The following is a 63,394-nucleotide window of genomic DNA, read 5'->3' on the forward strand; positions in this document are numbered from 1 at the left end:
ATTTGACTCAGTTTGCAGACACTCCACTATGCCTCTTTTCATGTGGTTTAAAATCTAAGGGAACGTCAAAACATTGCTGTGTAAACAACAGCAGGGATAAATCAAAATTAACGAAGTACTACACTGTCTCATATCAACACCATGATGCCCACAAAAACATTAAAGAGGTACTTTAAAATATACTTGAAAGTGTTTGTTTGTATTTTCCTGCAGTATGTCAAGTTAAATATAAGCTCACTTATTATTTGTTTCTTTTTCTTACATTGATAATAATTGTCTTACCACAACTTAATTCAGTTGTTTTCTAGATGCATGAAATAATTACTTGCTTAACAGGGACGTGATTGATTTTGTTTAATAACAGACTAGTTTATTTCATTGTTGTTGTTTTAAAAAAAAATGCAATCCCATGATAGCCCCTCATGTTTTTTCTGGCTGTTAGAGACCTTCACCTAAAGTATGTGCTGTATTTCTCCACAGACGGGATCTTAAGAGGACCAGTAAGTGACCATAGAGCTGAATGACTAACTTTAGTAACTGGACAAAACTCAAGGTCTATTAATTTCACCTCTTTTGAACTATAAAACAAACTTGTGTTAATTAGCAGAGTCGTTTTTTTTACTTTGGAATGTAAGTCATGTATTAAACATATTCATGGTCGTACGAATAAACTTGTCACATGGATAAATTCCATACGACCACACGATGACCGTCTGATGGCAGAAAGGCTACACTTCATGTAAATCTACAAATTTCAGGATCAAGAGTGAACTTTGATGCTCAATGGATTCTAGTGCAATAACAAGACATTTTTGGAAATTAATCTGTTTACATTTTTAGAAAGAAAATAGACTCAGTAGAGTTCATATATCTGCTAGGCCCCAAAAGTCTCCTTATAAAAGCACGTTGAAATCTACTCCAACTGGATTTTCATTTGGATCCACACCAAAGTGCACATATTCATAGATATCAGTCACCCTTTTTTCATAGAGCTCCATGAACTATTCCCTGGGAGATCTGTGAAAAAGCAAAAATCTTGCAATTATGCCCTTGTTTGAATTCTTGCCAAAATGTAAATGGATTTTTTCTTGGCCTATATCCCATCCTTCCAGCAACTTTCATGGTAATCCTTTTTAATGTTGTGTAATGCTGCTAACTAACAAATAAACAAACAAATGAATAACACGTGATAATAGATTAAATCAGCTCTTTGAACAAAGCCTTTAAAGCTCAAACAATTAGACACTTGTACTGTAGCTGTCCTGGGAATTTACAGGAGAAGCTTAATTGGCAATTGGTGTCCTACTGTACCAGCAAACATACACAAGTTACAACTCAGTATTCATGATGCACTCAGTAAGCCTGAACTACCCTGTGGTCATTCAGGACCTAGATCCCATTCAAGACGGATCCAATAAGTAATTTTCACTCGTGCTCCCTTCTCTCTTTGCACTGAGCTCATAAAGATGATGGGTTTCTGTTGATCATTGTATAAATGTCATTGTGTTTTATTCCTCCAACGGCTCTTTATTTAAATTAAAGCTATACTAAATTGATTTCTATGTTGTGCATAGTTGGACGCAACATGCAGAGGTTTATTAGTAGTATTCCTCTTTTTCGTCCCTGTGCTGGAAAAGGCTAAATCACAAGAATTAAATGTATGACTTTGACTAGGAGAGAACAAAAGTTTAATTTCCCTGCTCAACAGGGGCAGCCCAAGTTAATTAAACTTCGAGTCTTGTTTAACACTGTTTAAATAATTTATTAGGGCTATTAAAGAGAGAGAGGGGACGAGGAGAGAATTCTATCATCCTGAGAGCCATTTATTTTATTTTTCACTGTCGACAATCAAGAGCAAAGCCCGTAAATTTAATAAGGAACAAGCAAATTATCCTTTGAACAGTGTTAACTTCAGTGGTTCTGTCGCCTTTCCTGCCCACTCTGCAAAATTAACTGTTATATTCTGGTATATAAGGAGACATGGTACGTTATGCTATGTAAATTAAAAAGCAATATTCTCCATTATTCATTCAAAAAACGTTTTTTATCGTTCAGCTGAGATCTCAAATTGCTCAATATTAATATTGCATGAAGCTAAAACAGTTTTCTTAAACATGCTGATGACAAAGTATGAAAAGTTTTGGTAATTATAAAAGTTTGAATTTATATGTGATGTAGGCTGTGTGGTTTTCTGGTGTGCTGAGGACGGGAGAACGGTTTATCCCTGGTAAAGGCAACTGTGTAGTAGAGCAAAGGATTGAAGAATCGTTTTTTCTGTGTGGTAAAAGAAACTCTGCGTGTGTGGATGTGTGAGCACTTGTGCACACACACTGTGCATCAGAGAACTGAACTGAACAGAAAATCTTTGCTCTCTTAAAATGTCAGAAACTTCATGTCCTACAGAGCCAAGGCTCGGTGTCACTATTGTGTCAGTCAATACAAACCTTTGAAAATATCACATTGTATGTGTGGGTGTGGATGTCATGTAAGTTCTGTAATCCATAAACCATGTACTTTCTCTCCTTCTCGCCTCCTTTCACCTCCTCCTCGCTCCCTGGCAGGGTGTCACTTGTTCTGATCAGAGGTGCAAAATGTTATTAGAAGGTCCTTTTAAGGTATATTGTGCTATTTGTCTCCACTCTGTACGGGAACTGTAACATATTCATGGCAGTTAGAGAACAGGGGCTTTGTTTTGGTGCATTTGTTTTTACTTGTGCTTGTGGAGGTAATTGTTGCCTTTTTAATTGACGTGAGCCTTTGCAGTTGTCGTTTAGATGCCATGTAGTTCCCTCAGTGCGTTTGTAAATGTGTGTTTAGGTTCATATAAAGCAGCGTCACATTTAATGGCAGTCATGTGTTCTGAAAACGGCCTTGACTCCCCGGTGATGTTGAATACTTCACACGGTGAAAATAATTGGCTTTTTTTTGTTGTTTTTAGCAGATGCTGCCACACAAACCAACTGCACCTTCCTGTCTTCCTCCCTTCATTTTTCAGTTTGCAAATTAAGTGAAGTGTCACTGAAAGGCTCTGATAAGAGACAAGGGGGGGGGGTGAATGAAGACGAGGACAGTGGCAGTGAGAGACTGATGCAGAGAGAAAGAGAGAGAAACAATGTGGCCCCGGAAAGTGCGGCTGCTCTGCGCCACAATAGATAAGCCAGGAAATACTCAGGCAGCTCCTCATATCTCCTCTTGTGTTTGATGGCGAAGACAGAATAACCTTTTCTGAGCACCCCCCCAACATGACCCCCAACCTCCTTTCCTCTTTTCAATTTAAACTTGAATACTGAATCTTTCAATACACCGGAGTGGCATCTGGTTTTTTAATTCCTCATGCCTTGTTCCTGATTTGCAATGCTATTTCCAATTTATTAGCTGGAAATGTGCTAAACCAAATCACTAAGCATGTTTGAGGGGGATCTCATTGCCGAGAGTCTCTCCAGGAAGTAATGGGATTGTAGGAGAGAGGATGGGGAGATGGAGAGAAAGACAACAGGAATGAGAAGACAGGTTTTGTAATTCATTGGCGAGTAATCTTCTCCCATTAGTAAGTTGGCGCAGTTTTCTCTTCCCCTGTTGCTAAAAAGGGAAATAGGACTGAGTGAAGGGAGCAGGTGAACTGAGAAAGGTAAATAAGATTTGATTTCATTTGGGAAAACACCTCCCTGCTTCTATAACCTTATAAAGAAATGTGTTTAGTTACTCTGTGGCAGGAGATGAGCAGTTATCAATGTAATCAATGGCTTTCATTCTATTCCTTAATCGCATCGCGTTCACTACAAACAGTGAGTGTTGCTCTGCTGTAGTTAAACTGTGCCCCTCCACTTTTGTTTCGACCCCCTCGCTGCTTTTCCTTTTCTTATTCCTGACCACTTCTGTCTGCCTGCTTTCACTGCAGACTCCTGTAGAGCACAGTATATGTAGCCTGCAGCAGGTCTCACAATCTTCTTCCTTAATCTTTCTCTCCTTTTGTACAAGTTTGATTTGTATTTGTCTGTTTTTCAAATTTTATTTTCTGAACAGTACGTGTGGAGAGAAGAGTCCCGCGACAGTCTGGATGAGCACCTGAGTCCAATTATTTGCACAAGCTGCCATTTTGTGTTGGGCTGAGGGGAAATCACACACATAAACTATTTGTTGCTCCAAAAAAACAAAAAACTTGTATCTTCCTGGGGGTTCCATTGGGTATGCATAATTTTTTCTCTCTGTCAATACATGAGTTCTGTAAGATGAAGGCACGACCCAGTACTTCTCATAAAACTGATACCAACCCAACTTTACTTAATATTTTCCAGGAAACTTGTTCTTGTGATGTTTTTTTTCTCTGCAGAAATGTGATAGTTTGTGTCAGCTCCTCTCTTTTGCTCTATTGGTACAACTGCAATACACACACACACTCACAAACACACGCACACACACACACACACAAACTCACACTCACAAACACCGTTTGTTATATTTTAAATTTTTGATATTCTATTTTATTCTATTTTATTCCATTTTATTGATATTCTATTTTATTCTATTTTATACTATTTCTATTTTTATTTTATTTTTTTTGGTTGCAACTAATGAGCATTGCTTAAAGAGAGCCTGTGACCCAAGTATTTCAATGCCAGCGACTGCTTCATGTTATCCCTGTGCATTTGACAATAAAAATCTTGAATCTTGAACTCTGCCTGCAAAACATGACAAGTGCACACAGTACGAGCTGCTGTACACCTCATTGGTCATAAGGATGTTTGACTGTGAGGGAATTACATTAGATATATATAGTGTGAGTGCCAAAATACAATGAGAAAGAGGGAATACCTCCTCTTTTTCATTGTCTTTTCTCATATAGATCTACTGTAATTCCCTCACAGTCAAACATCCCAGCTGCCATCTGCCCTAAAACCCCAAACTTCTCATAGACGGAGAAATACAGTGATTATTGATCTTTTCTCCCTTTTCTACCATCCAGATATGTGTAAGCAGCTGTTTTTATTCTATCAATACCTGACTTTGAAAACTTTACATCTCCAAAATGTCAACTCATTATTTATCCAACAGAGGGTTTGAGGTTTGAGGTCTTTTAATATCAGTTGAAAACATTTACATAAATAAACACTAAAGCTACAGTACTGTACTCTAAATGGAGCTTTGTGTTGAGGCAGACGTCCTGCTCATATCAGCTGATTGGCAGCAGCTGCCCCATTCATGTTTTACAGTCAGTGACTCACCCATACATTACCACGGGATTATGTGAGAGCTCCCTCGAGGAGCAGCAGCCTCCAGTGCCCAGTGTGTTCGCTATAAATAGTCTCTTCATCTGCATAAATGCCTCTAAGGTGAGCTGGTATACAAATTGTAAAAATAAAATGCTTCATTTCAGTCAGAAATTCTACTTTTTCGACCAATTGGACATCAATACAGATGTTTTTGTAATCTCGCATTGCTCTCACCTATAGACAGCATATAAATCCGTGTAATACTGGTTTCAGAATCAGGTGCCTGCATAAACTCTCAGTGCACGAGACAAGTGCAGAGATTAGTGAGCAAAATAGTCACAGATTGAGTCACAGCAGATTGCATGACTGGAGTGAAATTAAATAGAAAGGCCACATTTGACATGAGTCTGAATGCATTTCGTTTTTCCGAACCAGCTAACAGCGGATACTAATGTGATGCCAGCAGGCTGACGGAACATGAACCCTCATTCGATCAGCTGATGTTAGGGGCGATGAGTGCTTTGCTCAAAGGTATATCTGTGGCAATTGTGGGAGGAGATGGGCGATTTTTTTTTTCCTCTCCCCACATATCCACAGAGTGAAGGTACAAAATAATGACCTGCTGTTTTACGCTAGCAAGGCACCGAGACGTATGCATTAACCTGGTGTATGCATTCACATGTAATATAATCAGCCAACATGCTCCATGGAGTCAGTGTTTGCATGGAGCATTTGATTATCAAGCGTGGCCACTCTCTCCCTTTCATTTGATGCCTCCAGCTCCTGGCAGAATCATTAGCTGACACTGACAACTAATATTTCACCTCATTTAAAAGCCTGGGAAAAACTAGACATCTGCATTTGAATTCCAGCAGCCACTGCAAGTTAGTTTCTCACACTACTGAGTAGGCAGCGGAGCAGTGACTCGTTCATTTGGGCCACTAGAGCTCTGTGAATGTGAAACTGTTATTAAAGCATGGCAGAGTATTGGCCCTGCTGCTTTTTGCCACAGTGTTGACGGATGTGTGTGCTGGTGAGCTATAATCCCAGCAGATGTGGTTCAATTTGAATCTATATGCATTTAAATTATTAAATGATTTTTAAACGATTCAGGTTGATTTGATTGTGTGAATAACTGTCGTGAATTGAATGACTTTAATTCCATTCCAAGATTAATTTAAGTTTCAGTCTAAACAGCACTCAAATTGTGGATATAGTGAGCCGACATAGCATCAAAGTTGCGGGTGTAAAAAATCAACAACTGCCAGTTGGGCAATAAACATTGTTTATTGCAGACTATCTATTTAGACATAAAATGAAGAAATAGACGTAAGATCAACTTTTCATTTTAGTAGGAACTTATTTAATTTAACTGAATGATTACTTTTCATAAGCTCCAATTCTACTGAAGATATTTGAAAACCCAGCGAGGAAGGAAGTTGGAATCTAATACATTTGATGATCTATGCCGTTTCCTGCAGGAAGGTGTGTGCAGTTCACTAGACAATTTCAAGTCCTTGCAGGGGTTGTCTGGACATTAAAAATCAGCAAGCAAAGGGCAGTGAGGGGCTAGAGATGGATTGTTTCTGGATACATCCGTGAACCACGGATCAGGTTATTGTTTTTGTTCCTTTTTTCATTTACCCTCCGGCTAAGTTGAGTATGACTCAGTGTTGTTACAAAAGGTCAAACGAGGCCAGCAGTGCCTGTCCTGTTCAAGCTAGAAAACCCGAATTCGACAATACAGATGTTGAAATGATTTCTCGGTGTATCTTAGGTCATTTGAGTATTAACAAACATTATAATACGTTATAAGATTTCCATGTGCATGACTTGTGGCCAATTATTACTGCCTATTTTGTGTATTTAGTATCTGTGCTCCCCAGTCTCCTCTGTTCATGTTCCCTATGCTTCTGTTCAGGGAAATATTGTTCATCTCCCCGGGTTGTGCTTGTAATTACAACTTTGCTCTTCCTTCTTCAACTGTGTTTTTTAGACTTTTTGTTTGACCTCGCTCATAGTACTATATGACCCTGCCAGACCAACTACCATCTACAAGTAGTATTCATTTTGTGTATGTGCTCAGCTATACACGTGGCATCGATTGCACTTCTGTCTGTCCTGGGGGAGGAATCCCTGAAATTTGTCTCTCTCTGAGGTTTCTGAGGTTGTTCCCGGTTCATAGGGTTTTTTTCTTGGTAGTTTGTCCTTACTCTTGTTAAGGGGTAAAGGAGGATGTGGCACATTGTTGGGCCCTATGAGACAAATTGTGATTTGTGAATATTGGACACACAAATTAAATTGGATTGATTGATTGACCAATCTATCCTTCCAGCATGTCAAACTGCATGCCTATTAGAAACTATAAATTGATTTAAAACTAATTTAAAGTCACCAACCTGCCTCTCTGACATCTACATTTTGGGTCCAGTGACCAAAAATCTCTGACAATGCAGGCAGTGATTATGTTTACCACCACAACAATTTGGGAAATCCATGTAGTAATATGCCATTATAATAGAGACATTGCTTCTGTTCATTAAAAACATTTTAGATTCATGTTATTTAGTTGAAATCTTTCTGATCCTTCTGAAACCTTTCTCTCAACAAACTGTGATTGTGACCTTGTCTCAGATATTACAAATTAATAAAAAAGTAGATTGCAGGCTTGTTGGTTGAAGGACAGCACTGGCATTGCATTGACTGTGGGGAATATTATCAACAAATCCCCTGTAGAGACTTGAACAAACAATGAGTTCCTAAAGCCAAATATTGTCTCTGCAACCAGGCTGACGTAACGTTTGCCTCTGTGCCTCAGAACCTCAATGCTGTCCAAACAATAAAAGACATAAAAGACTCAATCTGTTGGACTTGAGTCATATATTCCTTAATTAAAACAAGCATGGGTTAGTTTTATCAGAAAGAACACAACATATTGAATATCTGAGAGTGTCTCTGTCTGGCAGATGTCTTATTGTGTAACCCTTAGTGTGAAGTACAAAACAAATTCATTTTAAGACTTTCAGATTGACAATTATCTAGGACTAAAACATTTGGTTTGGATGCAAAACAGTGTTTGTTGTGAATACACATAATATTGTTATCTTTCACTCATTCTACTGACAAGCTATGAATGTAATTACATGGTTGTTAAGCTAACTCAAAAATGTAGCCAACATGAATGACTCTCGTGATTAACATGGTGGTTTTCACAGGCAAGATGGGAACCGAACTTATTTAGTTTCCAGCGTAGCATCTCACCAATTTGGTAGCAAAGTATGGTGAACTAAACAATCAGCGGATTCAATCCACCACCTCATCGTTATCATCTGAGCTGATATGATACCGATTGCACTGACAAACTATAACTGTCTAGCTACTTGGCTAACATGCTAACAATGTGATAAGTATTAGTGACATAACGTTGTTAGGAACACGATGAGTTATAGAAATGTCAAAATCATTGGGTCTTAGTTCATTAACTTTCCATATAATGGCATATCAGACAACATATGTTGATTTTGATAAACTGTGTTAAGCCAGACCAATATCGATAAAAATTGGCCAATCGGTCTGTCTGGTTTTAGGTTCTTTATTGATTTAAATGCATGCTTGTGCTTTCAATACACTACAAGCTGTCATGAAAAAGCTCATGGCCCCACAACTGTGTCGCTTAAAGTTCTCTCTGCAGCAGTGGAACATAAAATAAATCAAACCAGCCACTTTATTCCCTCAGGAACCTTTTCTTAATTTACAGCATGGATTTCCCATGGCGTTCAAGGCTGGGTGAGCTGAGATGAAGGATTTTGGGAACGAAACCTGGGGTGCTCTGAAGGTTTGTGTTAGTTCACAACAAGGCTAGAGGCAGATGTATGGAGCCCTCTGTCCCTATAGGTGGGAAGGTGTTGCAGGAAGACCATATATATTATATACAGTCTACGGGGGAGACACATTACAAGTGTGTGTGTGTGTGTGTGTGTGTGTGTGTGTGTGTGTGTGTGTGTGTGTGTGTGTGTGTGTGTGTGTGTGTGTGTGTGTGTGTGTGTGTGTGTGCCTTTAGACATGTCTAGGCTACCCTGTGGGATTTGAAGTCCACTACTTGAGCCATTTATTCCTGTACCCTGGATAGGCATCCGTGGGAAGAAGGGCAGGAGCTGTCAGCGTTTATTCTAGAAATTACATTTTACATACAACCATGATGTAACCACCCTTTTCTTTGATATTGACATGTTCCAAATTTTGGCCATTAGTGCTTTCTATGTTTTTTTGGTTGTTTTTTTCTCTTTGGCATCAAAAGGAATTTATGCAGTATGCAGCAAAAATTACTTCTTTAATGTCTTACCAACGTCTTACCAACTACAGTACACACACACACACACACACACACACACACACACACACACACACACAGACCCTACAATATTTAAGTGCCTTCCAGCTTTCAAATTAAAACCAGGAATATTATGCCAATTTCGTTTGAAGAAAAAATGTCTTTCCTCCAAAATTTAATGGGTTCTTCACAGGTTGTATGCCCGACTCCTCCACAGAATTTAATGAAAATCAGTTATGTGGTTATGGTATAATGTTTGTGACAGGCAGACAAACAAACATTTTTGTGAAGGTAGTACACCAATGGTTTAACTGGCAACAATGAAAGTGTTACATCAAATGCTGCATGAGCAGAATCATGTAATAGTCAGTATCAAATTTAATATCCTGCCTTTTTGTACAGGATACTTTGTCATATTAGATCCAGGCAGTTGGGTTGTAACCATGTTTAGTTATGTTTCTTTTTATTGTGTTTCTTTTTTGCTATTTAGATTTTAGTTTCATTTTTGTGAAATGCACATTTACATTTATTTTGTTTCAGTTTTTGTTGTAAGACTAATTGTAGGTGCTGTATTGAGTATTTAGTAATAAAAAGCAATGTGTGTTACCCCAAATCAAGTATTCTTAAATTAGATTGATTCAGGTATTGGTGACTTAGAGACTCTCACTCTTGTAACTTTGCTTCCAGTGGTTTTTCCATAGATCCACAGTGAGAACATTTTGTTTTTCAGCTGTTAAGTTGAAGAAGCTGCCTCACTGCCAAAAACAGTGTTGATCCTCCCAGCACAGGCCACTGTGAGGATAATTGATGTAAGGTATTTCCCCAATGATCCACTGTGCATTCAGGATTGAAACTGCATTTCCCTTTTCTCATGAGCTAGATGGAGTTTGTTACAGCTCTAACCCCAGGAGTAACCGTTAGCAAACTATACATCAATGCAATTACTTAGGAAAAAACATTTGTTTCAGACTCACTACTTGATCCTTCCAGCTGTTTTTGCCTGCCTTTGTGAATCCTTAGTGCTGAAATATAGAGCTACTTAAGGGATCTTAGAAGGAAATGTGGCTTAACTAGTCCATTCATTCTCCTCATGACACATTCTGTCAGGGAGTCATGTTTGAGATTCTAATAGAGATGCCTATGTATGTCAGAGAACTGAATGTCCGCACAGAGAATGTGGGGCACTCCTGAGGAAATATTGATTTACTCAGGGGAAGAGCAATGGTTGTCATTTTGTCTTTCGGCTATTTGGGGGCAGAAGTTAGTGGGCCAAAATTAAATTCACAACAGGCAACAACACTATGTTTGAGGGGGATCAATTTCCCTCTTTGTTGTAGAATTTTCCGATCTTCTGAGTTTAGCTCTGATCCACACAAAATCACACACACAAACAAACACACACATACTCACAGACACACACACTCACACACACAAACAGCCAAACACGCTGAACAAGAAACATTTACCATCACTTTCTATAATGACTTAAGATCATGTGTCAAGGCGGACATTTTTGAATGCACTGAGGCAAGCTGAGAAAAGTATGGATTAAACTTTGTTATTTACATAAAAGGTTAATATTAGTAATGCTCATTAGGTTGTAAATAAATGTACATGTCTGTGTGCTAGATGTGTTTAGCCTTTCGTTTTGATTATACATTATTGCTGTAAATGCTATTATGGTAATATGGTGTAGGGGCACCTGTAATTATGCTTGTGCATTTGTGTGCACATTATAAGGGTCTGTGGTTCAGACACCTACACACACACACACACACACACACACACACACACACACACACGTACACACAAAGTGTCTGATATCTTTAATAAACGCCAGTTGGCAGAATACCTAATTAATGCCCTGTCACAAGTCATTCATCAAACCCCAGCAAGCAGACATAATACAACTTTTAAACACTGCAGTGCCTCTCTCACTGCTCTGTACCGATAAAATATGCATGGAGTATGTATTGACTCCATGTCTGCCCGTTATTACAGTCTCAGCTGTGAAGGATCTCACTGGGCGCATAGAAGAGAGTGAGAGCGAGAATGAATTAAGTCAACGAAAGCACAAATCTGTAGGGAAACACCACTAACTTCTGCAATTCTCAGGGGGAGTGCTGCAACAATGGATCACATGACATTTCATTGATCAAGTGACCAATACAATTATCACAAGTCGATGGAGGGTGTGAGGGATCAGCTTTAGAGCCCGTCCTTGTCTGGCACGTTAACACTGATTGGCCTGCTGAAGTCAATAGGACCTGAAGACTGGTTGCTATGGGGCCTTGTTATCACATGATGGACGGCGATTTCACCACTTCTAGCTTCATTCAATTACTGACACATCTTGATCAGAGAGGTCTGATAATGGTCAACCGCTTCTAATCACTGTTCTTCCCATCTTTTGCAAAAGCCATTTTCCACAAAGAAATGTGTCCCCTAGCCCGAGATTTGGTTCAAACACCTTAAGATACTGAAAGCAAAAAGCTGACTAAATAGATTCCTTTGAAAAAAAATTCTATTACTTTAATCACATGCATCCAATTTGCATGAACAAATCATTTCCCTGGGAAGCATAAAGGAGCCTAAATTATGTTTCTGTTCAACACAACATTGAAATGTTTATATCGCACATCAGCAAAAACCGAATGCCTTTGCAAAACTGACTCTGTCAACATATTTCATTTCGTACTCCCCACACTATCCTTTCCTGGCAGGATTAATGTTTTGATATGTAGCGACTCAGAGTATGTAAAGGGAAAGGCATAAATATTGAGGATGTCAGTGCTGACTCAAAATACAAGATTTGGATGCCTTGAATATTTCATAAAAATCACCTTCACCTCACAACATGTTGGGCGCAGGATGCAAAGGCTCTACAGTCTCAAAACCCTGTGTTCTGAAAATGAGATTAATTTCTCCGTGCAACTGTCGGATTACATTCATATTAAAGTATGAGTTTATATAGGAACCATATGTGTGTGTCATGATAATACTTCATCTACAACTCCTCTACCTCTGTCAGAGCCACCATCACAGAACTGCACTAAACCTGTTTCCTTGCACTGTGTACCCTGTACAACACTCCGCTCCATATACACTTACTTCACATCATATGTGATATGTGTTCATATAAACCATATTGATATTATATATAATTTTATACAATAATATTGTCTTTTGCACACTCTGTCTACATATTCTTACACTCATAGTATATTATATAACCTATTGTATAGTCAAATACTTATATTCATTCCACTATATATCATATATTGTATCATACTCTCTGTATATTTTTTGTATACATAAGTCTATATACACATATTTATACATGTGTACATGTTATAATTACTATTATTATATCACTATTACTATTATATATACTGTTGCTGCCATTATTACTATAAACTGCTTTTATATTGGTATAATTACTATCATATATAAATATATATTATGTTATATTATATACTATATATACTGTACTATTCTTATATACTGTCTAACAATAACATTACCATCATATCATCAGTACTATTAACATCATCTTGCCACTGCACCTTATCTACCTATTTATCTTGTGCTTCTGTTTTTTATTCTTTCTACCTCAATATTTTTTTATTTTATTGTATTGTATTGTATTTTATTGTATTCAAATATACCGGCTGCTATGACAACTTAATTTCCCTTCGGGGATGAATAAAGTACTCTATCTATCTATCTATCTATCTATCTATCTATCTATCTATCTATCTATCTATCTATCTATCTATCTATCTATCTATCTATCTATCTATCTATCTATCTATCTATCTATCTATCTATCTATCTATCTATCTATCTATCTATCTATCTATCTATCTATCTATCTATCTATCTATCTATCTATCTATCTATCTATCTATCTATCTATCTATCTATCTATCTATCTATCTATCTATCTATCTATCTATCTATCTATCTATCTATCTATCTATCTATCTATCTATCTATCTATCTATCTATCTATCTATCTATCTATCTATCTATCTATCTATCTATCTATCTATCTATCTATCTATCTATCTATCTATCTATCTATCTATCTATCTATCTATCTATCTATCTATCTATCTATCTATCTATCTATCTATCTATCTATCTATCTATCTATCTATCTATCTATCTATCTATCTATCTAATATGCTGTAGGTGTGTATATATTATGAGCTTGAATGTGTAAGATTATACCATCACCTGATTGAGCTGTGTGTGTTTCTGGCTTTGCGTGGTGCACTTTAACTCGTGGCTTCCCCTTTGTTCATTTGTTTCCTTGCTATCTAACAACATAACTCGTTTTATAGCAGCTGCTAGAAAGGTGCCATAGATTAGGCAGCCAAACGTGATGGGGCCACATTGGAGACCCATTAGAATACTTGGACTCTCTGTGGTGGAGACCTGCGGCTCCGTTCACACCTTTAGGGGAGAAGTTAATACGGATTTTGTGAACCTGCTGTGACAGAGGGTTTGCAGCTTTTCCCTTTTAAGCCACAAAAAAAGCTCAGGGCTCCATGGACTGCCACTTCTTTTGGATGGGCTTTGACTGGATGCTACAGATTTGGGCAAGCACCTTGAAATGTAGTGCCAGGCACGTGGGGAAATGAGGGGAGCCGTCTTCTCTGTTTCATCCCTTAGTGATAGTTGGTATCACTAAAGTGAAGCATTTGAACAGCTCGTTCAACAGACTTGAGGGACTGAGTTCATCGGAGTGTTGTTGTTTTTTCTGCCAGATGCTGTGGATAGCTTGTGATGGCACAGATGGGGGGGGTCATTGATGGAAACAGTTGAGCCCTCAGCCAATCCTTAGTCTATTCAAAGAGGCAGCAGATGTGTCAAGTGTACGTTCAGCTGTTAAGCCCGATCCCTTTGGTCTGGTCCATATGGAGAAGGGAAAGGGAATCACAGATAATAGCAGGCCTCTGGGTCTAGGTTTGTGCTGTCAGGTGTGACAGGTTCTGATTTATGGCGGTGTCATGAAGCGGGCCACATGTTTTAATATGTAGAGTGAGAGAAGATATTTCTTCATGTTTGGGCTGTTGCATGGGAGTGGTGTTCAATGTGATGCGACTTGGCCTTTGTTCCGAACAAGATGTTATTCAATCCATCATCTCCTGCCTAACATTCATCCCTGTCTGTCTTTGTGTGTCTTTCTTAAACATACTATCAAGACAGCATCTTAACATGAACATTTATAATGTATGTGAAATCTGAAATGTGACTATACCAGTGGGTTGTTGGTTATATTTTTAACAGGATATCACAAAAACATCAACCTGGTGGGTTAAGGTGCGTATCCAGGAACTTCATCATTTTCTTAAACATTGGGTATGTTTCAACAATTTTATCATTTTTTCGGAGACTAATGCCTGGATCTTCATTAAGAAAAAACTGTCTTATTTAGCAGTCTTGGTCTGCCTAGCTTCTCAAACAACTTCCTTTTTTCTTTTATATGTCTCCCATAAGAATTAGACGATCATGTGTATGATTGTTTTTGCTTTGGAGCTGGTATGTGTTCTACAGAATGCCAATCTACTCCACAACTGAATTAATAGCTGAACAAGTGTCTCCACTGTTTTTAATATCCTATAATAACATCCCCTGAAGGAGTCTGACCTCTTTATTATAGTTGTTCAAATCTGAAATGTCTCATTTGCGTGAAGTAGGATGATCGTGTGCCTTGGACTCCAAGTGGTTGTTACTTACTACACAAGCTCTCTTCAAGCTTTTTACTATGGCAACTTAAAAACGATTTCCGTAACTATAACTGGTTGTCGATAGAAAAATGGTTTTGATTACGTTTTTTGATACTATGGTCACACAAATACGCTAAGAACAACGCTTTCTGGCAAAATACATCCAAATATAACACACATACACACACACACACACACACACACAGCCTCTCAGTGCCTCTCAGTGCCTCTGGACATTCACTCAGGACTTTGTGATACGTGGTTCACAGTTTTTGCCAATTCTCCCTAATCTCTGTAACATTTGTGGTGGCAGACTTCAGATGGATTAGGATGGAGTATAAGCAACGATAATATATTAGCTGTCCTATCCAAGGTCAGCATGTGTAGAGCATATAGATCACTTGCTACCCAGCCAGTGTTTTTTTGTTTCTTTTTTTAAACTGAAACCACAGTATCAAGTCGTAGCTTGTATCACTTGTACAATATCCCTGAAAGATTATTTTTTCATTTGTGTAATTAATCTCGCAGGACTTGTTTACTAGATTTTCCTTTTAACCTCATTAGTCCAATGTGTGCCCCAAACTTTCTGAATCTACTTTAAAGTAATTGGATTTAGCTTTTTCTTCTTAGAACACTTCCTGGAGAGGAACTTCGTCATTTGGGTGAGCAATTTCAAGCCACTACAGTGAGCCAAAAAAAGTAGTGTTGGTCTAAAGCATATCAAATTCTGGGTAGAGGTCAACAGCTGAACACGATCTTACAGGTTCGTCTTCATGTTAGGTTTGGGAACTGTTTACTTTTGTTTCACACCTTAATTTGAAGGTAGTACCGGCTTAACTCATTCGATAAACTACCATATAAACATGGATGATATGTCCCCTATTTGGAGCCAGCGTCTGCGCATTAATGATCATGGAGTGGAGCCGCGTTATCTTTGTCCCAACAATACATGAACTTGACCAATTGAAGGCCAGCCTCAGCTGTCAATCATCATGTGCATCTTGTGGGAAACTTCCATGTTGTCCATGGTCAGTATGGTTGGTCCTCTTTAAGGTATAAGTTCAGTATCCGACCCTACTTCCTCTATTTTTGTAACATAATATATATATTTTTTGTACTGATGTTGTTAAGAGATTTTTAGTTTTATTATTATATTAAAATGTCCCAATTATTCAGGGCAAGCTACAGGCTTCATTCTAGATAGTTTCGCTTACTTTTTTCAACCCAAACATTGTCTACAGTGAAAACATCATGTCTGATGTGTGTTTATTTGATCTTTTGTAATCTGTGTGTGTGTGTGTGTGTGTGTGTGTGTGTGTGTGTGTGTGTGTGTGTGTATGTGTGTGCATTTGTGCGTGCATGTGTTACATGCATAAATACAAGGAGAGGATCAAAGAGCTTGGTCAGGACTGGTTATTGTCTGTATGGGGGTGCAGGAAGTCTCCATCGTGACTAATGGATCTCTGCCTCTAATTACAGAACCAAACACACACACACACACACACACAGTTAACAGAGTTACATTTACACGCTGGATATTCTTTCTCTACATATCTTCATAAAGCCACATGATGCTTTATGCTCAGGTTTGTGTTCACCTATAAGAAATTAGCGTCTATGTACACTATGTCCTCATATAAACCCACCCGTGGGATTAGATGTAGTCTACTGTCAGTATTACATGTTTGTTCTCTGAAGCAATAACAAGATTATGTCAGTACCAGTAATTGGCCAACAACTGGTGGGCATGTTAACCCCCTCACTTCCTTACCTAACCTCCTAATCTATAACTCAGCTTTATTCTCTCTCCTTCTTTCGCTCTCTCGCTCTATTGCCCCTCGTCTACATTGTTCTATTACTCATCTATGATCACAGTTTTTATTCGCTGGTCACTTTGTGTTGTATTTTCCCGGTCTTTCTTCCCTTATGAGCTCAAAAGTGTGAGCTGCTCATCAAAAGTACAGGAGCATTTTAAATATCCGGGAATATCAGAGTTAGACGTCTTAACCTGTAACAAAGGTTAATATAACAAGTGGACTATAGTGGCAGAAACTTGGACTATGGGCAGAAAAGGTCTCTGGTTCGTCTCTGGTTCGACTCCACGGAGAAACAACAAAAAGACGAACCTGGATTGATCTGTCCAAAAATCCAAGAGGATTCTCCCTACCCTGTCGAGTGCCCCTGAGCAAGGCACCTTACTCCCCCAAAATCTGCTCCCCGGGCGCCGTACATGGCTGCCCACTGCTCTGTGTGTCCTGCACCAGATGGGTTAAAAGCAGAGGTCAAATTTCCCTCCTTGCATGAGTGTGCTTGTGCATGTCTGTGCATGTGTTTGGGACAAATAAATGTATCTTAATCGTATCTTAATCTTAATATTAAATATCCGGGAATATCAGAGTTAGACGTCTTAACCTATATAACAAGTATTCCCCCTGTGTAGTGTGTAAGGTTATTTAAGAAGTGCCTATTGATACAGATTGTGTTGTACAGGGTGTGTACATTTTCAAAAGTTCAGGAATGATGACTTCAGTGTTTGTGTCCTCCCGGGTCAGACCATGCTTTCCCTAAATACAATGTATTGCAGCTTGTGCTTTATTTCTGATTGTCCGCACATTTGTATTTTCTAGCTCAGCTCCTGTTCTTTTTCACCAAATCATGTCTTTGCAGTTTAGGAAATTCCTTCTTATTTTTCTCACCAGTAAGTTGAGCTGTTTTGTGATGATGCTGCTGCCACTTGCGCGTGCCCTTCCATTTTGTGGAGGGCTCGCTCCCTCGGGCGCGCCCCCGCTCCGCTCTCTAATTGGCGCGGGCACGCCGGTGAGAAGGTGGAGGACTCGGCTCGTCGGGAGAAACTTGTTCCGCCGAAACTTTGACAAACATCGTTAAATGTCGGTCACTTAGCGGCGGATAGTTCCAGGTGTGTGTCGGTGTCGAAACTCTCGCCATGTCTGACGAGGGAGAGGAAAGCGACGGCGGCGAGAGAGCGCCCCTCTCCGAGTCTCCATCCCCGGCCGGGTGTCTCCCCCCCCGCGGGTCTCCGTCCTCCCGGCGGCCCCTGGACTTCTTCTCCTCCGCCTCCCCGCTGCTGGAGGACACGGACCCGCCGTACCTCGCCTCCCCGGGGGGTCTTCACCCCTCTGCGGAGGACCGGGACCCCGAGGGCTCCCCGCGTTTCTCGCCGCCAAAGTTCCGCGGCTGCACCGGGGATTCCGGCTCACCTTTCCCGTCGCGGAGGGATGTGCCGGTGGACGCGGTGTACGACCGCCGCGATGACCCCGGTCCCAAGTGGAGAGGACGAGGCGGACCGAGACCCCAGCGGGGCCCGGAGCCGCCGGAGCCGCCGGACCACGGGAACCATCACATAGTGGAGCACACAGACCCCGAGTTCGAGTCCGAGAGCCGGCAAACGTGAGTCCTCCTTTGCTATTCTATAACTTTCATTCACCAACACAGACACATCACCAGTAAAGTGGCTGCTCCTCGGCCTTGTGTGGTTCGTGTCATTCATTCTGCAATGGGCAGTTGTGCAAATAGGCCGTTGCACTTGGGAAATGGAAAACTGTTCTGCGTGTTGAGAGAATCAGGAGCAAATAATCCATCTGGGATGTCAACAAGTCGAGTCCACTTTTGGAGAGAGGAGAGTAAAGCAAGCAGGGTTTTTACTGAGCCACTCACTGGACTGTACACCTTTCTACCAGTGAGGCCACTGTACTGGTGACCCTCACTTGGAGCTTTCATATTCGACACATTGACATTAACTGAGTCATAAATAACCTTGTGTTGCTCCTTTAACTTGTGAAATTCAATATTTGTATCATAAATGTCTCTTCTAACTTATAACATGTGATATTTGTATCATGGATGGTGTGTTCAGTTTGTCTGAGGCTATTTTCCTTGTGTCCTTCTGTTCAGGTGTGCCAGCCTGAATAAATGAATGTGTCTTCAGGGGTTTGCTACTACAGCCCCCATGTCCTCATTGTGGGGAGAGGCAGCCTTCTGATTGGCTCCAGTGCATGAATGCATTAGCAGGACTCAACAGGGAGTGTGGATTTGGTTTTTGTGTGTTAGCGAGAAACCAGCTTGCATATTATATCCCCACAATGTCAGACTCATCACACACACACACACACACACAGACAGACATTCAGAAAATCCCTCACTGGGAATCTCTCAGCCATTTTTCCCCCTACATAATCTCTTCTGTGAGATAAGTGCTCACTGTTAATTTGGTGAATGCAGCCCATTGCAGGAAACATCCCTGAGAGACAAAATCAGACATAAATTTCGACACTTAATGGAAATGCATGTAGCAAGGGCCGCTCAGCAGTAACTATCAGATATTGAGAATGGCAGGCCTCAGTGCTGGGGCTTTGATGTTCCCTAGTCTGTCTCTTTGATACACCAGCGTGGAGCTTTGTATGGAAAAGCAGCATGTGCTCTCAGTGGCGCCTGACCAGGCTAAATGCTGGGCCTGTGTGAAAGAGGGGGTAAGAGAGGGTGAACGTGCCTGTTTCTCATTAACAGCGAGATATGGTGAGCATCTAAAGCTTTGATCTTAAAAATTGGCAATTTGCTGCTTGACAGTGTCTGAATGTGTGTGTGGACTGGATAAAGAGGGAGAGCTCAGAGTGTGTGTCTTTCAAGCGTTCGGCCTGTGCCTGCGCACTGATAAAGTACTAACTCATTAGTCTGCTCTGTAAATATACCCGCTCAGGCAAAACATGTCTTTCACTCGTTATCCTCCAAATTTGATTCTTCCACTGTTCTTTTTTGTCAGGTTTACCAGTAAATAGCCACATCTGTTTGAGTGCATAAACAGATGCCAAATTATAGCAGTGAAAAAGTAAAATTACAGATTTAATAGGATATTCTGAATATTTTGAGTACTTTGTCTACATTTGTATTACATTTTCAGTGAATCTGGAGTAATAAGTTCATCACAAAACAATTTTTCCTATTCATTGAATGGAATGAAATTATTATCCAGCTGTTTCAGCCTATTGAAGAGCATTTCTCTACTGCATGCAATTTGATTTCAGATTGACAATAGAATCAGTACATGTTAATAACACTTACATTGTAGCAAGCCGAATGTGTGTCAGACACTGTGGTTCTCCAAAGCACCTCAACACAAATGGAACTCACCTAACTCAGTGAACTGAGGCAGGACCACCTTTGTGTTTCTTAGCGGAGCGGCCTCCCTCAACAAGATTATTTTTCACATTGTGCGCATGCATGCACCTCATAATAAAAAACCATGGGTTATGAACCTTCGCCGGATGCAGGAAGGATTCTGCAACAGTGTGTTGGAGATCAAATTGCAGTTGGAATCACCAGTACAGCAGTGATTCAAGATGCCTTCTCCTTTTTCTGACAGTTTTGTTGTTAATAGGAGAAGCAGCCGCTCGCTCAGACAGGCTCTCTGACTGATTTGCAGCAGCCTCTGACTTGGATGCACCATCAAGAGCACGGGAGCTGTGTAGACTGAGCAACAACTGCAGCAGTGTGGTTCAGGGGCTTAATAATGTTGCATATATCATAGTAAAATCCTTCAAATAATAAATTAACAGTATATAAAAAGGAAATGTGAGAAGAGCTATCTCTACAATCCATTGCAGCTTAAGTGACTCTGATTCTCCAGCCAGTCAGGTTGAATCCAAACCCCCTTAGTACAAGCTGGAACGCTACCTGCTCAGTGTAGAAGTAAACACATGGTTATCAAAGTAAGTCAATCATAGCAAACAAAAGGCCCAGATATATTTTGGCATGTTTTCAGGAAGGGTTAAATGCGGGTGAATATGAGGGATGGATTGTTTTGCAGTTGTATTTTGTAGTTGGGGCTATTCTACTTGTGCGTGACATATAGTGTTCTTCTACACCCATATGGGAAATAAAGTCTGGTACAACAATGATAATGTTATGAGTCCTTAGGTTTGTGTGTCCTGTGTGATGGAAAATTACTCACACGATATAAGCAGACATACAAATACACAACCACTCCCTCTCTCATTCATATTTCTTCTCAGTCGTCACGTTGTCTCTCTTTCTCCCACTCACACAAACACACAGGTTTCTCTCTATCTATCCATCTCCATTGTGTCTCCTTCCTCCTGTCGCTGTGACTGTAATTCCTCACAGAAATGATGTGGGTAAATTCCATTTCAAATCAGAATCACAAACAGTCAGAGATGGATGAAGAGGAAGATAGAGGGAGATGGGACATGGCAATTCATTACCTGACTATATGGTTATCTAAATGGGCTGGCAGCCAGACTGTCCCCTCATTTATAACAAATCCTTCAGATGCTTACAAAGATGCTTTGCTTACACAAACTGTGTGTGTGTGTGTGTGTGTGTGCGAGTGAGAGAGAGCGAGAGAGAGAGAGAGAGAGAGAGAGAGAGAGAGAAGTTGAGATCTACCATTGATTGGCAGCCAAAGGCAAACAAAGCTGATTGTGTAGATTGAAAATCAAGAGCCACAGACCTTCTAATAGCACACTTACAAACATACTCTCTCTCTCTCTCTCTCTCTCTCTCTCTCTCTCTCTCTCTCTCTCTCTCTCTCTCTCTCTCTCTCTCTCTCTGTCTCTCTCTCTCTCTCTCTCTCTCTCTCTCTCTCTCTCTCTCTCTCTCTCTCTCTCTCTCTCTCCCTCCCTCTCACAAACACTGACACACTAACTTGCACACTGATTCACACTCTACCAGAGGACTTTCTTCATCGTCTCGATTCCACAACAACCCCAGGGAATATTTTCAGGATTCCATTTTAATCTTTTCGCGATTCAATGTCCAATCATCAGCCTTCTATGCACACACACACACACACACACACACACACACACACACACACACACACACAAAACACACACACACACAAATGCAAAAAAAAGCCTGAATTATAAATAACCTCACATGTTTTTCTATTTTGATGGCAGGTTTTATTTTGAGATTGGACCTCCTGTTGTGTGTGAGGTCCCTGCACCAATTTAAATGACACAAAAGTGCAGAATTACATTGAGAACCTTTGGGCCGTCCTTTGTATGGACAAAATAACCAATTATTATTCTGAAGTTATCCAATTTGGCAATTAGCTTTGATCCCTTTTAGTCCACTCAGCAAGAGTCTGAGTCGATTGATAGCATTTTATGAATTGAATCATCCAGTTTGAATGAGTTATTACATTGTGTGAAATTAAACTATTCTGGGCCTTTCCACCAAGACTCCTGCTTGTCCTTTCCAAGCTCACTCAAACCCAGCACTTTTGCTCTGCACCCACATTGTCATTTTATTTGTTCCTGTTTAGGAGAAAAAAACAGCCTTTTTTGTATTGTGGGGGTCAGAAAGTCAGACCAAGCAGCAGATGCAGACATCAAGAGGGGCCTTTGTGTTTCTAAATGAATGTATTTTGCAGTAACAGCTGTGATTGCCAGGGGCTCTGAGGAAGATGCAGCTAGTTATATTTTACAAGTCCCTATTGGTGCGGAGGATGTTTACCCTCTCTGTCCTGCTGGGACGTGATGGGGTGTAAAAATAGGGTTCCACTCGTGAAGAAAAATCAAATGATGACATATTGTACATCGCAAGAGATGCACGTGCATGTCTTTGTAGTTGTATGCAATGACAGATGAAGACAGATCCAACCATTGCACAAGAAGACTCTTTTTATGACCACTGACCAAAAGTGTGCGTTTGTCATGCCAGAGCAATTAAAGGTGACGGCTTCATGTCTCCCTTGCCAATCAGAGCTGTTGACCTGAGATGGCCCCGCAGTGAGCTGTGACCCTCGTATTGATTCATTGATCTGGAAAGATCTGAAAATTGACTGATGTAGATGAGAGATGTGTTGGTGGAGCTGTCTCTGAGGTCAGAGACAGCCGCTAACGAATTTGTTTGCCTTGTCGTACATGAAACTAATGATACTGTCTTGTCCTTTGTCCTCCATCACTTACTTTTTCATCTGCCCTTGTATTTATTCTCAAGTGCATTTCTTTCCCTCCTCCATCTCCATCAATTTAATCCTTGTTCTTTTGCCTCATGTCTTTACCAGGGTGGAAGCCATGCATCGCCGCCACACCACGGTGAGGGAGAAGGGGCGTCGCCAAGCAATACGAGGCCCGGCCTACATGTTCAATGAACGCGGCTCGCCCCTCACCGCGGAGGAAGAACGTTTTCTAGAGGCTGCTGAATACGGAAACATTCCTGTGGTCCGCAAAATGCTGGAAGAATCCAAAACGCTCAACTTCAATTGTGTTGACTACATGGGCCAGAATGCTTTGCAGCTGGCAGTGGGCAACGAGCACCTGGAAGTGACCGAGCTGCTGTTAAAGAAGGACGGGCTGGCTAGGATCGGGGACGGCCTGCTTTTGGCCATCTCCAAGGGTTATGTTCGAATCGTCGAAGCCATTCTGGCCCACCCAGCCTTCGGTGGAGGTCTCCGGCTGGCTCTGAGCCCCCTGGAGCAGGAGATGCGTGATGATGACTTTTATGCTTACGACGAGGATGGGACGCGTTTTTCGCATGATGTCACTCCCGTCATCCTGGCTGCTCACTGCCAGGAGTACGAGATCGTCCACATCCTTCTGATGAAGGGGGCGCGCATAGAAAGGCCACACGACTACTTCTGTAAGTGCTCAGAATGTTTTGATAAACAGAAGCAGGACTCGTTCAGTCACTCGCGCTCCAGGATGAATGCTTACAAAGGCCTGGCCAGTGCAGCTTACCTGTCGCTCAGCAGTGAAGACCCCGTGCTGACTGCTCTCGAACTCAGCAATGAACTGGCAAGACTGGCCAACATCGAGACAGAGTTCAAGGTGAGGGGGTCTCTGTGTCTTTCTGTGCATGTTTCCAGATATTTTTACTTTTTCAATCTACTACACTTTATTCTCTGTTTAAAAGGAATAACCTTCCTTATGACACACGCACACAGTACTTTTAAAAAATTTTGGTACGATAGCAGATTTAAATCATTTCGTCAACTTCAATGTTATCGCAATTCTGGTATCATTCCTGCCATTGTATTTTTTATGGCTTTTTGGTTCAGTTTTATGCTGAATAGGGAAATAGAGCTGAATGGAAATGTCAATCCATCTTTGCCAACGTTCCAACAATAAACTGGGTCGCTAGACTCTCGTCTTGAATGGATCTCTCAGCATGCTCCCAGCTTTTTATTATTCACCTGAACTACCTTTTACCGAGGCAATCTTTCCTCGGGTTGTGGTGAAATAAGAATTGTGCATTGGGACACTTGAGGGAAAATATGAGATTTTTGTGCACTTCTTTGGAGAAAAACGATTGCATACCATATACTGCAGCCGCTCAATGGAAACCCGTTTCCATCTTGTGAAAAACAATAAGATTGGGTGTTTGTGGGTTCCGTGTGTGCGTGTGACGATTCATTTTAGTTGCTTATGTGTGTAATAGTTATTGATTTTGTTTGCAGTGGCTGGATCTGAGGTCTTTGACAGCTTTGATGTATGATAGTTACACAACCTAACACAAAAAAACACACACACACACACACACACCACCACCATCTTTGTATCTGTGGCTAAAATTCTATATCTGCGGCTTATAAATTTAAAATGAAATCTGTGTTCCACCTCAGTTGGCTTCATTGAGAATATATTGAGGATACTACACTCATATCACAAAACGACTTTGCTGAAATTCCCTAAACAATTAAGGTCTAAACTACAAAATGTGTCTTTATCTGTCCACACTGCTTTGTTTCTGTTTGTGGCAATGATTATATGGACATCCCTTGTTCTTACATCCAAAAAAAAGACTAAAAATTGTAATAATAATAAAGTCTAAAAATTTGAAATTAGTCATCTATAGTCTATTGTTCAAGTTTTCTATCATAATATTCCCCTTCTCAACAGTTTTTACATTTCATTTACTGATCAGTGTAAAGTGCATACAAGGACATTGATTTAATTTGAATGAATATTTATAGAAAATTAGCGGGTTTCTTTGTCATTTCATACTATTATGTTTATAGTTCAGATCATTACAGTAGAAAGTATAGTCATGTAATTGAACCAGTAAGAAACAATGGTCTGATAACATTACAATATCCGTCTCTTTGCTCATTTCCTCCCCTTTGTCTTCCCATGTGTTGCTGCATTATTTCCCTAATCCTCTGTTCGTTTCTATCTGTCCTTTCCTCCCTCTTTCTGCCACCTTTGTGTTCGTCATTCAGCTTTTCAGCTTGTCATTCCGTTCCCTGTCTCCAGACAAGTTAATGAGAAGGGCTCACCTGAGGGACCAGAGTTGTGTTGGAGCTCATCTGTCTCATTACCATGTCATTATCACCCCTCTGTCTCCCTATCCCTCTCAGCGTCATCCTCTCATTACGCTAAAACATCAAATATTGTTAAAACAGTGTTATAATAGCCTCACACAGTTCTATTTCTTGTGGGAAAATCAAATGTGGGGAATGAAAGTCAGGGCATGGGTTGAGCCTTCCTTTCACTGAGAATGTATGTGGCATCTAAACAAATCCAACAATACTTGCAAGGCAATTAATGAAACCTTTCTGACACTAAAGATTTTCAAAAGCATAAAAAGGATATGCAGTCTTCAGCAGTAATGCTAATAACAGCATATTTTAAATATGCAACAAGTACAAGTGCACATTTCAAACACAGATATCCAAATCTTATCCCATAATCCTCAGTACAATTATTACCATTGTTTTCATGATATTTTTGGGGCCAAGATTCCAGTAGTAAGACCATCTAATTAAAGACTGTGGGGGGCTGTGTCTGTCTGATCATATCAGTATTTGATCAGTTTTGCAGGTCTCTAATAATATTTGTTTACAGTTGTTTTCCTGGAAATAATACTTCAGCACTTTGGGAATTTCACATAATATCACTTGTACTTTCTGAGCATTAGACGGCTGATACCACTTTAACCTCTGTACAGTAAGCAAACCGCTGCAGCCAGCAGCATACGAGCTTATCTCTATTGGAAACAGCTGTGGGAAACAAGGAGCTAACGTCTACCTTCTAAAGTCAACAAATTAATATGATAATCTTTGCAAAAACCTGGTTTTAAAAATGACAGTTTGGGGTTTTTAAACAGGATTATAAGCTCAACTATTTCCTGGCAGGTGACAGTAACTCCCTGTTACTGTATCGTTGTCACTTCATAGCTTGCCAGGTAACCAGGGGAGGCTTCTGGCTGTGGCGTCATATCAACAACTTGACATGAGAATGAGATCTGCTCATGCAAGAGAGCAAATAAGCATATATCCCCCAAAATTGAACTATTTCTTTAATGCCACTTATAATTTCAGGAAACCTAAGCCCATATAAAAGGACTACAAGAAGTCTGAGCATTGAGTAAGATTGTTCAGACACTGTGTAGCTGACATATGTGCTCTTGTGCACCCTTTTAGATTCAAGAAGCTAATTATTTCTGATTAAACAGCTGCCACTACTCAAAAATTTCACAAGCACAACAATAGATGGTAGAAACGCAGTCACACAGATGAACCTGTGGTCGTTGTTAAGGATTTGTCCCCTCTTCATTATGTGGCTTTACCCATCAACAGAATCAAATCGGCTGGAGGTGATGAAAACCATATATGTGTTATCCGTATATTTGTGAACTTTAAACTAGTAGCTAATGAAAGTCAACAAAGGCTGTGTTGTGCTGGAGCCAACGCCTGGCCTGGGGCATATAAAATAGAACATCAATCAAAAACAGACAACTATTTTATTCACATATAATTTACAAAGCAGCAGACCAAGCACAGACCCCTGTGGCAACTCATATCTGATTGCTGGACAATCACCAACAACAGTCTGAATTCTCCCTCTAAAGTGAAACCACTTACGAATGGTTCCATTAAATGGACCTATTGAATGTAGTTTGTGGATTTCGATTTTACCATCATTGGTATCGTACAGTTTTGAGAGGTCGATTAAGAGCAAAACAATGACATCAGGGATTGAAACTGCAGCTGTGGCTGTAGCTCAACTGAAAACCAGACTGCTCTAGCTGCAGTGTTTTAGAGTCGATAAGGGTGTGAAGTTATAGGCTGTATTAACAAATGATTTGTAAGATTTTTGCCAAACAAGTCTAGATAAAAGTTGAGATAAAAGACACCACCACTTTGTGCATCAGTGCTCACAAAGTGCTCTTCCAGGATGCTGTAAAAGGTGAGCTATAGATTTGGACAGATTCATTGGCCTTAATGTCTCCAGTGCCAAAGCAGGACCAGGAAGAGATAATATATTAACAATGACAGATGTTGACATCTCGTGTTGTTTTAAATCCACAAGATTGAATTTCTTTTGGTGATGATTTTAGATTGGGTGTTTGACACAGATGACATGACAGTGCTTATTAATGTCAAGGGCAGGAGCTCCAGAGGCTGTTATTATGATATCAATTCGTCATTTTAATCTGGGGACTTGGGGAAGATTTTTGGTCTGGAGGGTTTGTCTACAAGTTCAAAATAGATTAGGCTCGTCAGAGCTGTCAGACTGCCTGTCCAGATCCCCCATCCTTATTCTGATTATCATGGTTATTATCATATTGGAGTGCAGCTAGTACTGCATACTAGATGTTTATGAGGGGACGGCTAAACGTACATGAAAACGGCCCTAACGGCCCAACATTCATCTAAAAACATCTTACTACTGAAGACAGCCCATCAGTCTCTCTTAAGAGCCTCTGGACACAGACGTGCTCAACCTCCACATACCCTTGGGGAAGACAGAGAGAGAGAAAGTAAAGCAAAGGAGGGTGTCCTTTAATTTCTTTAATCTATTTTTTTTCACTCTTCTTCTTAAGCTTATTTTATTAAATTTAGTTTTTGTAACACTCATCGCTAAGGGACAGGCACGAAGAGAAAGTGAAAAAGAGCTGAACGGGTAGTGGTGGATGTCCACTGAAGTGCAGTATAAATTATCACTTTCTCCTCCTTCTTCTTCTTCTTCTTCTCATCCCTCCTTACATTCCTCCCCCTCTCCCCCTGCCTTATTTAATACTTGGCTCGTGTCCCCTTCAGTCCACTCATCTGAAACATTTCTCACTCTGCTTCACATTGCTGTCGCCATTTTCCCTCTCACTGTATTGTTCCCTTTTACTTCATCTCAGGGCCTGAGGTGAAACCTCATACATTGAGTTGTGATTGGATTTTCCCATATGCTGTATGGGAGTGGTGACTGCGTGCATCTGTTCCTGATGTGTGTATATGCAAATATCATTGATTAGGAAAGCTCTCTTGCACCTGTACTACCCAGAGGCCCTGCCTTTCCACGTTTCCAAGATTGTTATCGATTTTTTTCAAACAGCAGCCAAAAGGTAGAATACACCAAATGACCCTCTTCCCTTCATCAACCCAAAGGGGCATTAGTTAAATGCCACCCTTGTTTTATGCCCATGTTTTGCTTTGTAATTTGCAGATAAGGATGGGCCTTTTGACTGACCTCTTCCAACATGCTATTTTGTGCATGTAGTTTTTTTTTTATGTGAGAAATCTAAGCCTGATGGGCCTGATTTTAAAATGTTTGGTTTAATGCAGTGCCGAGACGCACCATCATAAAACTGATGCTCCCAATTCATATTCAAGTCACTGTCCAAGGTCTGGAGGATAGAAGATTTTATTCATGGTCAGTGGGTGCTTCACAGACTCTACACACACACTATAACATAACTGCGTCAAGCGGAACATATGTACCAAGAGAACTGGCCGTCTCACAAAGTGTAAATGATAAAGATTTTGCTTGTGTTTTTGGTGAAGTGGGCATTAGCAACACGCTGTAATGGTATGTTTAAACCCAGTACAAACAAGGCTGTGAATGCGTAATTAGGGACACTTAACCTTTCAGAAGCTGCCGTCTGCTTCCCCACTCGAACCAACTGTTGAGGAGGAACACATCAAGGAAAGAGAGCAAGGGAAAGTGGTGTTGGGAGGAGAGAAGGTTGGAAGACGAATGGATTTGGGGGTTAAAACCACAACACTCTGTATGGGAGCAGGAGGAGTAAAAGGGTTGAGAGGCCTGATGGGAATTGTGCTTTGCAGTAAGGTTAATGAAATTATATTAGACATTGGATCCAGTTGTAAAAACTCAATTGGAATACTAATAATTGGAATATCTTTTCTGGCTTGTACCCAGAAGTTGTGATATTGTAGAGACAAGTAAAAAACGTTAGGACTTCGGGGGCTGAGTTGTATTTATTTGTAGTTCTCTAAAAATCAAATTTTCTTCATAATCTGTGGAGTGCAGCTGCAACATTAGCTCCACTGCACTAAGACAACCAAGTTTTATGTTTCAATAATGTCTCATTTCAGTTGATAATAAACTGAGGGAACTATCCACTCGCTGGCTCACAGGCAGATAATGGAATTAAAATGGAAAACTGCAAACTCCTCACCCTGATGCGTCTGTTTCAACTTACAGACAAAAGCATTTCATTTTTGATAATTTTGACATTTGTTCGAGTTTTGACCTTAAGTATAAATGTTAGTTGCTTCATAAAACCAAAGAAGGCTGTTTGCCACAATGTTTTTCAGTTGAAATAAATTCATAAGCGTCTTATTGTCTTTTATTCCGTACAATTGATATATTGTTATATTCTTCGCCAGTATGTCTTTTTCCCTGTTAAATCCACGGTGTTCTTTTGTTGCTTCCCATAGGAAGAAAATTATGTTCACTGAATGAATGCACAAGCTTCTGTGTTTCGGTAATTTTCCTAAACAACTTTTAGATTTTTGAACTTCTTGGTGTCTTTTCAGGAACGCTTACCGTCTATTGTGGACTGATCTACCCCTCTGAGAGGACTCTTGATCCTTGATTTATTTGATATCACTCGTATTGCTTCGTGACTTTGTGTAGTTTTCCCGCTATGTGATTGTCTGCCCCTTCTGATGCGCCTCATCCGTGTCCAATTATCGCTGCCTCCCCTGTGCATTCACTCTCTGTACTCCCAGTCCTCTCTGTCAGTAAAGCTCTCTGTTGTTACTTCACCTCTGATCAGTTTCGTTGTGTTACTCTCTGCATCTGTCTGAGTGTCGGCAGCCGGATCACCTGTAAGAGTAGTTTAACTTTTAAAATGATTGCACTAGCCCTTTCTTGTCTTGTATCTCCATTTTGGGTCTTGAAAACAGTAGCTTAAGCGATTACCTTACAATTATTTTTAGGGGGGGGACTAGAAACTTGTCAAATGGACACACACACAAAATAGTTTGTGTTGTCCGTCAAAACGTTGTATCGATCTTGTCTTCTATTTCTATTGAGGAAAATCTATTTCGCGATAATTACTTTCATTGTTTTATCGCCCAACCCTATCTCAAGTCATTCAATAAAGTCCAAGTTTAGACAGGTAAGCTCCAACACTGCAGCATCAAGCCTTTACTCGTAATGATAAAATGATTCTTACACAAAAGGTAACTGACGACATTTTACAAGTCAGACAGGAGTCAGGTCTTAACAGACATGTTGATGTGAGCCCAGCTGAATCTTTTAGGAAGACCTTCAAAACAAGAGGGAGATGATGTTGGATTGTCTGTATCAGCCGACAAGAAGTTGATGTTTAAATTGTCTTCTAACTCAAGCTTATTTCCTTCCTGCAGAATGACTACCGTAAGCTGTCCATGCAATGTAAGGACTTTGTGGTGGGTGTGCTGGACCTTTGTCGGAACACAGAGGAAGTGGAGGCCATACTGAACGGTGACGTAGAAAACTGCCCCCCAAGGCCCAACAACCGACCCTGCCTCAGTCGTATCAAACTGTCCATCAAGTACGAAGTCAAAAAGGTAAGATGGCAAAATAAGAAGTTATATTTCAGTTGGAGTTTATGTGAAAATTAACAACCTAAAATATGATCTGTGTTCATGTCTCAGTCCAGTTTCCTGGACAATGATAAGGATCTGTCTTAAGCTCAACATTAATAAATGGGTTTTCTGAACAGTTGTATGAATTGCAAGAAGCATCAAGGAAGAATCACAGCCAGAGATATTGTAACATTTAGTCTCTAACAAGCTCTAATAACTCTTGTCCTACATCTCTGGCACAAAAAGGCCAGAGTTATCCAAGCTCAGCACTTTTGTAATGCAGTATGGACAGATGCTCATAGGTTTTGAATATGCACTCAATGACTACCTGATTTTTTAAAATCTAATATGAGAACTTGTCAGAGGAGCCACATATCCACCCCCTTGCCAAGAGTCGTTTAGTCTTTTTATTTTATCCATCCTTCGTTTATCCAGGAAGGTCCCTCTGAGATATAATATCTCTTGATCAATATAATCCTTCATCCATACCAGCTTGCTGACATCTCTGTGAAGGAAGATAAACGTAAACTAATGTAAATGAAGAATCACATCACATTTCAAAGAATTCATATCCAGATGCTGTTTTATTTGGGTTGGTTGCAGATGTTCATAATCATTAACCGCAATGGGCACTTGTTTTTAAATGCTGGTTTTAAATCCCCCCTCAAATGTAAATCAGGTGCGCAATATTCCCCATAATTGAATATTTTTTGAGGAGATTTAACACACAGGAATATCAAAACAAGTTTACTGCAGTGTTAGTGTGTATGTGAGTGAGCAAGTGTCTATGAGCAATTTTGTGCACATATGCATGTACAGTACGTGTGTGTATCTTTGTGTGTGTGTGGCCTCAGAGGGCCCTATGTAAACAACAAACTGGCCTCTGTGTCAGAGAGTTAATCTCTGCTGAGCAGAGGTGTTCTTACTAAATGTCAAACCAAATCCCTTTTCCCCATTTCACCCTGCCATTACTCTTTTTCACACACACACACACACACACACACACACACACACACACACACACACACACACACACACACACACACACACACACACACACACACACACACACACACACACACACACACACACTCCTACACTCCTGTTTGACCTTCATGTGCTGAATGTTTTCTCAAATCCAATATGTAAGTGTGCTGTTATGTTTGTGTGTGTGTGTGCGTGCAAGCCTGTGTGTGTGTGTCTGTGTACGTTGGCCAGTACACAGCATGTTTGAGCTGTGTTTATATCCTGTACAGAAAAGCATGACCATTACTCTATTGGAGCTAATTACAGAGGTAGAGTGGAGAGGAGAGGGGGGTGGGTGTCATGTGTTGCTGGATGCAGGCGGGGTTCGTGTGTCATGGGTCTTTGGGTTGATGGACTGTTCAATCAACACCAGTGGGAAACTTGTTAACCACGATTACATGTGGGGTAGGCCATGGTGTAATTCAGAAATTAATGATGATCTGAGGGTGATTGGTGAAAAGAGTGATGGGGGGTGGGACAAATAGGCTAACGAAAACATAGGGGGAGCAGGTCTGACCAGAATTAACCTGTGTGTCAGATCTGAGATGCAACCGATAAACAATACACAAACACAGTTTGATTGTGAGGCGAGTTTACCCCCCACTGAGCATTGATTACCCTGCCGTCCACATCCTTCCTCCAGCAGGAACAAAAACATTCATCCTGTCCTGTCTCACCACAGAGACAGTGGTGCTCTCATTTATCATGTCCTCTCTTGGAGAAATATCATCAACAGATGCTGGAACACCAGCCAGGCCTTCTCCACCGAACGTGCTTCATCTGTGAACACTCATTGGCTCTTATCTGATGCCTGCTTCTTTATAAGTAATGCTTAATGACCCACTTGCAGTTATCACCACAACTTCCACTCATGGTCAGGGTGGAGGAGGCATTTAATGGTAAATATTTGGCCATCTTATTTCAGAGGAGATCAATGTTTGGATTCTTGAGCATTATAAGCTGAGCCCAGCACTTGTTTCCACTTCACTTCTCTGGAATGACCTGAAGTCTTAATTCACTGAAGAGGCATTTTCACCTCATTAATGGACACTGAACCAGTGCCATGCAAATAGGACATCTACTGAAGATCCATCCACTTGTGACATTAAAAAGATTTAAACTATACATACTGTTTCAGATTCATCACCAACTCCACCCATTTTCATTCTTCAACACAATAACCATTCATAGATATTACCAGTAACACAGAGAGGACGTTAAAATGCCAACGTTGTTTAAGATGAGTAAATATGGTGACAATTCAGCACACCTTGTTAGGGACATGTCCCTTCTCGCTCTACCCAAATCTACTGTATGCCCATGAGCCAGTGGAGTGGAACGAGATTTAGCATGGTGGAGGACTTAATTGGATCATGTAAATGACCCATATTCATCAATTTATCTATTCTCTGCACATTTTTCCTCATTCAAACACAAGTTTCAGGCTAGAAAAATATGGCAATTTATTGAATCTAATATAACGTAGAATAGAACAGAAAACCTTTATTGTAATTGTATTATGATACAAAGAAAATTGTAGTGCCCCTCCACTTGGTGCATAAGGAACATGAAATGCTTCATGTTAGAAAGATAAAAGACGTAAAGATAAATACTATGTAATATATATATATATATATATATATATATATATATATATATATATTATTAAAACAAAACATCTTCTTATAAAAAAACATTCACATAATAATGTGATACTGATTTTAAGTTTCCATTATCTGGTATGGTGGTAATATGCTTCTGCAGAAGAACCACCTGAATGTTTCATGAAGTTGTAATGAGAATCTCCTCTCTTATTTTTCTGTTCTTTTCTCTCACGTTTCTTCTTCTATCTCATTTCCCTTTATTCTCTCTGTGTCCATCACTTTCTTTTTCTCTCTCTAGTTCGTTGCCCATCCCAACTGCCAGCAGCAGCTCATGACTATCTGGTATGAGAACCTGCCTGGTCTGAGGCAGCAGTCTGTGGGGGTGAAGTGCTGGACAGTGCTGGGGGTCACAGTAGGTTTGCCCTTCCTGGCCATTGCCTACTGGATCATGCCATGCAGCAAGGTATGAACACATAATGTATTTTACTCTCCAGGTCTTTGTCCAATGTCCTTTGTCCAGAAATGATGAGTGTAGCTAAAAACATCACAGAACACTGTATGATCGCAATTTGATTATAGGGCCCCTAGGCACTTTATCAGGTTTAGTTAATACTCCATCAAGCAAATTATAATCTGTAAAATGACACAACACAACGGAGCTGAGCAAGCACTTATGCCGAACTGCTCGTCATAACCCTCTACCTTTTCATCAACTGCAGTGTGTATGAGTGTGAGTGTGTCTGTGTGTTAAGATTCAGAACCAAGGTTGAGGGCTTTTGAGTGTGAGGTATGATTAATGAATTAGTCATTTCGTGTGAGAGGATGTGGAGCAGTGACACTGAACGTCTCCACCAGCCAGACGTGGATTTAATCACGAGACACGAGCTGCTTCAGATCTCGCCGTGTCACGAAAAAACACCTGTTAATGTTAATGAGTTTGTGTGTATGTGTGCGCGCGCGTGTGTGTGTTTGTACGTGTATGCACATGTGTGATTTCACTTGATTATGAATCCTCTAGCTGATGAGCCTGCTTGTCACAGTCTGCCATTTTCTGATGCAGCTGCGAGAACAGGGGAAAAAAGGTCACAGTGTGGAGAAATAATAAAAAAGCCCGGAAAGCACCATACAACTGTGTATTATTATTACTATTGTTGTTATCATTATTATGCAGTACATGATTTTAAAAAAACAGGTAAATAGTGAACATAGACATTTGAGATGAGGAAAGGAGAGAAGGAAGGTAAACAAAACTATTTTATCAAATGAATAACTGAGAAACTAAATTAATGTTTACGCAGTCTTGATGATGAGGTGATGGCAATTCAACTGAGACAAAAAGGTATATTAAACGTATTTGATAATGAAATAGATAAAGTCGGAGCGAAAGAGAAAAATACATCAAGACAAAGGCTGCAGCCAGGAAGCTTTGATGTGATGAGTGCTCTCGTATACACCCGGTGCTAATCAGGCAATTTTGTTCTGCTCATCTCATCGAATGCTCATGTCTTACAGCTCATAACGTTCACTACAACACACCATTATCACAACCACACAGCTTATTACATTTCATATCAGCTGGGAGAGCTGAAGAAGATATCGATATATTTTATTTTTGTTGCTAGAAGATAAGTGGCGAGTTACTGGAGGCAGACAGACAGAGCGTGGATATAATTTCTTTGAAAATCTCTCAAGATAAAAGAAAAAACCCACGAGAGATGTAAATATTGATGGAGATGGTTTCTCTCTCTTATTGATTAGTAAGGGTGTGGGGTGGTGTGTTATGTGTGTGTGTTTGGGGGGGGGGTTATGCTTGTGAGAATGCTGCAGCTTTACACGAGTGACAGGAAGGAGATGAAGCATGGAGTAAGAGAAAGCACGTCTGGGAGTGGATGTCAGGTTCCCGTCCTCCTCCTGCTCCTGGAACAAGCACCATGCTCTTTGTTAAGGAACAGTGTCTTAGTATTTTGAATACATTTACACAGCAAAGCAAACAGCTTTCCAAGACAAATCTACTTGTTGCAATGTATTATTGATGATATGATTAGTTGGTCAGTATTTATTACTAGTAGTTAATCAACACCATTCCCTCAAAAGTAAGAATATTGCAGAGTAATATGCAATTGCTAATGTACAAAATACAGAATTTTATATACCAGTCCTGTTATTCCGTTTCCTTTATTTGTTGACACTGTGTTAGGTCCGTGGCCACCAGTAACTTTATTGAGTGAGTGTGATACGTGCTGTTCATTCCTCAGCAGACATTTACCACAAGACGTGAGGAAGAATGACTTATGAACTATCAAGCACATTGGTGGGGCATCTGATGTCAGATGGTATTGATGCTGAAACTCACAGTTTTAGTCTTCCAGGTTTGTGTGAGTCAGTCGTGCGTCTTTGCAAAAGTCTGTTTTGAAAGAAATGTTCACAGCAGAAATTAGTTCCAACCAGAGATGCACGTCAATACACGTTTCCTCAGAATAGAAAAATCATCAGGACGTAAATACATTTTGTAGGACTCGATTAGAGAGAGGTTGTAATACGAGCATTTGACCTTGATATTACTTGGCAGCTCAAAGATTCCACATTAAAAGGATTATAATATATACAGCTCTCTTAGTTTGCCTTTCATGTCCTCAAACCTCTTGCTAAATGCCTCAAGGAGCTTTACAAAGTCACAAGCATAATATACAGATGTCAGGGCAGGCTTTTATTCTTGCAGAGGAGCGAAATGCAAAATGTTCCCCCCTTCTGGTTGCACTTGGTACAGCTTTAATTTAGCTTGAGATTATTTCATATTGGAAAGCAGAGAGCTGAGAAGCTAGTGTGGACATTGAGCTTGAGTTGTTGTAATATATTTAAGCTTTAGCGAATGTGTGGAGAGTATATCTTGTTTTATGATAAAACAGCATATATCTATATAATTTGGATCAAGACTGAGATGACTTGTGTCTTTTTTGACAATTGCCAACTTTAGCAGGCCTTGGCTCCATCCCTGGCTAGACCATTAAACTTTAAAATGCCTCAAAGTTCAGATTTGTTTATGTACCAAACAACTTACTTAGACAGATCCCAGCCTTCTTTGGTCACGCCATGCCCTTTTTTCAAATACACCATTTCCAGAATCATAACAAGCCAAAGAAATAAGGTGGTTGCCCCTCAGTGGTTTTTCCAATATCTTTTGCCACATTAGTGCTCCACTCTGTGACAGTTCTTTGACACAAACAGAAACTTTTCGACAGTTTTACCAGTTCCAGCAGCTCCACGGCAGCAGCGAGGCTCCTTCACAAATCCTCCTTCAAAATGTGGTTTCAGCTTCTCGGCTATTAGCTCTCTCAACACGAAACTTGTCCGCATGGCATTGTCTCTGCCAGAAAGCAGTCTGGTGAAAGCTGCTCCACACTCCAGCGAAGGGTGTTATCTCTCCGAGCATTTGTCTTTACAACTCATCCAGTTTAGCAGCATGTTTCCAGCTGCAATGAAGCTTGAGATTGGCCTTTTTTTCCCCTGCAAACCAGGCACACTGCCTTGTCTTTATTGTTTTTCCTTTCTACTTTTCTTTTCTTGACAGTCACTGTACTTGACGGTGATGATATGTAACAGCTACGTGTTAGTTTCGTTCACACTACGACCCGACAGACATACAGCCGGGAGGGACCTCCCCGAATGACATATTAGTCGACCATTTTCTTTAATCCTCGAAAAAAGTTAATTACTTTCGTGATTCTTTCTTTGTGTTTGTATTTTGCTTTGTCTTGTGGAGGTCGGAACCCCAGTGTAGAGGCTATTTATTTATGGTAATTACACCAGCTCTCCCATCAGTTTGACAATGATAGGCTGACATTTTTACACACTGCTCCCCATGCTAATGATTTTCTCTTTAATTACTTTACTGCAGTTTGTCATCCATTTAATTTGCTCTAAGCTCTATTTGAAAATGCTGACATATAGATAATCAATAATGCTAAATGGTATATAGAGTATGTGTGTGAGAGAGAATGAAGTAACTCATCAGAACAATGACAACCCCCATAATATATTGTCATGTCAACTTCATTTCTAAATAATCACACAGATACGTTTCAGAGCATATGTCCGTCTCCACTAAGTGTATGTCAGCTTTGATTCTTCCAGGTGAAAATATGTTAGAGAATAACAGAGGACAGAGCTGCTCCAGTCTTGCCTTCTGGGATTTCAATTTCACACCAAACCTCTTTCATTTAGCCTTCATGCACCCTGCTGCCAGCGGTCACCATTTCCAAGGAGTCGAGAGGATCAGCTCTTGTCACCATCACGCGGATACAAAAACGAAAACCCATAGGATTAGCTGTCTTCACGTTTGGTAGGCCTGATCTAGGTTGACCATCTCATTTAGTCTGCGAGGTGAAATGGATCAGCTTTATCAGTGAAGCAGCTCGGAGAGCCGTCCCAGTGGCAGAAGGAGGATGAGAAATGGTTTGTGCAGCGCTGAGATTTACCAGACAACCTCTTCCCACATGGTTTGGTAGTGACTGGTATTGGAGCAGCTATTGAACCTCATGTGTTACTCTGCATGCAGAGAGTAGAGATATCCTGTGGGTAGCCAATATTGAACGCAGCAGGTCTAGAGAGTAGCGAATGGTGGGATCTCAGATATCTGTATGGGGTTGGAAGTGTCTCTTTGTCTGACTGTGTGAGTCTGTGTGTGTGTGTGTGTGTGGTGTGTGTGAGTCTCTCTCTCTCTCTCTCTCTCTCTCTCTCTCCCTCTCTCTCTCTCTCTCTCTGTGTATCTTGCCATGTTTTTGTGCAATAATGAAAGGTTCCCTGTGTGGTGGCCTGTTTAACGCTCCTTACATTCTCCACATATGGTGCATTTGCACAAACCCTTGCTGGTTTGCCACCCTCTTACTGTGGCACTGTGTTTCTGTGAAAGTGACTGGTGATTAAGCTGATCCACGAAACAGATGCTGTTCTCAAGCTGAGATGGTTGTGTAGTGGTGCTTTTCAAATTTTGATCTCTGAGGACCAAACGCTCAAGAACTATAAACTGTTTATTTTGGCAGCAGCTCCTCACTTTTTTAAACTGTTCAAAAAACATGTCAAACATGCTTGTTCAGTATGGCTTCCTGCCACAGGCTGTTGTGTTGGCAAACACACGTCAGCACAAATGCTTTACAGATTTAACTGTAATGTGTTCATCATCCTATCCTTAAATCCACTGCAGTGACAAGACCGCTTTGGCATCTCCTTCAATCTATTCTACTCATGATGATATTATTTCACTTCCAGATCGGACAGATCCTGCGAAGCCCCTTCATGAAGTTTGTGGCTCACGCCGTCTCTTTCACCATCTTCCTGGGTCTGCTGGTCGTCAACGCCTCTGACCGCTTTGAGGGCGTCAAGAACCTGCCCAACGAGACAATCACAGACCACCCGCGGCAGGTGTTCAGGGTCAAGACCACCCAGTTCTCCTGGACAGAGATGTTGATCATGAAATGGGTGTTGGGTGAGTCGCCTTCTCACATATACTGTACACACAGTGCACACACAGTGCCCACACACACACACACACACACACACACACACACACACACACATGGTGGGTTTGTTTGAAATCCTGCACAGTTGCAGCCAATTAAAATGCAAATAGATGTAAGATAGTCACAGTGAAGGCAGATTCACCATCATGATAAGACATATCCTTGACATGACATGTAAGAGAGTCAGGGCAAAATAGATCCTGGTGGATTTCCTGTTTAAAATCAATTTTTAATCAGTATGATGTACTTCATCAAGATGTTAGAGATAGTAGAGCACAAACATCAACCATGGCCCAGAAGTATCCATAAATCGACAAGCCTTGTAGCTAAGGCAAGAGAGCAATGCAAGTAATGAGATCATAATCTCCATTATGGGGGGGGAAAAGCCCTATATCACAATGTTAAAGATTTCCAGATCTGCTGCAAAATGTATTGGGTACTGTCTTTTCTAATATCCCATCTTTCCAACAAGTTCTGGGGGAATCTGTGTAGTACAAACTAAAATTGTACTTAGCAGAGCCAAGGCTGCACCAAATTTAACACACTCACAGACATCACTTCCCTAAATGGGGCTGAGTTTTCCACCAAGATCCATGAATTATAAAAACTGTGAAAATGTAAAAGAAATTAAATAAAACAATTCCAGGATCCGCCGGCTGAAAGGGATCTGCACCACAATTGACTAAATAAAGAATAGAAAGACGAAGACAAACTGGAAGATAAAGAGTCCATGGAAATGTCTGTCAGATCTTTGCTGCTTCTTAACTGCTGATTGTGTTATTTCCATCTAGAAACTCACTCCCCCCCCCCCAAATATAACATGATGTGTGTGCCTTTGTAAAACTTGGTTCACATATGGTTTTTCAACATATTGTATAAGGACGACATTCTGTGGTCAGCAGGTGCTCTTGTGTGTTTGTGTGTGTCCGGGTGTGTGCAGTGCACAAACCAGGGTAATTGTAATTCCTGCAGCATGCTTTGAAGGCTCAGTAATTGTTAGAGATGATACTGATCAGGGAGCCTTTTCAGTGGCATTCATCTTGTTTTGGCTCGAAATTGAGAATGAGTGGTTGCGTAGGAGGAATTGGGCAAGTGTGTGTATGTGTGTGTGTGTGGGGGGGCTACAGGTAGGGTAGGACTTTGGGCACTGTTGCCAATGGCAATACTGATGTTAGGGAGTAAATAAATTATGATACTAATATATCAGTCTATGTTTAAAAACGTTTGTTAATGATTCCCGGGGGCTGCTGCACACTTGCCAGCCAACTGATAAATCAGAAGGGTTCTACTGTGAACGAGTTTCCATGTCCATGCATTTATCAGTTCATTTAGGTTTGTAGGACTGCCTCGAGCGTCTCTCTGTCCCTGTGTATTTGTACTTATCTTCTGCATTCCCTGTCCTCCCACAGTCTATTCATATGTCAATAGATGCGTATGTGTATCCTTTCTCAGGTATGATCTGGTCGGAGTGTAAGGAGATCTGGAGCGACGGGCCCAGGGAGTACCTGATGCACCTTTGGAACGTGCTGGACTTCGGCATGCTGTCCATCTTCGTGGCATCCTTCACGGCACGCTTCATGGCGTTCCTCAAGGCGACCAAAGCTCAGCAGTATGTGGACCTGCATGTAGCAGAGGACGACCTGAGCAACGCCTCGCTGCCTGACGAAGTCGCTTACTTCACCTTCGGTAAGCAGTTAGTGTTACGAATGACAGTAATATTAGTAGTTGAGTCTCCTGTATGTGGCCCTCTTCTTTGACATATCTCTGTTCATGTTAACCATCCTGCTTTTTTCTTTCTATGACACAAAATTTTAAACTGCATCACTCCTTATTTACCAGACAGGTTGTTTTTTTTACAACCCCATGATAAAATGTGAATGCTTTCATGAGCTGCTTGAATCAGTCTGAAGCTGCATCTGTCACTGACAAGAAAATCTGATTAAATGAGATTTAGAGTAAAAATGTCTTGAATAACTGAAAACCTGAGCTTGGGCAATCGGGGATAAGAGTGTGTTTGTCATTTAGATAAAGTGTCATCACTTATCGCATGATGTCAGAATTAATACTGTTTCCTTCTTTGTCTGACTTTCTCAGAAATATATTGTGTGGATATTGAACAAATCATCATATCATAACTCCTCTCCACCATAAAAAACCTGCTACAGCCTGCAGGCGGCTGGATGGTACACTTCTGAGTGTCCTATCCAGGGAACCTTCATCAGTGCTGTCATCTGGTGGTCTGACTCTGTCATGACACATCAGTAAATACAGTTTATAATCAGCTATAATCCTCACACGGCCCCACATCTGCACTGAAAATGTTACATGTTTGCATGATATATGTTTTTTATCCTTTTCCCATATACACACCGTTTCACAGACACTATCTTTCTTCTACGCTTGCTCTTCTTTTTATTTCTTCTGCTTGTCCACTTGTCAGATGCTCCTCCCTCTCCCTCTTTCCCCTCCAACTTTCATCTTTCTATACTAAAACATAATCCGTCTTCTTAAAGTATGTTCTCCTTCATCTAAGCACATGTTTCTTAAAAGCCAAGCTTATGCTTTTAAGTAATATCTCCTGCAAACATGAGATTAAACTGTAACCGAACGTTTTCTCTGCACATGTGACACATGATAATGTGATGCATGAGATCGAAGTAACACTCTTACTCAGTATTTAGTATTCATAGGCACTATCTGAAGTTTTAGCGAATGCTTAATAAAACACTATCATACAGTTTTCGGCTGGAAAAAATGCTAATTGTAAGTGCCCTCGGAGAGCGTACACCTCTAAATCTGTTATGGTAATGGCTTCTTCTTTGGGTCCTGCCTCACCTCTCTGCAAATCTTCAAGGAAATTGGTTGAGTAGTTTTTAAATAAAGGCTAACAAACAAATCCAGATGAAAACAAACTACTTGACTAAAGTAAATATAGGGGAATATAAATAGTTTTACCAAATATTAAATCGACTTTTGACCAATTTGTTTCATTTTGACAATCAGAAAAACATTTAAATACTGAATCCAGAAAAGTAGCTATGAGTTATTCAACATTAATGTTGGAGCTTTGTTTTTCTGCTTGAATCATCAGATTCTAGATGAAACCTTGGACATTTTTACTGCCTCTAAATCAATCAACAATACAACAATTTTGTCTAGTTTGACTGTGCAGTTGCTCTTTTAGTAACAAAGATGCCTTATTCACCTATTCAGCCTCTATCTCTCTCTTTCTCCTCCTCCAGCCAGGAACAAGTGGCGCCCCTCTGACCCACAAATCATCTCCGAGGGCTTGTACGCCATCGCTGTTGTGCTGAGTTTCTCGCGCATCGCCTACATCCTGCCGGCCAATGAGAGCTTCGGCCCGCTGCAGATCTCTCTGGGGCGCACGGTCAAAGACATCTTCAAGTTCATGGTCATCTTCATCATGGTGTTTGTGGCCTTCATGATCGGCATGTTCAACCTGTACTCGTATTACCTGGGAGCCAAATACAATCCTGCCTTCACCACGTGAGTAACCGCCTTACTGTGTTTTGGTTTGTATGGCACTGGGTGAATGTGTGATTGTGTGCCCCGACCGTGGTTCCATCTGAACATACGCACACATTTATGTCTATATGCATTTTTCCCTACTCACTCTTACAGTCGTTTACATGAAGATAAGCACAGGGCGGATATACGATGATCCCCTGTGTTGGTGATTTAATGTCACGAGAATCTAAATGGGGGTCCATTGTTACTTTTATTGCCAGACAAGGCCATAGGACAAAGAAATCTCTAGGGACATATAAACGGTTACGTCCACCCTGATTGGACTGTTGGTTAAATCTCTGAGCTTTATTAGTGGCAGGGATCAAACTCTCAAAATCTCTCCTCTGGCTTATTGCTGGAAATTAGCCTATTTGGATTTTAATGAGGAGAGTGGTTAAAGGGATTCCTCATACCTTAAAATCTAGAACAAACTTACTAGTGTAACTCACAGCTTTAACAAAACTGTGGGTAGTAAACTGTCCATTTCTGCAGTTGCATCGTGTGTGTTCTGTGCCGTAGCACAGGGCTGCAGTCTGATTTATCTCTGCTATAAACACAGCTATTGATCTACATTTAAGGGGAATTCAAATAAATTAGAAAGTGCCTGTGAGAGCGGAAAGGGGGAAAGTATCAATATTGATAAAAAAGCTCCGAAAATTGTTTTTTGATGAGGCAAAAAGAGCTGAGCCCATTGATTGATTGGTGCCTGTTGCTCTGTAGCTGCGGCGGCTGGGACTCATCAACGCTCATGAGGTTTTCCATCACGATAACAGCGTGTTTTTAGGCAAAGATCAACTGATTCAGTGCACTGAGTCTTACAGTTGCAGTAGGAGAGATGTCACTAGCATTACCAACAGCCAGGAAACTAGCTTATTCCAAACAGGCATGTATAGAGCAGGCGCTGCATTGGTATATCACATACTCCAAACTGTTTGGTGAAGTTTCTCTGTGGTTCAAAACCTTGCTTATCATGTGATAAGGTGCCAGGATACAGCTCTGATCTGAAGCAGGATTTATGAAGAAAGGTTGACAGTGATGAGATGGAGGCTATTGTACTAAATGACAGCCATCCATGTATAACTAAAGGTCACGAGTGTGTGGAATTGATAGAGCACCTCAGGAACAAAGGCTTCAAGAATCGATTCACATTAATTCAATATTCTCTTGTCACTAGTTCATATCATCCTCTTCACACAAAGACCTGGTCCTTGTTCGGGTTCCTGTATGACTTTGACAGATTAAGTGGCGCAGGCTATTATTGCATTTTATAATTGGAAAATGACCAAACTGAAATTGCCAATGGGGTGATAACAACAATCTCCCTGCGAACGGTTTGCATTCAATTTGTTTATCAGGTTAATTTCAACGGGTGAAATGTGCATTTTAAACTGAAGAGTTTGCACTCAACAGCAGACACATCATACAACCATACCAATCCTTAAACATACATTTTTCCCTTGTTTAAATAACATTTCCCATATCAGGAGCAGGTGATATAAAGTCTATTCATTTTGCTGTTTAGCATTTATATGCTCAAGTCGTTGTGTCTTATATATATCAACCTGGTTGTAAAGCAATCAACTCATCCAACAAGTCCCTGAAGGCATCAATCTGAGCAGCAACTTATCTGCCTCCCACCTTCATTTGAGCTCATTCATATCACTGCCACACATCCACGGCAACCAGAGTGATGGACCTACTCTCAAAGTTATTGTCTAATGTGTGGAGGGAAGTTACCCATCTTGTGCGACTGACAGGATCTTTCAGCAAGTCTGTTTATCATCATTCATCTCAGAATGAAAACTCTCTGTCACGTCGCTCCCCCTGTCACATATCGTTACTCATTCCCTCTGAAGAAGACGTTCTAGGGATTTAAACAGATGACATTGAAGCATTTCCACTCATTCTGACCGAGCAAGTTTTTTGGTAATTATATTGTCCCATGCTGTTCTTTTTGATTTTCCCTTACCACAGTGGGATATTCTGTTATTGCATTGCTTTGGCTTTTTCTTCCCAGTTTCATAATCAGTCATCTCACCAGGTTAAGAGCAAAAGACAAGTTCAAAATCAGTCTCTACACAGCGGAGCCTGCCACTCTTGTTTATGTTCTTTTGCATAATTTTAACTCTAGGTTTATCAGATTTGATACACACCCATAAAAAAACAAGCATCAGTCCGTTGTATGACTGGAACTTGAATGTCTGCCCTCAGTTAATTTTATGATGGCAGCAAAGTTGAACCCTAAAGATGAAGACAAACTGCTGCCAGATGTCAGCATCTGTCTCCTTCATAAGTATAAACCTGATGTTGTGGACTTGTTTGCTGTTACTGGTTTAGTGAATCACACACCACGGTTTACCCTGAGCTTATTACCTTGCACCCAACATTCATATCCATAATACAACCAGAGCTGAAGGATTAAATGTGATAATGTCAGAATGACCGGCGGAGCATTGCCACCATGTTGTTCTCTCTGGTTGTTTGGCAAGCTGTGCTATGATTGTGATTCAGTTTTCCTGGCTGTTCACCGTGCCAGACTGCCTGCCCATCCATCTGTCTGCCTGCTCTTCTTATCTGGTTACGCACCTGCCTGTGCAACTTTCTGCACTTGGGTCTATATGTCACTTCATATGACAGCGCTTCTCTTTATCACCTCCGCCAAGGAAGTTTTTTTTTCACCCCTGTCCATTTATCTTTTGGCCTTTTTGTTTGTCAACTACACGCAACAACTACTGGATGGATTATCACAAAACTTGGTGAAAGGATGTGGTATGGGCCAAGGAAGGATTATGGTGCAGATCTGTGGATCCAAGAATTTCTTCTTTACCTTACCTTATCTTAATGCTGTGAGAATTTTTTTTTTTTCAACATTTTCCTTATTTCCTCATAGTATAATTTATGGATATTTATGAAAACTTGAATTAATATGAATTTGAATGTGCTCTCATTAAGGAGCCTTTGTGGCTTTGGCAGAAGTATGTGCACTGCTTGGTGACCTTCTAGTTTCATACAGTATGTATCTAACCTTACCCTTCACTCTTTGTGCAATTACACATCTTTTCGATCAGTCGATGTTAGTGCCACCTCAGATGTTTGGTTAAATGCACCAGATGTCTGAACTCCATTAACCTCACATATCCCAATAAACTATGAGCTATGAGTGGCCCGGGAGTGGTTTCTGAATTTATGACCTGCTAAACATTCACTGTACATAGAATCCCTGATGATAAAACGTGTGTTATTGGACTCTACCTTTGCTTGAACCTTTGTGCGGCACACATACAGCAGCTTCTCTCCTGAGCTGAAGTACAGAGCTACTGGCTGCGAGTTCTGCTTGGCTGCCCACATGGCGCCAGAGAACCAGGGAAACGTCATGAGCAGACAGACAGAGAGGAAGTTAACTGACGGAGAGGCAGATGGACAGGTGGATACAGAGTCTAATGGAGTAAGAATGAGCAGTGAGAGGGAGTGTAGTGGCAAACCGGCATAATGAAGACTTCTCCAAAAGCAAAGAAAGGGTACAGAACAAGCCTGGGGCTCTGTAGATGTAACTGTCTTATCATTACCGCTACGGTTTTTCCATCACGCGAGTACGATCTAGCTCAGTGCATTGTCTCCTTATCACTTCTCCTCAACATCAAGGCTCATTCCAAAAATGGGCGTTTACACAGCTGCTCTACAAATGGAAACCACTTCTGCTCGTCTTAACAACCTCTCACTGCTCTTCTCGTTCGTCTGTGTCCCTTAATTTTAGCCTCTAAATGAGCCATTTCCTCTTACTTATTTAGATTGTGGGAGCTGCACAGCAACTTCAGCATGACAGGAACTCCCTCGTTTGTGTTGTTGTTGTCACTCTCACCACCAGGGGTCAGTGTGGCTTTAAATCTCAACCTCTCTGTAAAGCGGGTGACGGTACAAAAGCTTTTATTTTTGTACTTGCAATGTTTTTGTAGATCCAATCAACTTATTTGTGTAATTGTGATTTGCATTTTTGTGTCTCTATTTTGTGTCTGCACATTATTATTTTTTTTTCAGTCTATGCTGTGCAGAAATTATGTATTTACCAAAGAATCATCTTTTGTGTCACACAGCGGAGAACATATTGCGTGTGTGTGCGTGTGCCTGCGTGCGTGTGCGTGTGCGTGTGCGTGTGTGTGTGTGTCCGTGCACAGTTCCCTCTGTGTGTGTGTGGGCACACAGATCCGACAGAGCATGTTTGATGGAGGACAGCAGTAAAGGCTGGTCTGATACAGCGAGATGAGGAGTGTGAGCCAGGTGGAGGTAGTAATGATATCCCAGGAGGGGCCACTCAGGCTGGAGGACAGAGAGGGGGGGGTGGGTATTGCTGGGGAACAGAGGCTTAGGGTACCACACACACACACACACATATGGACACACAAGCCAAAACTCACACACATAAATGCACAGCTGGATAGAGCTCAATAAAGTCTCGGCAGCACACACAATCCCCAGAAGCATGGAGGTTCAGATGACTTTCTGAGTGACACACACAGCACATGTTCTTTGTTGAATGCCTACGCAATAATGTTCCCACATGCGCAAATACACTTAAGCAAGGGACACACACACACAAGGGTTAGGCACATACATTCAGTCTCGCGCTGTTTGTTCTTGCTTATGATAAAACAGGTGCTTAGGTGGGCAAACAAACATTTATACACAGATCAATTCACACACAGAGACGGGCTTATCAGGACTTTTGATTTGGACAGTGCTGCTGGAGCCAGTGGACTCGTCTCTATGTTCGAGTCGGCCGTGCATGACAACGCTGCACAAAGAGAGTGGCAGAGACTGAGAGGACAGGAGGGGGAAAGGCAGAGAATGTGGATGAAAATTTTTAGTCAGAGGTCGAAGCCACCAGGCGGCAGAGCAAAAGAAAAGCATACAGCGGGTGTGTCGAGGACCTTGAAAATAGATTAAACCAATGACTGCATTGATGCTGAAGTAAATCATTGGAAACACAAGTGAATAAGTCCTGCACGATTAGGACAGCAGACGGCAGGGCAACGCGGGGAAGAGCAGCTGGACGGAGGGAGAGGGAAGAGAAGAAAGCCACAGGGGGAGATACAGATGCAGATGAAGGTGTTTTTTTGGGCTTGTTGTTTGTTCAGGCAAATGCTGGAATTCAGCCAGGATGCATAGACAAAGGAGGGGGAAATGAGAGAGAGGATGAGAGAAGGTCAAGCAGACAGAAGCGCCGATTCAGTACAGATTTAGAATTTAGACATTTATAAAATTCAAAAAGGTGAGAAAGAAAAGAACCTGTTTAGTATCAAGCAGTTAATGACTACTGATTGTTACCTGTTCACGTAATCGCTATTCAAACACCATTATGAAGAGTTCTGTGCTACGTCAGTTAGAGTTAAGTTGCTTTGGCAACATGAACTTCTTTTCATAGCTAGCATTTCGAATAGAAAGACACAGAGTGCTGCAGACGGTACGGGCAAGATAGGAGGCATATCAGATTAAAGCCAAGGACAAAGGCATATAACACGATGAGAGGGCAGGGATGCAGAGAGAGAAGAGTGGATAGAAGATGGCACCTAGAAATGGAGAAAAGTGGAGCTGAAGATGCAGGCAGGAAGGTAAAGTTAAAGCAGATCTGAGACAAAGGGTCAGGAGGGGGGGGGATGCGTGAAAGAGTTCAGAGGGACTAATGCAGCTACGCCTACTCACACACTCTGCCATAACGGACAATAACTCCTCAATTAATTTGTCGTTACTGCCCCCTTCATCTCTTTCAGACATTTTTGATGTAAAATAGATTGACACACTTCACCATTATGTTTCAAACTGTTTCTTCTAATCAATGTTTCTTCTAATTAAAACTGTTATTTAGTTGATTTTTCAGTTACACAAGGCATCTATTTCCCTTCTGTCTGTCCAGGGGGGGGGGGAGGGATCTCACACATGTGGCTCTCTCTGAGGTTTCTACGTAATTCCCCCTGTTAATAGTTTTTTTTTTTAAGTTTTTCCTGATTCTTGTTGAGGGTTAAGGACAGAGGATGCTGCACCTTGTTAGGCCCTGTGAGACACATTGTGATTTTTGAATATGGGCCATACAAATAAAATGTGATTGATTATATGTGATGGCGAGACAGGAATCCTGGTGAGACAGAGAGGGAGGCGGGGTGTGAAAGAAGGATAAGAGGAGGCTGAGAGCAAAAGAAATGGTTAAGACTGGGTGAGCTTAAGGGAGAATTTATTCTCTCTGAAGGCAAGACAGAGGTGTTGTGTTCAGCCTTTAGCAGTCAAGCACGTCTGAATGTTAAAATGAGGAGAGGAAGAGACACGGTTACAATCAAGGCGCTATAGACGGAGAGGCGGGAGGGAGGAAGAATAACCAAAAAAGAGTGCATTCATACAGTGTGACCTGTGGAGGCTTTCAAATATCAACCTCCGCACCAATAGCTTTAGCTTGTGCCAATATTTTGAATTCTCCAATAAAAAATGTTACTTTTATCATGACAAATGATGCCAAGCATTCAATTTCCATCTTGGTGAGATGTAATCCCCCTGAAATAGCATCGAGACCATCATTACACACTGAGACTCCGCACTGAAATTATTTTCTTTTGTCGAGGTAAGAGGCTCTTGAGCAGGGATTCATTTAGAGGAAGACAAAGCCAGGATTTCCACTTCAGTCAGCGAAACCCTAAATTTAGTGGCTGAAAGATATAGCCCCTGTTGCTAGGAGACTTCATCAGCGGTAACTCTTTAACAATTTTCACTAACCGTTTACCACCCTCCGCTGGGGCGAGGAGTTTGGACGGGCAAGCCCAACTGTGAAGAGACCCAGGGGTAGACCCAGAGCCAACTTTACTGTGAACCAGGCTCAGATAAGAGACTCAAACCACACAAAAACACTACAAGTATCTCAGGATGAAAAAGAGGAGCTCCAAGAAGATGGCAACAAAACAATGTTCCTTACATTTTCCTGTTACCCGGTTAATCTCCAGCCGCATTCTTCATATGTGAAGGGTAAATCCAGACCCAATTTTCCAGACTTTTTTCAGAGTTTTTGTAGGAAACGGCTTATTTAATGATTTTCTTACACTTTTGTAACAGTTTTTATTGTTTGAGTACAATTATGAGTCTTATTGTAGACCCACGCACAGTTCCTCAACATGTGGAGAATCTAAAGCCTCTCTGGTTATTCTTAGTTGTTGTAGCAAATGGTCAATATATGTCTTTGATATCAATATCTTAAATTTCAGTAGTAGAATCGATCAACACATTGTTTTGAGCTGTGTATTATGAAAAGATGAAGTGGAACAGAGAGAAAGAAGAACAGCCAGACTGCACAGGGGCAGACAAATTAAAGTGAAGTTGATGTCTTGCCTGATTCACTATCAAAACACTCTTAATTGCAATTGCTGATCTTGTGCTGTTGTATTCCCCACTTAATAAGATTTCTCACAACTTGCCTGAAGACACACGGAAAACAGTCTCTTTTGTTTTTTCAGTGCTCGCTTTCTACTGCAATCTGTATCCCACGGTCAGACAAACACACACACTCACACACACACACACTCATAATCAAGCATGATAACGAGAAACAACAATTTTGGATCGGTCCTTTCGCTTTCCTTCACTTTTCTTGTCTCTCAATCTCAATCAATCTGTCATTACACACACACATACACACACACACACACACACACACACACACACACACACACACACACACAGACACACACACACACATACACACACACACACACACACACAGACACAGACACACAGGAAGGAAGGCCGGCATCCCTTGGCTCATTAAAGGCCAAGGTGGGCAAGACCCCTCCCTTGCTGTTGCCATGGTGACAGCTCCTATCGCGCCACAGATAGAAAGTTTAACTCAATTAAATATTTAAAGATGTTTTGTCTATGTTTTTCTGTCTCTTTGACCAACCACCGGTCTGTCTCTGAGAATGTCTGTCTCTGGGGAGAGGAGAGGAGGAAAAAGAAGAACAGACAAGAGGTGATTGAGAACGAGAGATTTTATATCTCGTTAATGACTGGAGGGCAGGCGGAGAGAGACAGAGCAGAGGGCCGGGTGCCGCCGCTCTTAAAGTCTACATTTACATTTACATTTGGCCAATGTGAGAATACTGCTGCAGATTAAACAATGAGGGAAAATATATGAGAGGGGAAAATAATGGGAAAAAAGAAAAGTATAAATCAAATGAAGAGCGTGAGTGACAGAAATAGCTAAAAGCTGCTGTGATGAAAGATGGCGAGGGCATGAGAGAAGGAAGGGAGTGCGATGCAGAGAGAGATATAAAAGCAATGGCAATGGGAAAATAATGAGAAAATGCGCGACAGAGAGAAAACAAAGAGGAGGCCGAGAGGATCGCGAAGACAGTGACGGAGACAAACATGAAGCATGAAGCAGCGAGGACGGAGAGCATGTCTCTGGGGGGAGGAGGTTGATTTGGGACTCTCGATGATTGGGTTTGGAGCGCTCCCGCAGAGCCAAAGTGACTCACCAGTCTGCCGCACGCACACAGACACACACCAGGCTGTGTGTGGCGTGAGTGTGTGGCAGGGTGAGTAACAGAGTCAGTTCTCTACTGTCTGTGTCCTGCAGGGATAAGTGTGTGTGTGTGTGTGTACGTGTGTGTGGAGCCATCATACTGCGAGCAGCCTATTGGGAGCTGCCACTCTTAATAACGGATAATAACACACTGTCCATCTCTGTCTCCAGATGCTCACTGTCCCTGCTGATTTGCTGCCTGTTGTACAATGCTGCAATGATGTAATAAAACACACACACACAAACACAGACACACGCACAAATGAAATAATCTCATTCTTAGGATGCTACAATTTTTTCCATTATCTGAGCATCTCATCCATCTCAGTGACAAGGTATTGCATAATACACACATGACCAGTACCTTAAATGAAATTAGCCAAAAACAAACAAAATTCTTGTTCATCTTATAAGTTCTGTTTAGTTATCTTCCTCCCTCAGAGTAATGTCAGTCAGATGTCAGTGAATTAAATAAGCAGCAAAACAAGGTGAGCAAAACAAATGATAATGCGCATTAGCACTGTCTGCCCATTAATCAACATTATCCAGTATGGCAGAATCCCCTTAACTCACGTATCCGACTATCCTCATTCTATCTGTATCAGTGTGTTATGGATAGAAGTGAGGAGGTGTAATAGGATGGATGAAGAGTGTATATAAATAATCTGCCTTGTGGTGAGTGACTAATTTGAAGTGTGTGTGTGTGCGCCTTTATCCCTGTGTGTGTGGCTGCTTTAATGACACATTAATGTCGCCTGGAACAAAGCCCTTCATCATTATCAACACGCATTGTGAGAACCTGAAAATCTAAAACGCGTGAGCATTTCACAAGGGTGGGAAGAGCAGCTGAAACCGGAATAATTTCATTTCAGAGATAATTGGGATGTAACGTAATCAAGAGCAGATAATTCATCACTCGCACAACCGAGTTCTCTCTCTCTCTCTCTCTCTCTCTGTTTTAGTTCAGTTTCATATTTCAAAAAAAGCCACAGGGAAGCGTTTTTATCTTTAAAGAGAGCCTCCAGATAAGTGACAGGACATTATTTAAAGAGAGACGGCTCAAAAATAACATGTTCTCAATCTCGAGGCAAAACCACCAAAATCACTGTGCTCCTGATTGCACGATAGACATGCGGGTGTGTGTGATGTGAATAGAGAGCAAGGCGATATTGTCGAAAACGGCCTCCGGTTGGTTCTAGTCTCGCAGTAATCGTTTGTCGGATGTGTAGACCGTCCGTCTCTGCCGCACGAGGAAGAAAACCATTTGCGAACTTCCATTAATGCTTACGAGTGTTTTTGTTCACGCATGCCTCAAGTGCCAGATGTCACTATGATGTCTCGGCACTTATGACAGTAACGTGCACGCCTCTGCTTCTGAGTTGCCCTCTCAAAGTAGTCATCACGGAACTCAATGGGGTGGTGTCAACCTCTTCAAATGTCAATGTGATTAAAAAAAGGTTTCTATGATTATATGTTCCTTCGGTCGGAGGCAGAGTTATGTTGCTGTTAGCCTTAGTATAAAAACACTTAGACTCGGCTGGTTGAGTAAATCTGTGTTCTGTGGTCCAAAGGGAGCTTTTCCTTGCGTTGGTTTTCTCGACAAGAACCGATAACCACATTATTTATGTGCTGATTTCTTGTTTTAGGCAATGGCCTCGTGGCTTGATGCAGACGTCTGAGGTCAGGGGCTGATGGGGATTAGGACAAGGGCAGTTCATCTGTGTGATGTCATATTCAGAGACCTTTTGGTTCATAGGTGAAAGGTTCATGTCATGACCAGCATGACATCCTTCTGCCTGCACCAGAACTGGGCGAGTTTCAAGGCCTAACATGTAAATTATGCAAAGCAGCCAAAAATCTGAGCATTTGTCTATTTATAATTACAAGTCCCAGTCTGATGTTGCTAAAATTGTATTGTCGAGTGTTGCAGCGAAGTGTGTAACACCACTGTTCTGAGTGCTGCTCACTTCAAACCTATGAGAAAAATGAATAGAAATATGCTTATATGTGAAATAATCAAATTTGTTCTAACTCTGGCAGAAAACTGTGAGTTCATGTCGGACGCCATCACTCATACTAAGATGCTGATTGAGAAAATATACAATTTCCGGGCCTTGATAGGGTAGAGTCCTGAAAAAGTGATTTATGGAATGAAAAAATGCAAAGCACCAGCCGGTTTCTGTTGGTACGTGCAGCTCATCATGCTAACATGGAAAAATCAATGGAAATGTTATGTCCATTCAGCTGTTTAAAGCTATAGATATATACAGTAGGAAAGGTAATGACCATTAATCGTACTGTTCAATGAAAGTTCAGAGATGAACAGGAAATATTTACTGCTAATACCCAACTACTAGGCAGCCTGATAAACAGAGTCATTAGAGAACTGTTTCTAGTTTGCAATAGAAAAAACCGAAGACGTTCTATATGTTAAACATAATGTATAAAGAGGCAGTAATAGGGGACAAGTAGTAGTTACAGAGTTCATTCCTAGCTGGTGTTAATAAGTGTTTGCTGGAAAGTGTTTTTTAAGAAACATCTTAGATGTTCTTTGAGACAGAAAACACACAGTGTCACAGATTCAGGCTTGAGGTTAAAGAGTGTGTTTTTCTTTCTTCCTGCGAAGGTTAAGGCTGACGTTCTCGGGGGAGTCTGTGTTTTCATGTTTGTGAGAGAGAAGAGGAAAGTGCCTGTGTGTGTCTGTCTCCGTCTTTTCATCAATGTGAGAGTGTGTTGTTTATTTCTCCCTCTCCGTGTCTTCACCTAGCTCTCTGCGTACCAATGAAACTGCGTCCCCTTTGAAATAAGTTCATTTGTAAGACGCCCACAGCTCGAGACCCTGGAGCCCACAGATCCTCTCTCCTCACAGCCGCCTTCCTCCTCCATCCCCTCCAGCGATCCAGCCGGGGCGGCTTCTTCTCCTCCACCGAGCCCCTCCACCGCCCCTCTGTCATCTCAAGCCTGTGCTCGCCACTAGTGGAATATTTAATGACAGACGTGTACTTGAATGTCAATGTTCCCAGGTCTTGGAGCTGTTTTACCTTGTCCCCTCTTCCTCTGTCTCAGCCCTCCGGTACACAAACACCCACTCTGCTCGGGGAATAATCCCTCAGGCTGGATGTGTATTTGACTCTGAAACCTTTTTTTATGGAAATTTAAATCATATCTAAATAGCAGAGGGCAAAGGCACAGGTAGCTCAAACACCTTTCTGTACTGCTTAAAAATGACATTCAATATTTATATTCAAGTTAAACTTTATGACGTCAATTTGAGCAGCGTGACTTTTGAAATGTTCCGTTTGTTAACATGAACCTTGAATTGACTTATTTCTCCTTTGAACACAGCCATGACAAGACAAAAAAAAGCACGGATGAAGTGTTGGGGGAAAAACGAACTTGTAGTGTCTCTCTATTAAGTGATTTTTCATAGTCTGTTTTATTTAAAGTTTGATGCAGGTCAGTTTTGATTTATTTTAACCTATGCAGAAGTCAGACGGTTTTAGTTGCATTTCTCTCTCTCTCTGTTTCTCTATGTGTATCTGTGTGTTTGTATGTGAGAGACAGGGAAATTCGATAACATGACATGACTCATCAGGTATTTCATCAGTGCTACCTCATAAACTCCACCACATGAAAATGCATTTTCTGTGTGTGTCTTTGTGTTTTTGTGTGTGACTGAAGGAGCAATTAGCTTCGGCTTTATGTGGTCACCCCTCTCTCTCTCTCTCTGTCTCTCCCTGAAAGCGTGGAGGAGAGTTTTAAGACTCTCTTCTGGTCGATCTTCGGGCTGTCGGAAGTGATCTCCGTGGTGCTCAAGTACGACCACAAGTTCATAGAGAACATCGGCTACGTGCTCTATGGAGTCTACAATGTCACCATGGTGGTCGTCCTCCTCAACATGCTCATCGCCATGATCAACAACTCTTACCAGGAGATAGAGGTATGCGGATCAGATAGGAATCTGTCAACAATTCAGAGGGGATTATTTTTTGATCGCCTCTGGGCCGGCAGGGAAATTGGAGATGTAGCTGAAAACACCATTGAGCTGTGAGAAATCAATACAGTGGCAACAAACACAAAATACAGACTACAAAATTAAAGATGCAAAAGTTTGTCACACGAAACCGAAATAGAAACATCGGTATAAGTATTTTTGAGCTGTAAGGAGAAAATCCAAACTGTGATGTGATTTTCTTTGCTCTTGTTTTAGCACAATAGGATGAAAAATGGAGCTCTGCTGAGAACTAGAGGACAGATAGGTGTTAAATTAAAGGAGCTGTGTGAAAGCAAACTCAGCACAGGGATTAGATGAGTTTGTTTCTTTCTCTTACAGAGATGTTGATTGTTTTTATTCACTCAACATAGTTTGTCTCATAACAATCAAATGTAGTTATTTAAAGCGCCAGTCGTTTGCCTAAATTTACAGTAGCTCTCAGTAACTGATAATCTGCAATGTAATGAGGTAACCAGCAGTTCATTTCTGATTGATTTGATTCAAAGTAGATTTGAAAAATTTAATTTTATTGTCTTAATTAAAACATGGAGTTAAACTGATAATTTGACACCCAGTACCAAAAGCAAGGAAGTCTAACATTTAACTCTATTTTGTTTGTTTTAAACTCCACTTGAAACTACGGCTGCTTATTTCAAACACAACTTTTGTAACTGTCTGTATCTGTGTCTCTGTCTGTCCGTCTGTCTCTGTTTTTATCTGTGTCTCTGTCTCTTCCTCTGTGTCTGTGTCTCTGTATCTATATCTATATCTATAATTTTCTCTGTCTGTGTCTCTGCAGGAGGATGCCGATGTGGAGTGGAAGTTCGCCCGAGCCAAGTTGTGGCTCTCCTACTTTGACGAAGGACGCACTCTGCCTGCTCCCTTCAACCTGGTTCCCAGCCCAAAGTCCTTCTACTACCTGATCCTCCGCATCAAGTCCTGCCTGATACGCCTGTGCAAAGCCAACGGACGTCGTCATACCAACGAGCTAGAGATGGGCAAGGTCAATTCAGAGGGAGGGGTCAGTGTCCGGAATTTACTCTTTCCTAATCTCAAGTAACTGTATTTTCTCCATTTTGTAAACATTATCCTGTGACAGGTAACAAGAGTGAGGCAAGGGCCAGACATTATTTCTGATGTTATATTGATATTGATATATTTTTTTATAAAAAGCTTTGAAGCTGACTTGTTTGTTTGAGTCTATCACACTGTTTATAGCACGACAGTTAATTACTGCACTGTCAGCATGTGTACAGTTTGGTCAGAGGGCCTTGTAAGTGAGGACCCAGGAAACGAAATACATTCTATTCCCAATGCAAGACTGGACTGCAACTTCAGCTTTTTTTTTCTTTTTCCAACTTCCTCCCTCTCAAGGACTGTCCATCTAAATAAAACCACTGTAATGCAAAGCGTGAAGAAAATCGCATGGGCCATTTAACACAGAATCAATCTTTGTGCCGGCCTTACCCACAGTCATTCGCTCTGTCTGATTCCGCTGCTTAAACGGCTCACCTCAGCGCCTCGGCTAAGCTATTAGTCGGGCCATCGGATCCGCCTGCTTCTGATCGGGCAGGTCGTGGGGGGGGACAGGATGGGTTTCACCCTGCCGCTCCTGTGAGCACGTAAAGTTCTCTGACAGTGGAATCGCAGAGCCGAGCAGCTGCGGCGAGCGATCAATGCGTAAGCTCACTTTCACCCAGCGTTGAGAATGTCAAACGAGATTCTGAAACGATGGGATGCTCTTTGTGCGTCAGTAACTTTATGTATTTTTTTAATGTGGGATATCCACCATTCAAAACAAGTGATGCTCTAAGTTAAAGCTAATTAGGTTTAATGTTCCCAAAGAAAACCAAGTCAACGGTTGCTGAAATAGCAGTTTTAATGACTGGATTGGGTCTATTGCAGAGGAACTAAGTGAACCTCTTGTGATTCATGTTCAACATTTAGCATTCAAATTTGGTTTTAATGAAATTTTGATATGCAGTTCACATGTTTGCTCAGTTGAATATTTGCTCTTTGTGCTCAGGGCCTTTGGCGAATAAGCGAATCATTTTTTTAACTGTAGTAAGGACGATTCATTTCTTGCCAAAAAACAGATAAAATGAATTTGTGTTGATATGGAGGCCGCAGAGGACTTCAAAGCAGGTTATGGATAGAGACTAGATTACAGAGTACACAGCAAAGAGATTTAAGCTTTGTTTGTGAAGCTTTGGAAAACCTCTGCACAAAAGATGCTGGTGACACCCAGCTTCAGTCGAGATGGACTGTTTCCAAAACCTAATGTTGGATTTGCCAAGTTATTATTTACAAACCCTAACAGACATCTCTCAGACAAAAAGAACAAACCGTCCTTTGCTCTTCATGATCAGACTACAGACAATCGCTTTACACGCCGCCTGCATCATTCAGGCCCACAGTGCAGTAGACTACCGTGGCTACCCACGGTTTCATCTCAGACGATAGCCGATGGGCTCGGAGATGGCCCACAGTGCTGCCTGGCGTCAAGCAGATGTGCTCCTCCCAGTCTCATGAAGCTCAAACAGTAGCTGCCATCTGGTTGTGGAGTTCATTGAAGCTGTGTATAGGTAATGCTAATTTACCTCTCCACAGGAAATCATTTGTCATTGCAGTTAATTTGTATTTCATCTAAAAGTTCCACAAAAAGAAAGAAAACTGTGATGGTATAACTCGTTCTTTCAGAGAGAGGAGTTCGACTGCAAATTGAAGAACTGAGGTAATTTATGGAACTGTTGTGCCTAGTTCTGCTCTCGTTGAAAACTGTTTTTGACCTGAGCCAGGTCATGGTAGTGGGAGGCAACAAGAAGTCAGTTAATAAAAGATTCACTCTGGTCGAGTGAAGTCAATTCTCTTTGAAGACATAATCATATACCACATACGAACTCTGAGCTGTGCTTTTTTCTTACGACCTCTTCACTCATCACTCACTCATCCCTTTGCTCTGAAATGTGACATTAACACTGAACTGTCGTCTGTATCTTGCTGTTTCATCAGGATGAGGAGTACAGGCCGTATCCTCGACCGGGAGAAGAGTTCATGCCCAGAAAGTCCAGACAACAGCCGACCAGACATCAGGTAAGACAGAGAGCAAAGAAGAGGAGGAGGAAAGATGAAGCTCAGTAAAGATGGAGGATCTCAGAAAATGGAGGAGGGAAGAAGGTATAGGAAGAAAGATATAAGAGGAACCCAGAGGTTGAGGCATATAGGAGAGAAGAAAGAGGAAATTAGGCCGACAGAGGCGGTGGCTGAGGGGTGATAGAGGTTGACAGGAAGACCCAGTGATGGGTGGAAGCTAAAAGGGAGAGTGGTAGGAAAGAGGTAAGGAAGAAGGAGACAGGCGGGATGATAAGCCAGAAACCACGGGGATGAAAGGGCATCGGATGAGAGGAAGCTGGGATTGGACGAGTGATAGCGAGCGAAAGAGGAAGAGGAGTACTGACAAAAAGAGAGAGAGAGAGAGCAAGAGAGTAGGACTGGAAACGGCTCTAATGAGCTGTTTGAGGTGAGATCGAAGACCAGCGCTCGGTAAATGAGCTCAAAGTATTGCACGGTGCAGAAAGATGCTCCACTCTTTAGTCTGCCCTTCACCTTCACCCTCAGGGAAATCTAATTTCCTTCACTGGTCTGCTGCACGTTTCTCACAACGCTCCGTGGGTGTGTGTTTAATCCAGCACAGAAAAGCATCACAAGAGCACACACACACACACATACACACAGAGCATGCATTGAGATGTCACTTGATCAGACATTGCATGTGTGCTGCATGTGGGGTGACAGCTATCGACCCAGTTGCCGAGTGCCTACATGCAGGGATTGACTGCCCGGGCCGTGGAAGTGGCTGCAGGACATTCCCACCGGCCGCAAAATCAATACCCAACAATTCGCACAGCATCGCAGAGACAAGTCGCCGTTTTCTACCACTTGTCTGCACGTACATATAAGCATCCGCACACACAAGGTGCTCAGGGTTAAAAAAAGAAAGAAGAGAAATCTAATTAGGCTGGGTTTTGTTTATTGGATGAATACGCCCTGTGTTGTCGTCCCTCTATGTAACCGTCTTTCCTCTTCTCCTCGCAGATGATCATGAAGCGTCTGATTAAGCGCTACGTGCTAAAGGCTCAAGTGGACAGAGAGAGCGACGAAGTCAATGAAGGTAAAAAAGATACCCTCGTTACCAAGGCCCGTTGTAATTGTGTCATTATTTGCTCAGGGTATGTGTGTGTGTGAGATTGTATGAGACAGACATGAGGGTTAATGGGGTGCAGCAGGCTGTGAAGGGTTGTGTTGCACAGTTTGTCCTGTTTGTAGCATCTAGGGTTGCAAAATTCCGGGAATATTCAAAGTTGGAAACTTTCCATGGGAATTAACGGGAATTAACGGGAATTAACGGGAATTAATGGGAATTAACGGGAATAAACAGGAATATACGGGAATTAACGGGAATAAACTGGAAATGTTGTGGGTAATTTATACTAACTGTATTTACCTTGTCATATACAGACATAAATATAAACATTTTGTTTTGTCATAGGCTGATTTGAGCCCAGTATTTGCAAATGTACACAGCCTTTCCTTCTACATTGGATGGGGTGAAATGCCTCCACACATGAGAAAGTGCACGTAGCATTGTTCTGTAGAATAAGATGAGAAAAAAGTTTGTAAAAAACACTAATGCAATGCCAGATATATAAATAGTTAGCCAAACAATTGGAATAGTCTGTAAAAATATTTTACAATTGATGGATAAATGAATGGAAATAGGCTAGATGAACAGATGAACAATCCTCAATCAGCATGCTAATATATTTTCCCCAATAATATCATTGAAACTTACCTGACTAGTCCTGCACACTACAGCAGGCCTCAATAGCCCTGCTGTAGAGTGAAGGATGCTGGGAGTTATCTGAGCATGTGATGGAAGAATGCACAGTGGAGGGTTGAAACTCAACGTGCTGCATTCCATGCATCTTTAAAATAGAGTTTTGAATGATGTTTTTATTGCTCAGCGTTTAATTTGCATAGTTTTTTTTTTTTCAAAATTCCCCAAATTCCCGAGCTTAATATTCCCGTGGAAAGTTTCCGGTAAATTTCCGGAAACTTTCTGCCCCTTTGCAACCCTACTTAAGATTAATGACATTGTGGATAAGTGCTCGATTTGCAAAAATGTCTGCGTCCTCCTCGTGCTCTCGTGTTCTGATTGGTCGTGTGCGACTGTGTTGCAGGTGAGTTGAAGGAGATCAAGCAAGACATCTCCAGCCTCCGCTACGAGCTCCTGGAGGAGAAGTCGGAGGCCGCCGGAGAGCTGGCTCTGCTCATCCAGCAACTCGGCGACAAGTTTGGCAAGAACACCACGAGACACTGACAGGACTCGCGGGAAGGAGAAGAGACGGAGAGAGGGAAGAAGATGGGAAAGAGGGAGGAAGGAGGGTGAGGACGGGTGGTTGTAGGACCTTGATAGTGGAAGAGGGAGAGAAAAGAACGAGGGAGGGAGGAATGTAGGGAGTGGAAATTGCTTACGTAAGGCAAATAGCAAATTTTTTTGTATATGCAACGACCAATTAGGGAGGAATTTAAAAAGAAGATAGCTGCGACTGCAAGTGAGCATGAGGTCATTGGGGCAGGGGGGAGTGTGTGTGTGAGTGTGGAGGGGGGGGAGGAGGAGGGGGTGTTGGCAGTTGAATTCTAATTAAAGGCAGAGTCTTCAGGGAGTGAGAGAGAGGGGAGGAGGACAGAGGCTTTCGGTCACAGACTTGGTGGGAGACGAGGGATGAGGAGACACGAGGCTCCACGGGCAGAAGACTGAAGCAGTGCCCCCCCCACATGGGATGCCAGCTCGGAGAAGAGAAGATAATGGACGGGGAGGTCTGGAGGGGGAGGAGGGACAGAGAAGATAGATATCGAAAAAGAAGAAAAAAACATTATTTACAACGGAAAGGGACAAGCATCGACACCTGTCCCGATCCGGAGCGTCCCCTTTACACACCTGGCTCGATCTAATTAATGCATCTCAGTCCACAACGCGCACAACCTGCGATCAGGGGTCCGAGAATTCAGGAGCAAGCAGGAAAACACTGTAGGATTTATACACTTAGTCCTTAGTTGTTAAAAGAAGTAACTCATTAAAAAGCTTATCATCTTAAGCTTTACTGTAAATCTGAGAAATGTTCGTGCCCACATAACACACAGCGTGTTGCATTTTATCCTGAGCCGTTCAGACAATGCGGTCTGGACTTGCAGGGTTTGCCTTTCACATGAGAGCAACGCAGCAGCAGATTGTCTGGGTGGGACTCGTTCACGGCAACCGAAAAAAGGAGAAGAGTGGCGTCTGCAATGCAGGAGGAAGGACGCGACATTGACAATCTGCCATGGAGCTTTGTTTACAGCACATTGACACCGTCATCACCCAAAATCTCTCCAATCTTGTTTCTTTAGCAGTTGACATCTTCATTGGTCTCTTCTTCATGTACGACACCTCTTTTGAATCCTACATTCCTGACATTTGTGTCACTTTGATTTTCAGTTTTGTGTCATCAGTGAACCCACTCGCTTGCAATGAACTCAATAGTCTCCTGCTGTTTTCTCACATTGGCTCAGCCTCAGTCAGACATTATTCTCCTGAGATCGTCCGGAGCCGGTGACTCAGACAGTTGTGTTCTCACGTAACTTCAGGAGATTATCTGGAGTTCAGTGCATGTCTGAAAGGAAGAAAATCTTATTTTTGTAGAGTTTTAAATAAGCAAAGTGACTGTAACATTAATCCAGACCGCAGCGTTTTTGTAGCTATTAAAAACACAATACATCTCTGTTTCTTTGTCTAAACGTTACATCCAATGCATCTTTAATCAGCTTTAAACCAATGGATGTGTTCTAATGCGGCTCGGGGAAGTGATGTGGACATTCTCCTCTTCGCTGTGCCTTTACAGCACAAAGTGTCTCTCCGCGTCTCGCTCTCTGAAATAGCAACGGAAAGCGACGTGTCCTCGAGGAGGATGGCAGCACAGCTCTCCAGTCTGATTGCCTTAGGACAAGCAGACATTTGTGAGATGAGAAAATCACGGAGATGCAGAGATATGCGATGTTTGTTTTGTTTTCCTCTTAGCAGCGGTGCAATCATGTGGCTGTAAAACACTGGAACTCTTCTGCAGAAGCTGTGTGGAGCAATTTTTAATTTTTTTTTTGTACGTCTGAGACTCATTTGACAAACTGCTGCAACAGCAAACTTGAGTAAATTAACTTCTTATAATTTGCAATTTGACAAACTGCTAATCCCTGCCCACCACAAATGAGATATTTGTATTGTGCAGTTGGAAAACTGTATCTGCAGCAAACAGGATGCAGATATAGATAAAAAAAATAAACACAGGAACATGGTGGGATCAGCCACGACATCTGTCCTTCATGTGTCCACAGTGGAGGTTTGGGTTTCGACAAATTTACCATTAATCATTGATTTAAACTGTAACTTGAATCGCTTAGATTTGAGAATGAGATCTGTCAGATTACATTCATATTTCTAGGTAAAGTGTCTAAATTGACACTTTCTTATTCCAACGCTTGCTAGTTACAATGTTCACACAAAACTGGTCTGCGTATATTCCTGTTGTGTCACTTGAAAACCTAAAGACATTTTTAGTTTTTCATTCCATTTCATTGAATTCCATTTTTTGATTTATTAGATTAATGCATTTCACAGTCTCTGCAAGATTTCTCCTGCAATCCAGATAATTAGCAATCATGCCTTAATCCCTCCCATCCCTTTAAAAACAAAAAAATAATAAAAGAAATTGTCATGCTCAAACTTCACAATGTTATTATTCTGTTATTGTGAGGATGCTATTAAAAGTCATTAGTCTCGCGGGGGAGCATCAGCAGGGGCCTAGTGCACCTAATAACACATTTAGAGGGCTGTTATTGTTATACATCATTTGTTTTGTTGGGAAATGAAACAACATGAAATCTTGTTCATCTTATCATCGTTATGCATAAACTTCAACTCGGAAGACTGAGTGAGACGAGTTCCTGCCACAACAGAAATATCACAAACAAACCTTCACAGTGATTTCTTGAAGCTTCTTATAGGTTA

General features: G+C 41.3%; 1 protein-coding gene across 2 annotated transcripts; it reads left to right on the plus strand.

Moving 5' to 3' along the window:
- Nucleotides 1-18,222: 18,222 nt before the first annotated feature.
- On the plus strand, nucleotides 18,223-60,673 carry trpc7b (transient receptor potential cation channel, subfamily C, member 7b). Of its 2 annotated transcripts, none has more exons than XM_061079944.1 (12): nucleotides 18,223-18,686; nucleotides 23,326-24,088; nucleotides 30,871-31,053; nucleotides 34,000-34,164; nucleotides 38,967-39,183; nucleotides 40,670-40,903; nucleotides 42,460-42,724; nucleotides 55,044-55,239; nucleotides 56,093-56,320; nucleotides 58,306-58,386; nucleotides 59,389-59,464; nucleotides 60,534-60,673. In XM_061079944.1, the coding sequence occupies exons 1-12, from the start codon at nucleotides 18,223-18,225 to the stop codon at nucleotides 60,671-60,673; spliced, it is 3,012 nt and encodes a 1,003-aa protein (XP_060935927.1). The 2 variants fall into 2 exon arrangements, with proteins under 2 accessions (XP_060935927.1, XP_060935928.1); XM_061079945.1 differs by having other exon boundaries at nucleotides 56,093-56,314.
- The last annotated feature ends 2,721 nt before the right edge of the window (nucleotides 60,674-63,394 follow it).

Source organism: Limanda limanda, chromosome 10, assembly GCF_963576545.1.
Source record: "Limanda limanda chromosome 10, fLimLim1.1, whole genome shotgun sequence".
Taxonomy (NCBI): Eukaryota; Metazoa; Chordata; class Actinopteri; order Pleuronectiformes; family Pleuronectidae; genus Limanda; species Limanda limanda.

Bases quoted from the DNA above. Each gene is read 5' to 3' on its own strand.
- trpc7b (XM_061079944.1), top strand. From the start codon at position 18,223: ATGTCTGACGAGGGAGAGGAAAGCGACGGCGGCGAGAGAGCGCCCCTC. The intron at 39,184-40,669 runs GTGAGTCGCCTT...ATCCTTTCTCAG, and splicing joins GATCATGAAATGGGTGTTGG to GTATGATCTGGTCGGAGTGT. The intron at 40,904-42,459 runs GTAAGCAGTTAG...CTCCTCCTCCAG, and splicing joins AGTCGCTTACTTCACCTTCG to CCAGGAACAAGTGGCGCCCC.